The 62,875-nt window shown below is 34.0% G+C and overlaps 3 protein-coding genes across 9 annotated transcripts in view; 2 read left to right on the forward strand and 1 right to left on the reverse strand.

Annotated features, from left to right (window-relative positions):
- Positions 1-4,962, forward strand: part of LOC110108828 (glutamyl-tRNA(Gln) amidotransferase subunit A, chloroplastic/mitochondrial) — a 12,352-nt gene extending 7,390 nt beyond the window's left edge. The window contains exons 2-10 of the mRNA XM_020839649.2: positions 396-707; positions 1,550-1,729; positions 1,811-1,905; positions 2,034-2,109; positions 2,198-2,275; positions 2,481-2,574; positions 2,643-2,692; positions 4,018-4,131; positions 4,659-4,962. Coding sequence (XP_020695308.1) covers positions 396-707; positions 1,550-1,729; positions 1,811-1,905; positions 2,034-2,109; positions 2,198-2,275; positions 2,481-2,574; positions 2,643-2,692; positions 4,018-4,131; positions 4,659-4,742 — 1,083 coding nt within the window. The 3' untranslated portion in view covers positions 4,743-4,962. The remainder of the gene's footprint in view (positions 1-395; positions 708-1,549; positions 1,730-1,810; positions 1,906-2,033; positions 2,110-2,197; positions 2,276-2,480; positions 2,575-2,642; positions 2,693-4,017; positions 4,132-4,658) is intronic.
- A 3,771-nt stretch (positions 4,963-8,733) lies between these two features.
- LOC110108814 (haloacid dehalogenase-like hydrolase domain-containing protein 3) lies at positions 8,734-17,577 on the reverse strand. Of its 7 annotated transcripts, none has more exons than XM_020839614.2 (10): positions 17,418-17,577; positions 17,158-17,322; positions 16,972-17,054; positions 16,694-16,777; positions 15,739-15,814; positions 15,571-15,643; positions 13,452-13,525; positions 12,997-13,090; positions 9,120-9,237; positions 8,734-8,917 (listed from the first exon to the last, which is right to left on the reverse strand). In XM_020839614.2, the coding sequence occupies exons 1-9, from the start codon at positions 17,533-17,535 to the stop codon at positions 9,168-9,170; spliced, it is 837 nt and encodes a 278-aa protein (XP_020695273.1). In that variant the 5' UTR covers positions 17,536-17,577; the 3' UTR covers positions 8,734-8,917; positions 9,120-9,167. The 7 variants fall into 7 exon arrangements, 6 of the variants coding, with proteins under 6 accessions (XP_020695273.1, XP_020695272.1, XP_028553939.1 ...); XM_020839613.2 differs by having other exon boundaries at positions 8,734-8,959; XM_028698106.1 differs by having other exon boundaries at positions 17,158-17,314; positions 17,418-17,557.
- Positions 17,578-43,843: 26,266 nt separating this feature from the next.
- On the forward strand, positions 43,844-46,484 carry LOC110108823 (transcription factor TCP15). The gene has a single exon (XM_020839643.2). It carries the CDS (start codon positions 43,945-43,947, stop codon positions 44,743-44,745), a length of 801 nt encoding a protein of 266 aa, XP_020695302.1. The 5' UTR covers positions 43,844-43,944; the 3' UTR covers positions 44,746-46,484.
- The last annotated feature ends 16,391 nt before the right edge of the window (positions 46,485-62,875 follow it).

Here is a 62,875-nt window from a genome sequence, read left to right on the forward strand (position 1 = left end):
ATCACTGTGAAACAAGGTGTTTGAATTAACTGTCAAGAAAAGCAAAAATCTAGTAGTGCTGTTATCCGATGGGGATTCAGAGCAAGAAATTTTGATATGAAGTGATATATATTTATTGTGTTTGTCAGATCTCTCTATTTCGCAGTGTCATTTGGCTAACCAGATTGCTTGATTGCGATGGATTGCTTAGTTATGAATGCACGGAAGAATTGTGGACATGACAATATTTGCAATCTGTTAAGTGTCATAATCAATGTTAGATAATTGTTAGAGGTGTCTTTTAGTTTTCTTATCTTTGAATATTCTTGGTTATTATGTCTCAATTTCTACAGTATTTTTATAGCTTGGAGGAATTTTGAACATAATGCAGTTTTACTATGGTGATGTATTTATAGGTCACTGCAAATCCCTGGGATCTATCACGGGTTCCTGGAGGTTCATCAGGGGGTTCAGCTGCTGCTGTTTCAGCTAGGCAATGTGTGGTGTCTTTGGGAAGTGACACTGGGGGTAGTGTAAGGCAGCCAGCATCTTTCTGTGGTGTTGTTGGAATGAAACCAACATATGGTCGAGTTTCTCGGTTTGGGCTCATGGCATATGCCTCATCACTCGACGTAATTGGGTGCTTTGGTTCTTCTATTGCTGATGTTGCAATTCTTCTTAATGTGATTTCAGGTCATGACAGATTAGATTCTACAAGTAGCAAGCGGGTGAGGATATTAATTTGCTTCTTCCATCTCTTTTTTGAAATATTTGGGCTTCTTATTTCTACGCTATAATGCTGCTTGAAGTCCTCATTCTGGCTGATGTGGTGCTGAGATGTAAAGAAATGTTCTTTATGCATTTATCCTTGGCCCAGCTTTGTGTTTGTACCTTTGAACATATGGGCCAAGTTTTGTATTTCTACCTCTGATGATAACTTGAAGTTTCCCAATTTAAGCTTCGTTTGTTTCGACGTTTTTTTTACCTTTTCTATTTAGAAACTGAGAAATTATTTTTTTGTCGATGTTTGGATGGGACGTTTCTACATAAATGCTTTTTAGGGAACTTCAATTTTCAACTGTTTTGAGAAGATTTTTGATATTTACTTCACCGTTAGAAAAACTTCATTCCCTTAATCAATGTTTCTAAAGCTACCTTTTACAAAAGGAGAGGAAGAACCAAATGAAGCCTTAGTCCATCACCATTTTCTCTATTGTCTACTAACATTCTTGCATCAGCTACGTTGAACTAACCAAAAAAAGAGGATGCATAATAAAGAACAATATATGTGGCTGATTTTGGTAAACTTCCTTTCATCATGTCTTTTTATGGCTCAATTAATTAATATTATTGAAATAAAGTGAAAATCATAGTTGATTAACAGTGGATTTAGGTGCTTTCTTTTTAATTTGTGTTTCTGGAGGTTTCTTATTAAATCAACTTGTTGCAAAAGTTAATTTATGATGACCTTCTTGTCAGTTGTAATGATACCACTATTTGAAATCACTCTATTATGATACCAGAACAAGGATTTCTGACCCAGATCTGTAGCTTTTCCCCTGCTTTTCAGGATGTGCCAGACTTTGCAAATGAGTTGGTCTCATTAAATAATCTAGATTCAAAACCTTTAAAGGGGTTAAAAGTTGGGCTGATTCGGGAAACTATTGGTGAAGGAGTTGATGCAGGAGTCGTTTCAGCAGTGCAGGCTGCTGCTTCACATTTGGAGCATTTAGGATGTGTTCTAAATGAGGTTTTGCTTCTCTACACTCTTTTTTCTTCTTTTAATGTGTTAGAAGCTACCACACAATGAAATTGTAGATATCAATTGTAGATATCACTGCCTTCATTTTCTCTGGGTCTACCTGCTTACTATATATTGGCTTCATCAGAGGCTTCTTCTAATTTATCACGCTACGATGGTTTAAGGTGATAGCTTCCTATCTTTTTATTGTAATAATCACAGATAAAATCAGCTTCTTTTTGTTCATTGTGAACAGCTTTCTGGTCACTCTCGCAAGCATTTTACTTGTAGATTGTTGATTTCCTGATCTCAGGTATGGAAACCAGGTTGGGAATGGAGAACTAAGTTCTATTTATGGTCATTCGAGAGCCAATGGTTTTGGTGACGAGGTGTGAGAATTATATTTTCTTTTTTTATGAGACATTGACATGGTTCACAAAGTTTTCTTAAGAGGTCATATGAGTATTGTTTATTTAGGTCAAAATGAGAATCTTAATGGGAACATATGCACTTTCAGCGGGGTACTATGATGCTTACTATAAACGAGCACAGCAGGTTGGATTGATTTAGGCTTCGTTTGGGACGATTTTCTTTCTGCTTCTTAAAACAACTTTTTAGTACAAAAGTTAAAATATTTATACTTGAATGTTGGTTTAATAAGTAGTAAAAAAATCGTACGAAACGAAGCCTTAGCTATCTTTGCATGAGTCATTTTTGAGAGAAATAAAGATCAAAACAAATCTGATTTGCTGTCCTGCAGGTAAGAACATTGATTCAAAAGTGTTTCAGGGATGCAATGAATGACAATGACATACTCATTTCACCTGCAGCTCCATCAGCTGCTTATAAGATAGGTATTCCTCTTTCATATACCATTTGACCTATAGAGTCTCCTATTGAACTTATGTCATTTTATTCACAGGTGAAAAGACCAACAATCCTCTTGCAATGTATGCTGGCGACATCATGACTGTATGTGAATCAAATCATCCATTCAAATAGCTTTCCTTTGTTGGATTTGGTATTTTAGTTGAAAGTTGCAACGTATTATTTAATCTTCAAGGAGTTGCTTGAGAAGAATTTTATTGAATTGAATTATTCGCATCAATTTTGCTTCAAATGGTGGTTCAACGCTACTTTGGTTTCTATTTCTTTTTCGTTCCGTCCATTAGAGAGATTTTCAATTGACAGCCACATGAGGGATTGATGAAAACCGAAACTTTTGAATATGGTGGATTAATGACGTACTGTTTAAAATTGCTGAAGGTGCGCCTCAACGCAATTCACGCTCGGAACGAATCGAGGCGGACACCTCTAGCAGCTCCCGCAAGGCTTACGCCTTGAATTGTCTGAGGCGCCTCAAGGCACGTCTCGCCTCATATACGTGAGTCGTTGGCCTCAATAGAACAAGTAAAAAAAAAAAAAAAAAGGCTTAAACCTAACCTTTAAACCTTGGTTCACCCTCACCCAGTTGGCCTCCCGCAAGGCATACACCCTCACCCAGTTTTGAATGATTTGCTAAGAGCTTCTTCGCCTTTGTTGACAACATTGCTTGTTTGATCGGAAGTGAGAACAATGCGGCAATGTTCCCTTTTGGATCCAAAGTTATGTAAGTTCGACGACGCCCTTTCTGTTAGATTGGAAGTGAGGACATGTAAGGTAGAGTTTCGAACGATTCACTCAAAGTTTCTTCGCCTTCGTTCCTTGTTCGATTGGAAGTCAGAATAGTTCGATGATGCTCCCTGTTGGATAGAAAGTCACGTAAGATTAGACGACACCCTTTCTGTTAGGAAAGTTGAGGCATTAGATTTAACTTATGTTAAGAAAGATAGAGATAGACCTAGAAAGACTTGATTAGAAAATATTAGAAATGATCTTTCTTTATTAGATTTAAATAAGAATTTGACTTTTAATCAGACACAATGGCGAAAAAGGATTTATGTAGCCGACCCTATGTAGTGGGACAAAAACCTGATGTTGTTGTTGTTGTAGTATTATTTGTTATGCAAAACATGAAAAGTTATGTCTTTGCCTCCAGTTGGTATGAAGCTAATGATAATAATGATGGGGGTGGTGAATTCTGTCTCATAGTTCCGCAAAATAACTGGGAAAATTTTTTTTTTTTTTCACAAATTTTGATTGTTTTGCGGCAACTTCATTTCCTGTTGATTAATCCTGAACATTCGCATAGAAGAAATAGAAAAAAATATAATTGAAGGCTAAAAAATAGTCACGCTCAATGTTATTAAAGTCAGATACTGTAATTGACCAGTAATATAAGCTTTTTTTTTGTGCAGGTTAATGTCAACTTGGCTGGGCTCCCAGCCCTCGTTGTTCCCTGCGGATTTGTTGACGGTGGACCAGCTGGTCTTCCTGTTGGACTTCAGATAATTGCTGCAGCCTTTTGTGAGGTAAGAGAGATTTTTAAAGCTGCTTTAAGAAGCAGTAAAAAAGTCATCTCAAACAAAATCTTAGTTGCATTCTCATTTAGCAATCCCTGCAAATGGAAAAGAAAGCAACCTGTTTATCCTAACTCTGAAAATTTTGGGACTCTCCCCTCAACTATTTGATATATCTAGCTGCATCTCATTTAGGCTCCGTTTGGGACGGTTTTCTTACTGTTTCTTAAAGCAATTTTTTAGTACAAAAAATTAAATTAGAAAGCTGCTTTAAGAAGCATTAAAAAACGTCTCAAACGAAGCCTTAAACTATATGCTTTTCCTTCATTGATTATCATTCTATGATGATATTAAGGCTTCTTTTAGAACGGCTTTTTTGTCGCTTCTTAAAGCAACTTTCTAGTATAAAAAATTAAATAATTGAACTAGAAAGTTAATTTAAGAAGCAACAAGAAAGTCGTCCCAAACGAAGCCTAAATGGCAAGCTGCTATTTATGCTTGGACCATACATTTGCCTGATAGTCCTACATGTTGACCAGGATACATTGTTGAGGGTTGGCCATATATTTGAGCAAACGCTTCAGAACTGCAGATTTGTTCCACCACTGTATGGAGCAAATTAGAGCTCTTGAAAATTAATGGTGCTGATCCTTTGGGATTGGGAAGGGATTCCTTTGAATGCTAATCTTGTTGAGAATTGAATTTTTTTTCTTCCATTTTTAGATATTATTTGTACTTACAGTGTATACTAATCTCTGTACTAGCATGTATATTTTGGTAAAAGCCACAATGGCTTTCATTAGGAGTAATTTATCAATATTAAATATTGATGTTATCTGTGTTTGTCTTTTGTGTTTAATAGTTTCATTCAAGTATTCAAATGGATAATCTATTACAATGCTAACAACAACATCAAGCATTTATCCCACTATGTGGGATCAGCTACACGAATCATTTTTCTCCATTGTATTATGTTAAGAGTTAAATTTCCATTTAAATTTAATTAAAAAAAATCATTTCTAATATTCTCTAATCAAGTCTTTTTAGGTCTATCTCTACCTTTCTTAAAATAAGTCAAATTTAATACATCTACTTTTTTAACCGAGTCATCAGTAGGCCGCTATTTTATGTGCTTAAATCATTTAAGTCGACTCTCTATAATCTTATTTTTCATTGGAGTTATTTCAATCTTTTCAAGTATATGCTCATTTCATATAAAGTCTCTAAAAGGGTAAAGCCACTCATCCATTTCATCTCTGCCACGCTTAATTTAATATTATGCTTCTCTTTTAATGATCAATATTTTGCATCATAAAGCATTGTAGGTCTCATGACAATCTTACAAAATTTTCCTTTTAAGTTTGAAGGGGAATTTTCTAAATATTAAGCCGGATGCATTCCTCTACTTTAGCCAGCGAATTAAAATTCTATTAATAATATCTCCGTCTATTTTACCATCAGTCTGAAAAATAGACCCAAGATATTTAAAATATGTATTCTTATTAATGACTTGATTGCCCAAAATCAAAATCCTTCATCTAAATATTTTATTATTAAAATTATGCTCCATATATTCAATTTTAGATCTACTCAAATGAAAATCTTTAGACTCTAAGATAGATCTTTATAATTCAAATTTACTTTCAACTCCCTCTTTAATCTTACCGACAGGAAGAATATCATGAGCAAAAAGCATACACGGGTACCTCTTGCAAATTTTTAGAGAGAACAACCATGATTAAAGCAAAACGATATGGGCTTAAGGCTGATCCTTGATGTAATCCAACAAAAATAGGAAAATACTTGGTCAAACTACCTTGAGTTTAAACACAGCAACTCTTGCATACATATCCTTAATAACTTGAATATAAGCATTATTAATGCCTTTCTTTTCTAGAACTCCCCATAGCACTTCTCTTGAAACTTTATCGTATACTTTCTCTAAATCAATAAACATCATATGGAGAATCTCCTTATTCTCTCTATACTACTCTATCAAACCTCTCAAATATAAATCTGTTGTTGTCTTAAATCTTTTCTTTCTAAACATTTAAATGTGCAATGTTGGTATAAACGCACGCACAAAATAGGGATGTCTTTGGGTGTTTAAAGCATAATTGTTTCAAATTATAGCTAAAAAGAGTAATCTCAAATTTCCCCAAAGTTAATGAAATAAATAAAAAATTAATATTAGTAATTATCCATTTGAATACTCTGCTAAAAGAATATATTTTCATAATTTTTTATAAGATCACATCATATGAATTCAAGATAATACACCATGGCTATTATTTTTTTCTTCTTTCCTATTTCATTTTAATTAAATTTTCTGTTTTCCAATTCTCCCAACAGCCTAAGCTACTATTATTGCAGTAGACCTCGCCATTCCAAAGCTTGCAGAGTTTCAGTCCAGTCATCAATCTCTTGCACTTATTTTTATGGAAGTTTAAAGATGTAAATTTTAATTTTAAATTAATTTGTAGCCATCAAAATAAAATAACTTTGTTGCATCATCGAATATTTGTGGTAGTAGAGAAATATGAACTTTAACGTCCTAATTTTGTACGAAGATCTAATACACAAATAGATGAAAGATATGAGTATAATATTCATAAGATACAATAGAGTTTTTACGTAAAAATTCCTGAAAAGGTGGAAAAACTAGATGGCCTTATCCAGTTTAAATGAATCTACTAGTTTGCAGTTGACTAGAAATGAGACTCTTCTGGAGGGGTTGATTCGATGTACCAAATATACATTATATAGAGTGCATTACATGATTGGAGTTGAAAAAATCAGTGTTGAGATATTCATTTGGTCGACAGGTCCATAGTTGGCAAGAGATGCAGGTCGGAAGGACTGTGCTCGACGAACAATGTAGGTCAGAAGGACCATAGTTAGGCAACGGCGGTTGGAAGAATCTTAGTCGGGCAACATAAGTCAGAAAGACAATAGTTAGCGGACTACAGAGGTCGGAAAGATCGTAATCAGGTGATGATGATATCCCCTATCAAGTATAAGTGCCCCTCTTTGTGCAGAATGAACTTTCTTCTCCTTTCATCTTCTTCTCTTTTGAACTTCTTCTAACATTAGAGACATTACACTATATGAGATAGACAGCATCCTTATCAAGCTTTAGTACACCTCTTTGTGTAGAAGAAACTTTCTCCTCCTTTTAACTTCTTCTCTTTTGAACTCCTAACATTAGAGGTATGTCATTGTCTGAGATATGTGACATCCCCTATCAAGCTTCAATTCCTCTTTTTTGTTCAGAAGAAGTAGCCCTTGCCAATCTTTTTCCATTTTCTTTTCATTCATATTTCTTCTAACATTAGAGATATTCCACTGTCTGAGATAGTTGACATCCCATATCAAGTTTCAGTGTCCCTCTTTGTGTAAAAGGAGTCTCGATGAGAGTTTACTCTCTCAATAGACTGCACTTGACAGAAGAAGATCGACTACATCTTGCATGCGAGGGTGATTTCAAAATATTTGATCTAACGGTAATAGCACCTGGAGGAGAGCCAATAATTTTCAATAGAAGGGCAAAAATTTGACGATGTTTAAGCATAAGTCCGATAGCAGTTGGCAGCCAGGTTGAAGTCCGGTGGGATCGACAGCCAGGAGGAATTTCGGTGGCAATCGGTTGTAAGGTGAAAGTCAGACAACAATTAGCAGCAAGGCGATGCGCTGAAGGCGATAATTGGAGGGTATGCTGCTAATAGTAGTCGAGCAAGAGGTTGATGATGGCTGATATGAGCCGATGGTAAAGAGAAGGGCCCATGATGGCGGATATCTTAATACTCCAAGGAGAAGGGCCGATGATTACGAATATCTTTGCTTGTGGCTTCTTGAAAAGAGATTGACCGGTGCAGCATATGAACTGAAGTTGACAGGCTAACTCCCAGCTAAGCATCTAAATATTGTCCTCCAAATTCAGACGATTGTAGACTTTATTTATCTTAGAGAGTTGCATGATATTAATCTTTGCTTGAAGTAATAAATAACTTTTAATTGTGAACTTGTCCTCCCGTTAGAGTAGTTAAAGAGGAATTATATTTCCTTTTGCAACTTTTAATCTTCTAGCAATTAAATTAGAGGAATTATATAAAAAACTGATTTTTTTACATCTATTTTACTATATATATATAATAATAATAATAATAATAATAATAATAATAATAATAATAATAAAATAAAATTATTAGATGACGGCATCATAAAGTGATTACAGATCTATTTGAGACTTCTTTTTTATTGTTTTGCTTTCAAATAACAATCACAATTTTATTTGGGTATCACTTTCTTGCTGCTTTTTCACTGCATTTAAAAATTGTGTGATGAAAAGTTTTTTTTTTTTTGGCAACCATAATAGAGAATTTATTTTCTCTAAAACAACATCACAACCAACTTTCTAAAAAGCTATAGCCATCCCAAACAGATCCTAAGGTTTCATTTAGGACAAATTTTTCATTACTTTCCTCTTCAGATCACAACCACAATTATAGTTTGTCCATTACTTACAATAAATTTTTATTCTAGAAAGCTGATTTCTACAATTTCTCCAAAAACAGCTTTACAATCACCTTTATAAAAAATTGCATCAATCCAAAATGAACCCCAAGTAATTTTCATATCTTACTCAAATAAAATGAGCGCTTTGATACCCTTTTACACTGCTCTTCAATGGTTCAATAGTCTCATAATTTGTGTAAAATGATTGAAAGCATTCATAATTGCATATCCACCCAACTTGCTATGGCTATTTGCAGCAATATTGAAGTCAATGTCTGTTGATCTGGGAAATGAAATTATTACAAGGGCTTCTTTAGTTGATAGCCTGAGAAACCATATAAATTATACGAAAAATCATAAATATATAAATTAGATAGCTTACTCAGACCCATTTGCATGATGAACTGAGTGCAATTGTAAGAAAATAAGACAGCGAATGAATGAAAATGCGTTTCATAAAACAAAGTTTCAATCTTCAACGATACCTGCTCTGAAAAGAGAAATCGGAAGAACAATGCGTTGTTATTCTCTAGTTAGGAAGGACTCTGCTTAAGAATTCGTTCACATATTTGGGGAAAAGACACCACATCGGAACCCCATAGCCTGCAATTTGTCCCAGAAGGAATTAAACTTATAAGAAGCTATAACTGATGTATTAAATAGTACGTAAATAACAAACTAAGAATGGTAGTTAGTTTATCTCATCCTCTTTCCAGTAAACTCCAAGTAGGCTAAGGCTTCATTTGGGACAGTTTTTTAATTGCTTCTTAAAACAACTTTTTAGAATAAAAATTTAAATTTTTGTATTAAAAAGCTGCTTTAAGAAACAGTAAGAAAGCCGTCTCAAACGAAGCCTAAATTACAGAGCATACTGTACTGATAGAATATAGTCAACTTTAGAAAATAAAAATTAAAACCAAACAACTAAAACTAAGGCTATAACCATATGACGTGGTAGAATTTTCTCATTATCATTATGCAGTAGAATTTTCTTACTATTATGAGACATTTGCACATTATATATTTCTTTTTTTTTTCCCTCACTTTGACTATAAATAAGCTTGTATATGTTGCAATTCTCTCCCATACTCTCTTTCTAACAGAATATCAATGTCAGGTTCCCCTATTTTGAGCTTGTGATGTCCTCTTTTGTAATGGAGCCAGTTTTCATCCTATCAATCCTTTCAAGGGGGGTGGCGAATCTCTTTTTATGCCAAGGCCCTCCGATGCTAAAGTTCCAACCCTACTAACAAATGTCGATGTTGGCCAAGATCCTCTGATAGGACTACCAAATAGAGGATCTTGATGATGAAAACAATAGTTTGCATGATAGCGGCTTGGGGGTTCAAATATGGGAAGTGGCCAAATATTGAAAACTTAGATTGACTTAATTTTGAGTTTGAACTTGAGCTTAAATTGGGTTAGGCTAGGGTTAACTTTTGTGAGGCTGAGTGGATTGCAGTGGGGCTTGATCAAGGAGAGAGGAAGGCCAAGACAAGGAGTATAAGATTACAAGGTTTTGGAGAGAAGGTGATGCCTTAAAGGGCCAAGTGAACTAAGGTTTTGAAAGAGAACATAAGAGGTCGATCCTTGCTTCCTTAAGATTTGGAGTGGAAGCTAGAAAAGTAGACTTAGGCTTCATTTGAACTAAAAAATTTTGTACCAAAAAGTTGATTTAGAAAGAAGAAAAAAAACTATCACAAACGAAGCCTTGGGGTAAGGTGTCAGTGGGGATGTAATGGACTTGCAAGAGGAGTTGGTTGTAGCCGCTAGTTTTAGTTTTTAGGGTTTTTTTGAGGAGCGGCCAAGTGCTTCAAAAAGAGGGTAAATTCATAGTTTTAAGTGAACACCAAGTACAAGAGTTTTTAATTAGCCTCCAAGCTCTCCAAATTGTAGAGCAGCCACCATGATTTTATAGGAGAATTTTGCAGAAGCAAAACTAATTTCATCCAACAATAATAAAAAAAAGCTTACGAAGGAGGGTATTTTTAGACCATAGGCATCCTACTCTAAAGGTGGCCAGCCATTGATGATTTTGGTAATATTTTTGGCCATTTATAAGAACTCTCATGGATTGATGAAATGTCTAACAACATAAAGAAACAAAATAAGAGAAATAAGTTAAATAAATTATATATACATGTAGTTGCAAAATTCAGCCGAGATTTAAAACTAAACGGAGAGTAGTTATCTATAATAAAATCTCCTCGTGTATTAGATTGGGGAGTGATCATGCCTTTTGATGTGTAATTAAAAATGATCCCTTCTCCTTACTAGGCATCTGTACAAAGATGTACCTTGGGGTATGCGGTTTGCTGATGATATTCTTCTTGTTAATAAGATCAGAGAGGAAGTTGATGAAAAACTGAAGTATGGAGATCAACCTTAGAGTCTAAAAGTTTTCATTTAAGTAGATTTAAAAATGAATACATAGAGTGTAATTTTAGTAGTAATAGATCTAGCGGTAGGATTGCGACATTGAGTATTTAAGTCATTAAAAAAAGTGCATGTTTTAGATATCTAGGGTCAATTATTCAAAGAGATTGTGAAATAGATACGGATATTATTAATAGAATTCAAGTTGGATGGTTGAAATGGAGGAATGCATCGAGCCTGTTGTGTGATAGAAAAGTACCCCTAAAACTTAAAAGGAGAATTTTATAAGATGTTGGTGAGACCTGCAATGTTTTATGGTGCAAAATATTAGCCATTGAAAGACAAGCATAAAATTAAGTTAAGTGTTGCATAGAGGAGGATGCTCAAGTGGATTAGTGGCTTTACAATTGGAAATGTAATGCAAAAGCAAGTACATACCTTAGAATGTTAGAGTAGCTCTAGTGTCAGATAAGATTAGAGAGATTTGTCTTAGATGGTTTGGACACAAAATGTAAGCCTTCTGATGACTCTATTAGGAGAGTAGATGTATTAGATTCAACCTATATCAAGAAAAATAAAGATAGACCTAAAAAGACATGGCTGGAAAGTATTAAAATGACTTTTTTTATTAGATTTAAATAAAAATTCGACTCTTAATATAACACAATGAAGAAAAAAAGATTCATGTAGCCAACCTCAGATAGTGGGATAAAGGCTTGTTATTGTTATTGTTGTTTTGATGAAAATGTGCTCTTTGTGTTGCACACCCTCCAATGATGTCTCTATTCACATGCATCATGCCATAGAGGCCTTCCAATGCCTTGGGTCTAGTGATTGCCCAAAAGGTCATAGTGTTGCCCATGAAAGAACTATCATCGGTCTTCATTCGATCTAATGCAAGCAAATATCTCTCACCAAGCTATTATCGATTTTTCCAGCTCCTCAACAATCACTGAAGTTTATTTAGAGCAGATGCCGACAATCAATAAGAGCACCCACCAAAAAGCTAGATGTTATTATTATATTAAACTATCAAAATGGAGATAACATCAATTGGTTCTCTGTTTTATACATCAATCGGTCCTCCAACTCTTTATAATTATTTTAGAATGAAGATATGATCATCACTAGTAATTACAATGATGGTATCACTATTCTCAAAAGACATCCCCAAAAATACTTTAAAATGAAGGATCTAGGTCACTTAAATCATTTCTTGGCCTTAACATCTCTTCCGACTCCACTAGTTATGTTCTCTCACAAACCAAGAAGCCCCTTATCTTCTTGCTAATACGAGATTCAATGACATGAAGGCAAACCTCCACTTCTCTAGAAGTCTATAGTCATGTCAATATTATTGTAGTGATAACTCTATCAGATCCTATACAATATTAACAATTGGTTAGAGGATTAGTATATCTGACTATTATTCATCCTGGCACTTGCTTATGCAGTTCATTATATTAGTCAAACTTTCTTGTTGCTTCTCATTATATTGCCTATGATGGTCCATCTATTATTCAATGTGATAATCAATGTACAATTGTCATTGGGAAATATGTCTACCACGAGCACAACAAGCACATTGAGTATGATCGTGAGATTACCTGTTCTAATGTGGTATCCTTAAATTTATTACTTGCTGAAAGAAACCAACCAATATTTTCACTAAATCTTGTCCTTCAAGACAATTTTAACTTTAGATCATACTCAAGCTGACGTCTTTTATATATCTTTGTGTCTTCTCTATATCTTTGAGTTTTCGAGAGAGTAATATATATATATATATATATATATATATATATAGTAGGATTTTCTCATTATTATGATATATTTGGTCACGTATTTTTTCTGATTTGTTCTTTCATTTTACCTATAAATGGATTGTTATTTGCTGTACAAAGAAGGAAACTATACATAATTCACTCTAATCTTCACGCACACTCCCTCCCCTCCTTTCTCACACTCTAATAGTCAGAAGCTTACCAGCAATCAATGCCAACTGAGTTAGCACCCACCTTATCTGCCTTCTGATCATCACCCACATGCACAACCTTACCAGCTTCAATACCAATCTGATCTACAAAACATTACATCAAAGAAACTCAACAAAGATACATAAAGAATTAATAGAATTGGATTATTTTATGTAGAAATGGAAATCTTCAAGTTTTGCGGAAAAATTAACAAGCATATTCTTGTGGAGAAAAAAGGTTTATTTATGACCCCCAAAAAAATTGAAATTGACCACAAAATTTCATGCGCTGTTTTTAAATTCATTATCAACCTATTTTAAAGGAAAAAAGAAATCAAGGCTATCACAGAATACTCATTATCCTTGAGAGAAATTGCAGAGTCAGCAATAGATCAATGTTTATGATATACAAAGACGGATGGTGAGATTATACTCTTTATGGAGCTAAAGATAAGATCTTCAGTACCTAAAGCAGCTAAAAAGATCCCAGCAGCAGGCTTTTCATAACCAACCTCCGAAGATACGACAATGGCATCAAACCTGGCAGAAATAAAAAGTATAAGACCATCTAAAGCTCAACTGCCAAGAATGCAATCTACATCAAAAAAAGATTGTAAGAGAATAAATGGCAATACATTTGGTAGCAATGAAATTCTAAGGCATGAAAACAAATTACCTACCTCAGTTTCGAACACCATATGTTTCCAAAGCAGGAAAGCATGATGTACAAGTAAAGCTCAGCTAGCATCTTACCACCAAATCTTCATTTTTAATTAAGGTTAAAGTTGATGAATCTTTTCCCGAGAGGCAATTACTCAAAATAAAAAAAGGTAATATTTATGTTGTTTTGTTCTATATTTTGAACCCACTTGTTCCCTCTAATTAGATCTATAGTACTCATTATCCTCTCGGGAAAAGATTCATCAACTTTTATGCCTCTTATTAAAGTAGGTCATAAGTAGAAAAGCTCAGCTAGACATCTATACAAAGATGTACCTTGGTGTATGCACATGGTGTGATTCTTATTTATGCCTCTTATGACCTACTTTAGTAAGAAAAAATATATATTCGCACAGGGATATATGCCCTACTATTGCATTTACAAAACAACAGCAAATTATAGTGCACTTGTTATTGAAATTAGCCAATAATCCTTTTAATTAATATGCCTTGAATTACTTGTAACATGAATATTCATTCTGCGGATGTTGCTATTGCCCTAATGGTACTATTGAAAACTTTATGGTATTAGCTTTAGGAATTTAGTTTTACTAGTTAGTTTAACTAAATTCATTTTATAATGATATAGCCTTACCACATGCCCTGTATATTGGCTTCACACTTTTTGATATTTTATTGTTATGCTTCTACAATAATTTATAGGTTTTTTATGCTTGATTTATATACATGTAGCTTTCATTATGATGATATTTGGTATATTCACATTTATGGAAGATTGGAACATTTTGTCCCATTTGATTTGTAGGAGTTTAAGTAGTTTACCTATTTAGTTAAAATGGTTGCTCATCAAACTTGTTTCTAATAGGCACTTGTAAAGCACGGACCTTATGTGTGTTTATTTTAGTCCTAGATTTTTCAAGGTGCTCAATTTAATATCTCAACTCATCAAATCTCAACCAATTTGGTCATTTCATCAACTTTAATATCTGGTTTTGACTGAAATAGGTGGTGTGAAGCTTTCCATGACGATATTTTGAACATATTTAGAATCAAGCAATGCTAAATTCCACAAACAAAATTGCAATAATACTGCTTGTATAGTGAACCAAAATTAAATTTGCTAGTCTACAATTTAATCTTATAAAAGATAATTAGCTTAAAATGTTATTTATTAATTTTTTATATAGAATACAATCATTCTTGGGTGTTTCAATCTATCATTAGTCTTTTTCTTGTGATTAAAGCATTATTTCTTTTCCATTGAAAAAAAGATGAGATTGTTTATGTTAAAAGTTTTAATCAAATAAAAAAATCTGACGTAATAGCCTTTAATTATAAACAGTTTCAACAGGAGAAGCATTAATCAGAATTTAATATATGTTTCCAGCTCACAATTGTTATTAACCTTAAAAATCCAAAATGTACTGATGAAAAAGCCTCCAGGCCTATTTTTGTCCAAAGCAAATAGTGAAGTTCATGGAATGAGTAAATTGATTTATATTTAATAAGTTGAGGGACCAAATTGAATACCTGAAAAATTCTAAGACTAAATTGAACACACCTAAAAAGTCTAGGAACCAATTTGGTCATTTACTCATAATTAAAATAGATCCAAGCAATACTATGTAATGCAATATTCTATTTTCTTGGATTCGCTGTTGATTGTGTTTGGAAGTATTATAACGCCCATTGAGGTAAAATAAGAAAAAGTAAATACTAACCCAACATAAATGAAGGACCATAGCAAAAGAAGCAAGATTATTATGATTATTTTAAAATTCAAGACATGAATGACCAACGTAGATTTCTGAAGGAAAATCAGAAGTATTTTACATAGCAAGACTGCATTCCTAACTTGACTTGTGAACGGGATAAGATTAACAAAACAAAATTTATTTACTTACAATTGTGCAACACTGAGGTCATTCAGTAGCTTGCGAAGTCGAGTGTCAAAATTAGAGACCACAGCCAGCTTCACTGCATTAAAATTATCTTTAAAATGTTACAAACTGAGAATGTGACCTGATCACAATAAGAACAGAAAAAAGGAGCATGTTCTTGGTTGACTTGACCTCCAGCATCCTTTAGAAGGCACATTCCTTCATAAGCCCCCACTGGTAATCTCCATGCATCACCATGTGCATAGTGCTGACATACGAGATAAAAAGATAACCAAAAACTTTAAGGTATTAACATCAAGAACAATATAATTTTCTCAACATTTACCCCCTGAAAAAGTTCTTCAAGAAGAAAAGGCGCATATGAACCAACTGTGCTGCATATTCTAGTAGTTTTCCAACATGCAAAAGCTATGAAAATAAATCTACTATTGCTAAAAGAAAGAGTTCTCATCTGGACATTGAGATGAAGGAATCAAATGGCCAGGATAATGTTACAGACAAGTTGAAGACAACCAGCTCAGTGAGTTTTCTCACTGCAGCCAACGAGCCTTCAATTGGGGCCAAGAAAAAGAGAGAGAGAGAGAGAGAGAGAGAGAGAGAGAGAGAGAGAGAGAGAGATTTCTCTCACTTGACTGTCTAAGATGAACAAATTAATGACAGAAGGCATTCAAAATTTTGGATCCAGATTGAGTTCAACCAATAGCCTCCAGAGATCCTAGTTTGTAATCCAAGTATAAGAATCATTCAGAGTATTTTCCATATATCAACAGCCCAACTTACTACTTTCCTTTTTTTGTCAGGTTTCTTCCGATGTCTTATACTAGCACCTAACTTTAAGGTTGTCTAAACAAAAGCTGAAACTTCCCTAATCACCTAGGAACACCACTTGCATTCTGTGCACAAGTTTCTCACAGTACAAATCATAGATCCAGTGTCGAATATGGTTCAAACAAACATACGCTAAGTATTCTAATTTATTAGTCCTCTCTCTGTATCACCGTGAATTAATTCAAGCCCTTCCCTACTTCCAGACCCTTCATAAGCCAGGGCTTACGTTAAGTAAAAAGTAGCATACACAGGGAATAAATTTAAAAAGAATCTCATAGAAGATCGTCTGAGTGCTCACCTCATATACTTCCTCAAAAAAGTCATTATCAGAACAACCGGTAGCTTCAGAAACAACTAGCTTCCAAAAATCTCTTCCGTCTCCCTACCACCAAACGACAATCTTGCTTTAGGACAATTAAAGGAACTGCAGTAACTCAAGTGCGCAAAAGTTCAACCTGGAAAATACTTGATTCTAATATTAGAATAGTACCGTGAAACCTTGAGAATATGAACTAAAAATTAACCCTATTATCTAACAAAGATTAAGCATAACGGGAAGCTTTGGATAGCAATGACCTGGTAGCGGAGCTTCCCAGGCCATGGTGCAGCAAAAGCCCTCCTGAACCCTTGTTTTATCTCACTCTCTGTGACATCAACTCCTGTACAGCATTCCCATATGATGTAATTTCAAACGTTTATGTCAATTCAACCATCTAAACTGAGATAAATGAGAAGGAACCATCTCGTCACAACTTCTTATACCAAATTTCCTTCCTATTGTGGCATAGGTTTCCTCAACGGGCTTTGCCGGCTGCAGCAGCGTGCCTCCGGCGTCCAATAACAAACCATCGTACGCCCTACAGCTTGGCCTCTCGCCGGCTGCCGCTGCGAAGGAGGCGCACATTTGACTTCTCCTGACCTGTCCCACTGGCGTGTGCCGATGAGCGCTAGCGGAAGCGTGAGTTGGTGAAGTATAGCAACCGAATCAGAAATAAGGAATAGAAAAATTTTAGAAGATGTACCAGTGGATATTCGAATCGACGTAAGAGGTCGGGGCGTCGCCGAGGAATTCGTGGGCCGGACAAGAAGGCGGAGGTATTTCACTGGAAACCAATGTCGCATAGCCCGGCAAGCTTCCATGGCAAGAGGAGTTTGCGCCTTAATGTAAATGCCTAATTTTGGCCAAATATACGGTTTTTTTTTTACATACATACCATTTTATTTCATCCTATTTATATATCAAATATCTAAAATTTTAATATTATATTTTTACCATTCATATAAAATTTTAATATCAAATATATCACTCATATATTTCATTCTTATCACCCGGACCATCCTATAAATTTTAATATTTCATTCCATACACTCATATTTATTCTGCAGATAATAGATATATAATATTAAAATTTTAGAAGTTATATATATAAATAACATTAAGCAAAATGGTATGTATGTAAATCCCTCTTTTTTTCGGGGAAATGCATACTAAATTTTATTTCGATTAAAACTGCTGATGTTATAAAAAAAATAACAAGATATAGTTCTCAAATGTCAAAGATAAGTTCATGATTCAATATTATTTGAACTAAGTTCATGCAAAGTTCAAAATTTGTTCAAACTAAGTTTGGATTATGTTCAAAATTTACTCAAATCTAACTCAAACATATTTAAATAAGATTTGAGCATGTTTCAAACTTGGTTCGAACATGATTCAAATCATACCATTTTGATGATCTATATCATTTTTAGAATTGATTTGTTTTAGTTGGTTTTTCATGTACTTATATTTTCACTCTAATCATACATATAGAGGCACTATATTGCTCAAGTCACATAAAGAGTTCGGGTATGATGGATAAAATTTTTAGACAGTTTTTGAAATTCTTGGAAGGGCTGAGAAAATTCTAATTTTAATAAGGAAAAGCATACAAATTCAAGATTCTACAACTTATAAGATGTGAGACTAATTTTGACATTTTATAGTGATATAGATGAGTATCCTAAGTGTTATACTAAAGCAGAACAGACTAGCTTCATCAATGTAAACAAGGGCGGAACCAGCCTTTCATCTTAGGGGGGACAAAATTTTCTTATTAATAGATAAATATAAAAAAAAAAAAATGAGAATTGTATTCCAATATGATAGAAAAATTAAAAATCATTACAATTTTATCAATCTATTTTGCATTTTTTGATAATATTGAATTACATCTTCATTGAGAATCAAATCAAATACGTCTTTTTTAATGTAAGGCACAAGATAATCATTGAGCCAATTAGCACCCATCCTACTATGCAATCAATATTTGATAATTTTCATTGCTGAAAATGCTCTCTCCACTGGTAAAGTTAATACTAAATTAGCAAGTCTGTAAAATAGAGGATACACATCATTCTTCTTGAACTTAACAATCTGCTTTGCAAGATCAACAATGCTTCTTAGAGAGGAGACCTCTTCATTGGTTCGCATATCAATAATATAAGTTTATAATTGACTTTTAAAAGCAACAACCTTAATTATAGAAAAAACACTTGGATATAACTTTGCTAGACATATCAACTTCCTCTCATCATAAACACAAAAAGAATTACTTGGATATAACTCTGCTTGATTCAAAAAATTAATTATTTAGCTCTTGAAGTTGCATGTCAACTATAGTATAAAATAGATCAGCATGATAATGATTTAGATTTGTTATTTCGTCACCTCTTCGCACTGATCGACGACGTATTTTATATGTTTCATTCATGTTTGGAACAACAACTTCAAAAATACCACAAAAATGTGACACTTCATCTAGTAAAGCATTACATCCATTCTCCCTTAATAGTTGCAGTCATTGTTTAGATATTTGAATCAATTTCATCGCATTTTCAATGTCTTGATCTTTTCTTTGCAATGATTGTGATAACTCATTCGTAATGCCCAATATACCAATCATCAAATGCATTATAAAAATAAAATCAAAAGACTCCATTATATCAACAAGAACACCCGCTTCAACCGATTGCTGATCATGAACCCTTTCGTCCTTAACAATCTCTAAGACCTCGATGACAGAAGCATACATACGCATGAGACTAATCAATGAATGGAAATGTGAACTCGTTCTCCAACGAGTATCACTAGATTTTTGTAAATTAGTCTCTTGATTCAAATATTTGCCACTTATGAGATTGCCATTTTTAAGATGAATGACTTTATCATGATGAATACTTTTAAGAGCATCTGATCTCTTACAGGAAGCTCAAATAGTATTAATAATTCTAGAAGTGAGCTCAAAGACATATTTTACTTGTCAAAATTTCTTTGACACTACTACCAAACATAATTGGAGTTGATGAGCGAAACAATGAATATAAAATGCTTGAGGATTATCATTCAGAATAAGGGCCTTTAAACCATGAAATTCCTCTCGCATATTGAATGCCCTACATAACCTTGATCACGTATCATTTGTATGCTCAAAGAGTGTTTAGCTAGAATGTCTTCAATAGCTGCCTTTAATGTAACTGCATTAGTGGATGTGACATATTTGATACATATAAATCTTTCAATCACTTGACCCAGCTTATCTACATATCTCACAACAATATAAGAAACTTGTTCCTTCATAGAAATATCACGAGATTCATCAACTATAATTGAGAAGTATGAGTTACAAATATCTTTCATGATATATTTTAAAGTTTCAGCTGATGTAGCAATATATATTTCTTTTTGGACTTTTGGTGAAGTTAACTTCAGATTTGAGCTAACATATGAATATGTCACTGTCTTAATTTCTTCATTATGATCAGCTAGAAAGTCAAATAACTCTAAATAATTTCATAGATTATTTGAATTGGAAGACTCATCATGCCAATGATAACCCCTGACGTAACAAAAATCTAACACAATCAATGGCTGCAGTCAACATGATCTTATATTATTTTTTATTCTTATCATCTTTGCTTAATCATAAAGCTGGAAGACTGTGTTCATGCTTTTTCATCAAATCTTCACATTTTTGTCTAGCCTTATTATGTATACTATTGTGATCTCCAATGTGATATAATAATTTCTCTTTCTTCATCCAGTTTTTGAAACTTTCTCTAACAAATGAATCCCCACCACCTTGACCTTTAATAATCTGCTCTTGAGGTTTAAATAGATAGCAGTAAAGACAATAATTGCATCTTTTTGCACACTGTACTCTAACCAATCAGAGTATTCATCAAATCATTTCGTATTGAACCTACATGCAATATTTTCATATAAAGTTTGAGGAAATTGATGGCTCTCGATTGATGTCTTGATGAGGTTCCTTCAGTAGATATGATCTCCGGATCTTATCTCTATCATTTACATCATAACTCCAAATAGGAAGTCGGAGTCCTAGATCTACTGGGAGATTATTAATATCAATTTATATTTGCTCTTTTCTCTTTAAATAATGCTTCATTATTTAACCCTAGAATGAAATTTATTACCAAGGAAAAGCAAATGTCAATCAAAATTTTTACATCATAACAAACAAATATTAATACAATAGGAACTTGAACTTAAACATTACTGAAAAACTATGCTATGCTTATTTTAATAGATTTTGTAGATGAGATACATACACTTAAATGCAACAAGTTCAAGAATATGCATGCAAATGAAGGAAGAACTAAATTAGATTATTTTTTTCACTTTCTTTCTTCATTTTTATATTTGAATAGTTTAAGCAGTTAAGCTCGTCTCATAGGAATCTGATGCTGTAAAGATTTAGAATTTTAATTTTATAAGTTCAATATTACCAAGAAAGTTACAACAATTTCCTAAATTAGATTATTTCTCAGCCTTAATTTGAAAGAGCCTTCATGCAGTGTTACAACACGTTCCATAATCCAAACAGGTAATCTAACCTTACACTAGCATAAGCTTTGGTACAATTCAAAGGGTCTAAAAAAAAACTGTAGATCTGCAAAACTGTATTGGTAGAATTAGGTTATTTTGCAAACAGGTAATCCAACCTTTGAACTAATTAAATTAGATTATTTTGCAAGCTTGCTACTATTTTGGTAGAATTAGGATCTTATTAAACATAAATTGCTATATCTAGTCTCAAAGAAACCATAATTGGACTAGGAACTACAAATAGTTGATGAAAAACATAATGCTTTTAAAATCTAAGAAAGGAAAAATACATAGTGCTTATAAAATCTAAGAAATCCAATTGTTTGCATTGGAATGATGAAAAACTATAGAACCGAATAAATTCGGCGGAAGAAGCGAAGAAATCGGCGAAAGAAGCGAAGATATCGATGGAAGAAGTGACGAAGAAGACTTACCAGAGAACCTTAGAATGATGAAAAATGAACTCCTCTCTAGTCGCCTCCCCCGATTCGAGCTTCAAGAACGAAAAATCAAAAGAGAGACTGAGATGGCAGAGGGCGATCGCATTCGGAGCAGAGGATGAGAGTGTTACGTTCGACGGAATAAGGCCAAAGCTGGAGAAAAATCAGATATTATGGCAAGTTTTAACCTATTGGAGGGGAAAATTACCTATCAGCCCTTAGTCTTATAAGGATTTTACTTTTTTTTAGGGGGTCGCCCCTGAATGTTAAGTGGATGGAACACTCGCTAAGTCATAGGGAGAGAAATTCATTTACGATACATTATGTTGTATCATAATTGTTGTCTATTATGTTCTTTATTTTGTGATTGTACTCTCATATATTAAGTTATAATTTATTGTGTTATGCTTATTGTGATTTCAGTCTCACATATAAAAAATATACTATGTTGTATTATAACTATTTTAATTGAGCTTTTGTATGTTATAATTTATTTTTATAGCTAGTTCAAGGCATATTCATACAATTTCAAATAAAATTTGATTAAGACTCGAACATTATTCGTATGAATTTGAACATTATTCAAATTAATGTTCATCAAATCTTATTTGAATATGACTTAATTAGCTTGAATATTGTGAAGTTTCACATAAATAATAAACCATCACAATATTACTATATAAAATAATAGGCTTTGTTTGAGACATCTTTCTTACTGCTTCTTAAAGCAACTTCTAGTATAAAAATCAATAATTTTGTAAAAAAAAAAGTTGCTTTAAGAAGCAGTAAAAAAGGCATCTCAAAACAAAGCCTAAGTCTCTAATATAACATGTACTACATGAATTTACAATACTTGTTTTCATTAAATAGAAGCACTTAATAATAATTTATGAACACTTAAATACATTATAACAATAGTTATTTAGCATATCATTACAAACTAAAAAATGCCAACATTTTATATTAAATACAATGCATTAAGTAGGGCTTTAATTAAGAAAACATTGAATGTAGTCTAAATAAGATGATGCCACTCCCAATCAAACAAAGAAAGTTTTGTATTTTTTTTTTATGTAAATCTAAATATATTCATTGCCTCTCCAATGTTGGAAATCCTATATATACTATGAATGAGACAAAAGGATAATTTTATGTTAACAAATGAACCTATTTTTCATCATTTTTGAACATGATTTGAGCCAACTTCTCTTTGATTGCAAATTCATGTATGCATAAACATGCACATATAGACAGACTTAAGTTAGAAGAAGTTGATATAAAGTCAACAATAAAAATTCTTAATGGGGGAAGAAAATTAATAAAAAGTATCCCTCATTACTCAAGTTAATGGACACATATTATCCATTACTTTTACTCCTCTTTAAAAATATCTCTATTAGTGTCTTTACAACAGTCTCTTATAATATTAGGCTTCTATATAAATATGATTATGTATATAAAAATTCAAACCCATAGAGTAGTTGGTTTGAATCATGTTTGAATGAGGCTAAAATACAAGATACATTCCCTAGCTATGTTTGAACTCCTCTTCTCACAAGTAGTTGGTCCCATGATGCCTTCCCTGGCAACGCCATTTGTCATGCCAGCAGTCACGTAATACATTCCCCAATAAGGTTTGAACTCTTCTTCTCCTCACACATAGTTGGTCCTGTGATGCCTTCCCAAGCGACATTGCAAGTCATACCGGTGGTCTCGTTATACTTTCGCAACAAGCGTCAACTCCAGCAGCCCTAACATAGTTAAATATTCATGATTGCATAGAAAGAAAGTTTATCATCTTAGCATTGCACAAATATCATGTACACATATAGGCAAAAGACGTTTAGAAAATATATTAATTTTTTTACACCGAAAACCCGCAAAGGGAAAAGCATGGGGTATGTCTCAGTTAAAATAATTCATTATATAAGTGAGGTTACATATGTTCACTCTTCCTCATAAAAGGAGAAAATATGAAACATAAGCTTAATTAACCTCTTGTGGCTGAAATGAAGAATGGCAGAGAAGTATTGGAGTGATGATGGAGGTTAGGCTATGACATTGAAGTGACAATGGTTAGGAAATGATGATTAAATGACGATAGTCAATGGTGGTCTAACAATGATATTAGGTGATGGCAATCAATCAGTGATAGTCGACTGACAATGATTAGGCAACGATAGTCAAATGATGACATTTGGCGAAGTAGGCCGGACAATGGTTGTCGATCAATAGTGTTTGAGAGATTGTGGTTGCTAGCGCTGACTAGTAGCATCGATCATTAGATAAGGTTCTAGACTTATTCAAATATGTAAGCTCTTTGCAATTTACCTCAATGCCTCTTTCATGTGGAGAATGTTGATTTATTTATAATTCTTTCGAATGAAATTTTATAAAATTTAACCAAACTCTCAAACACTCTATGAGACAGCCCATGTAATTACAATGGAAGCAGAGGAGTTCCAAATGCTACCCTCCGGAGAGTTGAGGTTAGGAATGGCTTCGTTAGGTGGAAAATTCAATCTATGATCAGAGAGATGTTTAGATGGATTAATACTGTTTATAACATTAGGCTTCGATTGAAAACTACAATGTTGTAATATGAGATCGTTTTGTTGCTTTCAGAGTCCTATTGGGTTGTTTCTTTGTATTGTTTTTTGATATTTTTTAGCCCAATTCAGCTCTGCATTTTTTTGTACGCAGATAACTTCTTCTTCTATTTTCATGAGCTGTAATTGGACTTTCTCCATTGTATTTTTCCCACCATATATAGTAATGAAAGGGGGCTTGTCCCTCAATTCTCCAAAAAATAAAAAAAAAATATCACTGCTATGCTTTATAATGCTAGCTATCTTTTCAAAGCTTTGCCGATTTCAACTCATTAAAGTTTTGTTTGAGACGGCTTTCGTACTACTTTTTAAAGCAACTTAATAGTAAGTTGTTTTAAGAAGCGGTAAGAAAGTCATCCCAAATGAAACCTAAGTGAAAGTAAAACGAAACCAGGAGCTCGCCCAACTGCTCTTTCAGAGCAAAATTTGATTTTCTTCCTCTAGTTTACAGATCATGAATGAGATCGATCATATACGTAAGACCTCTTAATTGATAAACAAAGCTCTAAATCAACAGGCGAGTTGCGTGTTTGCAGAATTTAAGTGATTGTTATGTGGCTTGTGTTAATGAATAGCATTTATTTCTGTCTCCTTCTGAAAGGAGCTAAACATGGAGGAAGCTTGTCAGGTGAAAGTGGCTTGACTGTATGATTACTGCTATTTTTGGAGAAGAATATGCTTCTTTAATGTTAGAATTTCAACTATAATCATATTGTTTGTGTGTCCGTTTATAAATATATGTAAAAACTTTCATATTTGTTAATATGCAATCTATTTTTTATAATTATTAGTATCATCCTATCATATTAAATTATTATGATATATGAGTAATTATTTAGTAAAATAGGATGGTATGTATGCTCTGTAGAAGCTTCAAAATTCATGAAGAGATAATAGCACATGGTTCTATAATGTAGCTCTAAACTCACTATAAATTTATAGAACAAATATTCTTAACTTTTTTAAGGATTCGTAGAAGCTACTACAAGTTTGATGAGTTACTCGTGGAATGATTCACAACTAAAAATTTCTTGTGAAAAATGAATCGTAATTTTCCATAATTTCTAACCCGGCGGCATCCTCCAAAAACTACACCCTTAATTGCGCCCTTGACGCGTTAGAAGTTTGAACGAAATTTATTAGGTCTAAGCAATATGTCAATATTGAAACTTAGGCTTCGTTTGGGACGGCTTTCTTGTTGCTTCTTAAAGCAGCTTTCTAGTACAAAATTTTAATTTTTGTACTACAAAGCTGCTCTAAGAAACAATGACAAAGCCATCCCAAATGAAACCTTGGATCTATTGTTGACTGTAACTGCTCACACACCGACTGAAGCCCCAAACGACACGACCGTCTCCGGTCCCACCTCGCAACGATTTGCCTACCGACTCAAATGATAGAAACCGACATACTCACGAAATTAAAGGGAGGGGTAATTAACTATAGGGGCTTGCGCCTATAGGAAACCAGAACTCAGATCAAAAAGTCCTCACCAAATGAGGGCGAAATCTCTGGGTAGTGTCTTATCTACAAACCCAATCTGCCTTCTGAAAATTCCCCTGGGATCACACATCCCAAAAATGGAAATTTTCGGAGCCCACATCTATGTCTTCACATTCATCAACATCTCTGCATAACTATCTATAATCCCAATCTTCTAAAGTAGAATGCCTTCTTATTTTACTATTTTTTTTTAATACAATGATAGTAAATACCGATTCGCTCGAGGTAAAATGATACTCTAATTATTACAGAATAACAATTTACTTTTTTAAATGAATCCCAAGTATTCAATCAAATTAAGGCTTCTTTTGGTCATTATATTTTCGCCGCTTTCAAAATATTTTGTACTAAAATATTGTTTTAGAAACCAGTAATAAAGATGTCCAAAATAAAGCCTACGAAACAAAATGACTTCTTTGAATGCTTTTGTTATTGCCCCACACACTGTCACTGTAGTAAACATTCCTCACCAACTTACATTAAAGGTGGAAGAAGAGGTAAAGCTGCATCCTACAGGTTGATCTGATGCCGGCGACCCCAATCAGGTGGTCCGGCGAGGACCACCACCCAATGCGTCATGCTGAGCTCGATGCTGTACTAGAGAGCCCAAACAAATGGACCCTTGTTGACCAACAGTCTCCTCACATTTCATTCTTTTTTTTTATGACGAGGAACCGTCCGCTGCCACGCTCGGGCATTGCCGAGCGCGCTTAGCGGTCCGTAAACTCCGACCGAACTACCCACACCTACAGTACCCGCAGCCGGGCGACAACTGCTCGAGGGAATCGAACTCGGGATGAGAGTTCCCAACCGAGCTAAGCTGCAGCGGGTCACATTTCAATTTTTACTTCTGTAAGTTGTAAGGAATATAATAACTCTACACTCCATTCATTGTGCTTTAAAAAAACTGTCTGCTTTGATATCGATTTTGATATTTATTATTATGTAAATATTTTTTTGAGACGATTAATAAATATATTGGCAAGTATTTCGTTATTTATCACGATGCAAATAATAATAATAATAATTTTTTAAATAATTTTAACTTAAAAATAGTGAGCCATAATATGAATAGAAAGTAAAATAAATCTAGAAGCATAATTACAAATGAAATCCTCAGTAGGTTGAAAGATTAGAATAAAAATACAATCCATGGTAAAAAAAAAAAAAAATTCATGGAGCATATAAGGAGATTAAGAATATGTTAAGAATAAGGAGAGTCCAATAGATGTGTTATGATTCAATGTTAGCCTTAAAAAAAATAATAATAAAAATAAAAATAAAAAGAAGCATCAATTTTAGATTATAGGAATTTCTCGTATGCCAAATTTTTTTTAGTTTTGATCCCATTTGTAAGGATTTTTCAGGCAAACAACATATTTCATGGCTAGATTATGATCCCTCTGAGTGTAATCACCTGATTGCAATCTTATTGACCAACGCCATCCGATCATGATTCATCTGAACACAATCACCCGATTATTATAATCCATCCTTCCACCGTCGCCCAACATCAGTCGGCCACGATCCTTCGACCCACATCGCCTAATGAAGATCCCTTCAACCTTTGTTTCACGTGATTTTCATTTTTATTCATTAAATATTTATAATTAGCAAACAAATTTATCCAGGCAAAATAAAGTAATTTATGTCCATAGGAATTTCTCGTAAGCCAAAATTTCTTTTGTTTTGAACCCATTTGTATGGGTTTTCCAAGCAAACAATATATTTAATGCTCCAACCACCATTAACTGACTACAATCTCATAGACCAACTTCACCTGGCTATAGTCTGAACCTTTGGTCACTGTCATCCGATTACAATCCCTCGTTCCACCATTGTATAATTATGATCCCTTCGACTACCGTCGTTTGATTATGATCTCTTTGACCTTCATCAGCTGACTACTGTTCTTCGATCTTCATCTCCCCGCTATGATCCCTCCAATCTTTATTACCCGTGATTGTTATTATTATTCATTAAATATTTATGAGTAAATATTTTTATCACGTATAATATAGTAAATTAAAAAAATATATATTAAAACATTGAGCACATGCTTATATTTAATAGTTGTATAAATTTTGGATGGGAAAAATGTTAAAATTAATTTATAAAATTGAACTGACATCAATTTGATCTTAGGCAAGATTTTGACTTCTCCAGCTGGATTCCAATTTAATGAGTCGTACACCTGAGTGGGTTTATTGGTGGAAGTTCTTATAATCTTTATAGTAAGTTCATGATGGGTTATGGATGACCTTTTGGGCCTTCAGCCTCTTTTTAGCTATGGGTATAGGGCCCACGAGCCTTTTTACTCTCAGAGGAAGCATGCTTCTTTCTTTGGAAGACTAATTGCCTGCCTCTAAAGGGGAAAAATTGCTTGTAAAAGTCTTTTTTTTTTTATTTTTAATTTATAAAATATATATCTAAATATTGTTATTTTTTTGGGTATTGTCCAGTTTATTATAAATAGTACAAAATTATTAATTTGAAATATTATTTTTTTTTTAATTTTGGCAATTAAATATAAATTCAATTATTCATTTTAATGATTTGAATATGAGTTTTATAAATGAAAAAATTTTCATATAAATTTTAAAGCATACCGCGGATCAAAATTAAGATTGATCTATAATTTTTTTTCTTAGAAGAAAATTCTGTGCGGACTTTCTAATATATTTTACTAATAAATGATAAATATCATTATATATATGTAATGATCAGGTAATATTTTCTGGAGAATTGCCCAAAAGCCCATTCTGCCAGAATACCAAAGATGGGTTGGGCCACATGTCCTAATGACCAATTTGGGCCTTTGGTTACTTTTGCCAATTAAAGGGCCCCACGGCCTAATGATAATCGGGGAACAGCACGTGCGTTCTTCCAGCTTTGCACAGCTTGGTTTCTTCCAATGAGAACGAGGACTCCAAAAGCCAACAAATACCTGACCAGCATTTCCTTCCCTAAATTTAGGTTTGGGCAACAAATTATGAGGACTTTGTGGGGTCGCTGCCTCTTCTAAGTTGTTAAGGGCCTTTTCAAGAGTGACAGCGGGTGGATATTCTATTCTTAAAAAAAAAAAATTATGAGGCTCACAAACTCATAATTTATTTTGCAAAAAAAAAAAAAAAATCATATAAAACATATAAAAATGAACTTATTTCATTATACTTTCCTAATTTTAAGCTGGCAATTAGAAAAAAATAGCAAATTCCTAATAAAAAATATGCAAATTTTCTTTATAGAATATATTTTTAGAATTTGTACAAAAATATCAAATTTCATATAAATTTATGTTGATGATGATCAGATTTCTTAGACTGTATCTGGATCTTGTGTGAAGTGCTTCTGGAAGAAATTTGTGAGAAGAGACTAAGTTTCTACTTTCATTTTTCACTTGCTTAGGCATGATATTCATATTTGTGTAATATGTTTCAAAACGAACACCCATCATCAATAAGAAATAATTTCGTTTTAAATCTGCCTCTTCATTATAGGCCAATGTCATCCCAATATTCAATTCAATATATGGCTCATTTACCCTTGTTCTTCTTGATTGCTAATCATTAGCCAAGTACTAGAGATGAAGGGTCTAACATTCAAGTTGATTCAAATTTTTTCAGCAAAGCCTTCACCAAGATTATCAACATTAGATGAGTTTATGATTCATATTTAATTTTAGTGGTTTTTGAGTACCTCTTTTACAATATGTTGGTTTTGACATTTATTATGTTAAAAACTTTATTTTGTATGTTATTGTATTGCCCCGCTTAGGTCTTGAGCAAATCTAAGAGACCCATACTATGATTCTTCGTAGTTGAATTGATAGTGTAAAAGAAATGTTCATGTCTACTCTCGTCTTTGTTTCATTGTTTGATTTTGTTGTGCTTCTGTCTAACTTTTCTTAATATGGCCAATTTAGTCTACTTTTGCATCTTTAATTTTTAAATATGAGGATGATAATCCACTGAAGAATTTTAATTTATTTATTCAATATTTCAACTAACATGATGATAGGGGAAATTAAAAAGAAGATCTTTGTGAAGTGTCATTGTTATACTCAATAATCTTTTAAATTTCTTATATTATATGATGTCTTTGAGTAAGAGTCATAGTTTAGCAAGAACTTAGGTTTCGTTTGGGACGGCTTTTTTACTGCTTCTTAAAGCAGGTTTCTAGTGCAAAAATTAAAATTTTATACTAAAAAGTTGTTTTAAGAAGTAGTAAGAAAGCAGTCCCAAACAAAGATTTAGCCTATAACTTTTTATATTTGGCAATTACTGGCCTTCATTTATAGTTATAATCTATTTAACAATAGTTATTTTTTTCTCTAGAACTTATTTTTTCTTAAAACCTTATAAAAAATATAAAACTATAAATACTCATTAAACATGCAAATAAAGTTGATATCAAATAATTACGAAGGTTAAGAAAATTTAAAATAAATTTTATAAAACTCATTCATAAAAAAATATACATTATAGGATTAACACATCATAAAACACTCAATAAAAATAAATTCTTAGAACAAATTTTAAATAATTAAAATAGAACTAATGATTATACTCAATACAAATTGAAAATAATTCAATTCTATATTTTTTTTTTTTTGGAAAATTATGTGCTTAGCCTGTTTTCATTGATATAAACTAGTTACATGTAAGGTAAGAAAACCTAAAAATAAAAACCTAAAATGCAAAGGCATAAACCCAAAAAAATAGGAGGAACAGACAAAAATCCCCTATACAAGAGAAGATATTAAAAGGATGAATACATCAAAAAGGAACAAAAAGCAGTTCACAAAAATAAACCCATTCAGGGAGTGTGAGAATAAACCACCACACTCAGGAATTACAACTCTCTCAACCTGGTTGCAGAAGAATAACAGTCAAAGCAATACTGTCGTCCAAAGGAGAAAAAAGCAATTCTATAATCCTTGCCCACCATCCGCATAAATGCTGGCTGAGTAACGAACAAGACAGCAATAACGAACAAGACAGGAGTAACAAATCGAGAGGAAGCCACCAGCCTACCAACAGAAAAACCAACCATAACAGCCACCCTTATAGCAAATCCAGCAGCAAGTACCCATTTTTCCATTTCATAACCTTAGTTAAAACAGCGGCCTTTATCTTAAGAGCTAAGGTAGTAGAAGATACAGAAATCTTGTCAAACCTCCTATCATTCCTTTATTCAATTCTATAATCAATTAACCGGTTTTCCAAATCCCAATTAGATTGGTAGCTCGCCCTCCCATTAATAAGCCCACGCTTTCACCAATTTCCGAACACAGTAAAAGTTATATTGGGCCAATCCCAATTTTGTTTTTTCTTTAAAACACAATTTGTTTAAAGAGAAATAAATAGAGTCATATGAAGTAGAGAGAGAAAAGATAGACAAAGAGAGAAATAGATAGGCATAGGAAGCATAGAGAAAAATAGATAGAGAGAGAAATAACGGTCCTTTAAATTTAAATGAATTTCTCTCTCTTCATTTCTCTCTTTGCATCTCTCTCTACCTTTTCTCTCTTCTTCATATGATTCTTGATGCGTCATGCAAAAAATATCTTGATCGGACACAAATCTTGAGGCAAAAATGAAATGGGAAACTTCAAAAATTAAATCCGAGAGCATATGAACTCCGATTTCTGCAAACTTATAGTCAAACTGAGCGTCTCAAAAATACGAACCTAACGACACCAAATTCAACTCAATCCGAGCCCAAATTGAGCACCCGAAGTGCTGTTGGAAAGTTTGTATCACAATTTGAGTTACCAAACGGTTTCCGAATTTGACATGCTTATAGTCGAATCGAGCGGCTCGACGAGACGAATCCAACAAATCAATATCGCCGAATTCCGACATCATTAAGACCTTCAAATATCTGACGAACGGTGTACGATCAAGGGATTCAATATCAGCCGTCCATTCGACCACTCCCTATTTGACCCTGATCTCACACCTATTTACGAGCTATGCCACTCCAGAAAATCTATAAATATAGCCCTCATTATTCACAAGGGAGGATGCAAGAAAAGATAAGAGAAGAAGTAGAAGAGAAGGGAAAGGAGAATCAGCTCCTCCTCGACCACCGCCGGAGTTCTTCCCGCCGCCTAAACACGTCGGGATTTTACAAGATATTCGGGAGAACGCCGAAATTCTACTCAACTTCCACGTGATGTTGAAATTCTTCCCAATTAACGACAGAGTTCCCTCCTGACGCCGAAACTCCGCCGACTACGGTCCTTCCAACAAAGCGAATACGTCAATAGTGACTCTTTGTATTCCCAACATGTAATGTACTTCATATAATGTACATCAAACCCATTCCTTCCTCAAGGAAGGGCCTCATTTGTAATCAATACTAGTGAATTCATTCAAACTGGGTCATACCCCGTGGTTTTTCCCCCTTTTAAGGGGTTTTCCACGTAAAAATCTTGGTGTCTCATATGAATGCTACACACTCTCTCTTATCTGATCGCATGCCGAATTTTTGTACAATGTTAAAACATTAATTTTATATTTCTCTACCGCTGCGAATACTCCTGGATGCAACAATTCTATCTATTTCTCTCTCTCTCTCTCTCCATCACTTTAAGATGAAAACACAAAGACAAATTGTGTTTTAAAGGAAAATGCAAAATTGTTTTGTGTTTTCTTATTTTAACCAAAAATGCAAAATCTATTTGCATGTATGAGTCTTTTTAAAAATTTTAATCACTTTCCTCCTCCTAATTTAATCTTTAATAATGATCCTTTTTAAATTTTCCCTAATAAAAAAAGAGAGTACGTTCAAGCCCTCTAAGAAATTTTATACAAATTGAAAATTGTTCAGTGGCTCTGATCTTATTTCAGTTATTTATAAATTTAATTTAAGTGTTGAAGCACAAAATTTAAAACACAAACTTTATGTTTTTAAAACATTAATAATAACTTTTAAAGTTTTGATGTGGGGACAAAACCTGAAGAATATAACTCTAAGAGCCCAAGACCTCTAACACCTAAAAATACTGAAAATACTATTTAGATTCCAAAAATTTCATTCATACTTCCTTCTTACAATGGTTATACTTATAAGCTAGCAAAAGAAGCCTAGAAAAATCAAGAAAGTTCTAAAAACTTATAACAAACTAAATTGCATATGCCTAAGGAGTAATTTAACTAAGATGCTCTGCATCATTCTCCTCCGCTACGAAGAAAGCGAAGCAGGGGCGGAGTTGGGATGGAACACGCGGGCGTGGGCGAGGTTCGGAAATGGGCGCGTGTAGACGGAGCACGCTTAGGCATTAGGGTAGTCGGCGGGATGTGCGGGGATCTGATTGGGTCGTGGGCATGGTGTTGTTCGTGCGAATAAAGTTGATTAGGGGTAGACAAGCTCGTGAATAATGGTATTGGAGCAGATGCCTATTGTCGCGAGTGTCGTGGACGCCGTCGTGGTTGTTTGTGTGGGCTGAACAAGCAAAGACACGAGCTCAGATCGGCGGTATAGGTCAATGTTGTTCGCGGATGGTAGATCGTTTTGAGAGATGACCAATTGTATGGTTTTCATCTGAGGTGGATTCATTCTGATATGGTTGCCATAAGATTGAATCGCTGATATGGTTGCCAGTAGAAGATATCACCTTGTGACACATGCTTGCGCTACCCACAAAAGCATCAATTAAAACCCTGATCATCGTCAAGGGTTGCACATCTTCCTTAATGCATGATCTTCCCCAAGCATCCAAAATCCTGATCTTCATCAAGGGTTTATGTAGAAGACGCCCATGACCCTGATCGACGTCAAGGGCCAAACCTCGCTCTGATACCATCTGATGTGAGGAGAAAACCTGAAGAAGATAACTCTAAGAGTCCAACAATTCTAACACCTAAAAACATTGAAAATACTATTTTTAATCCAAAATTTTCATTTATACTTCCTTCTTACAATGGTTATACTATAAGCTACAAAGAGAAACATAGAGAAATCAAGAAAGTTCTAGAAACTTATAACAAATTAAATCACATATGCCTAAGGAGAATTTTAACTATGATGCTTTACATCAAGTTTCAAATCATTAACAAATAATATTTGCCTATTTTTTGTGGCTTTACTTATAAAAACTTTTTTTTTTTACTATTTTTAGTATAAAAATTTATTGAATTAGAAATTTTTATATTAAAAATTATTTCATAAAATAATAAGAAAGTTATCCCAAATGAAATTTTATCCACAAACAAATAACAAAATTTAATCATTAAAAATTAAAATATATATTGTATTCAAAATTTGCTCTGACAGCATATTCATCTACTCTTTCTCACATAGTCATTATAGGGAGCTAGCCCTTTTTTTTTTTCAAAAAAACCCGCATAAGGGGCATACAAGTTAAAACAAAATAAGGGTACAAGTCCTTAAAGAATCTAAAGCCCTCTAGAAATACAACATTTAAAGGAAAACCTATAAGCAAAAGATTCAAACTAAAGACAGGAAGCTAAAAAACAGAAACACAAAGCAAAAGTAGCATCACTTCTTTCTAGAATTACGAGCTCTATGTTTTCCACTTCTTTTAATAAAATCCGTTCTAGAAGCCAAATCATCCTCATAAAAATCTTCACCATCAGCTGAGAAATTATCAACATGTAACCAGTCACCCCGCAACATCTCAATATCCCTCGAAATGTGAGACTGCAGATCATCCTTGAAAATAAGGGTTAAAGGCACATTCAAAGGTGATTCTTCAAAACTTTTAGACAAGGGAACATCTTCATCTGAAAGAGCACAAAAAATAGCAGTAGTATCCAAAATAGCATCAAATCCACCCACACCCCTACCATCCATCATCTTCACCAAACCAACATCAGTAGGCAAGGTACCCTCACCATCAATACCAACCGAAGGAGCGTCACCTGTCACACCATGATGTAGTTTTTTGTATAACATCATATCCTCATAAATAAATGGTGAAGAAGATCACAGTAGGTACATAATAGATTATTCATACTTTTTTTCTGATAGGCCACTCAAGGGTTCAAATTCTGCCATCATGATTATTAAAAAATTATCCAACAAGTACACAATATATTCGAGCACACGATATATAATTTAAAAATTATATATATATATTGAATATTAAATAAAGCCATTTTTTGTTAGTTTCATCAATCATTTGCATTCCAAGGAATCCAATAAGTAACTACATATGCTTAAAAAAATATTTAAAAAAACTTCCTATCCTTAACTATATCATTTTTCATGAAGTTTTTTCAAAATTTGGATAAGAAAAATGGTTTCTTAAATTCAAACATGAAAGCATAAAAACTTAAAAATTGATAGCTCAATTCTAAAAAAAAAATCGACCATAAAATTATCTTATTGATTTTTTTTTAATAATGATTTGATCATTAATTGTTCTCAATTTAAGAAAAATGAATAATATTTATTTACTTCAATATTAATTAAAAAATTTTGTTCAAAAGCTAATATTTAATTATAATTTCATGAAACTATGTGACTTCTTACTCCTATTTTTAGCTTTGCTAACTTGCCTTTAATAAATTTGATTTAGTTATAGTTTTAATTGTAATATTTTTAGTTACAAATTAAAAAATAAATAAAACTATTTAATCATTTTTTAAATAAAACGGCGGCCTTGCGATGACCCGGTTAGGAGAGTAGAGGTATTAGATTTGACTTATATTAAGAAAGGTAGGGGTAGACCTAAAAAGACTTGGTTAGAAAATATTAGGAATGACCTTTCTTTATTAGATTTAAACGAGAATTTGACTTTTAATAGGACACAATGGAGAAAAAGGATTCATGTAGCCGACCCCACGTAGTGGGATAAAGGCTTGATGTTGTTGTTGTTGTTGTAATCATTTTTTAAATAATTAAAAATATTTATATATTAGAATAAATTGTGATTAATTATAATTCAATTTAATATTGACTTTTTAGACATTCCTTATTTATATCTAGAATTTTTTTTATTAAATTATTGTGCATGATTAGTTCATCTTAACATGTGGGATGAGCCCTATAGTTGGAGCCTACTTATAATTTAATTTTTCTTTTATCTTGGCTTAAACTTAGGTGAGGATTCCAAAAACATTTTTTTCTTTTTTTTTTTTGCATACAACTTTTCCTTTTGCACATATCCCCACTCTCCCTCAATTTCTGGTCCTTTGTTCCCTCCGAATCTCTCACCTAAATGCCTAACTTGCTGAATGACCATTTTTGTGCTATGAATTATGAAATGGATTAGTGTAAAACTTCTGCTGTTTTTTTTTTAATGCGAAGGAGCTGTTCAGCACTTAATTTGAACCCTCTAGTCTCTAGCATGTAGCAATGAGTGACTACAACCTTCAGGAAAAATAAAAAAATAAAAAAAAAATGACTAAAATCGGCTAAAAGCATCTCCAACCGAAAACTTCATTTTTCACGGCAAAGTAACGCAAAAACTCTAAAATGGCGCGGGATGCTCCAATCGAACGCCATTTTAGGTGTTTTTGAGAAGGTAACGATCGCTCTCCTTTCGCGCATTTTTCGGGTTGAGAGAAAAAATGGCGTGAGTGAACAGTGCGACGCCAATATTGGCGTCGCACTGTTCACCTGCGATTAAATGGCGAAAATTTTGGAGTTCGGTTGGAGCGAGGGAACGACTCCATACAGTCGTTTAGCGTTCGGTTGGAGATGCCCTAAGAAGATGTAGTTCTCTTATCAAATATTAGTTTTACGTGGACTCTGATCGTGTCGATCAATCATATTGTATTATTATCTTGGACCTCAATTTCATTGGTCGAACTTACCGGGGAATTGCAGGAGGTCATTGCCCGATCCAAAATTTATATGATTACAAACAGACAGAGAGCGAAGAGTCGTGCATGGCACTCCAAATCATGACCTACAGTAATTCTACTTAGGCGGGAGATAGAGTGAAGTGTTGCAGCGCTATCAGACAAACTGGATACAGGGAGTCAAGTGCCGCGACGCTCCAAATATGGCGCCACGATACAGGCTGGGAAATTTTCTTTCTCATTTTTCATGAAAGGTTGCATCCCTTTCTTGGTTTGAATGTGTTTCTTTTTGTTAATTCTAGTATGAGAACGGTGTAAGACTGAAGAGAGAAAAAAACATAACGAGAGAAAAGAGAGATCTGTATTATTTCTCCCAAATTTTAATAGTGAATTTCTTGATGTGGTGTACTCCATAATTTTTTTCTAATTCCAAATTTTTTATATTAAACATTGACGTTCTTTCTTTTTGCTGCATTTTTTTCTTTTTTATTTATGTTTGCTACATGGTTTACTTTTTCAAAAACAATTTGTATTATTGTTTTGAGCAGCCAACTCCCATCTTCTTCTTTGCTTTTGTTTTGGCATTGGTTTCCATTATATATTAGATGTCAGTGATATACATTCATTATTTTGTTGGTTAATATTCGTTTTTATATCCCAAAATTTTCATTTTATTATAATACCATACACAAAGAACTGGGATGGCTCCAAATTATTTTTGATATGAATATAGTCATACAAGAATTCAAATAATTTTTTTTCCAAAATTACACTATAGAATTTCTAAAAATTTTATTTTTAAAGTGAAAGGTAGCAATTAAATTAATTAAATTTCATCTAAATTATTGATGGGTGATAACACATGTTAGTTCTCACTTTTCATTAGTGATTATATTAAATCATATATATACAAGTAATGATTAAATATTGACAATATTGAATACTATTAATTCTATTGATCGAGAGAAGTATGCATATAATTACTTCTTTAAATCTTGTATTGAAAATTTTAATGAGTTTTGGGTTTATCCCGTGCTTAATTTATAAGCGCATTATGTGATTTTATTAATTTTAGATCAATGATAAGATTTAGATTGTGTGGAGTAAGACTCAATGACATGTTCAAGTTCCTTTCTTTTTGTTTATTTATTCTTTTGTAGATAAGTAACTGTTAATGATCTTCTTACTATTATAAATATGATTTTGATGAATAAATATAGTAAAATATTTCCTTAAGTATGATATTTAATTATTTTTAATGGATATTAATTTATATTGACAATTTATAAAAGTTCTAGTAAATAATCAAAAATATAAAATAAACAATTCTTCCTATTTAAACATTGGGGGGTGATAGAAAGGGATGCATTTTAGGATTAAGGGATTGATGGGTGTCATGTAGAGTTTAGAAGTGATGGACGAAGCTTGGAAATTGTTTGGAGAAGCCAAAAATAGATAGGGTTATTTTAAAGATTTTTTATCACGAGCAAGGGAGAGGGAATAATATAGATGGTCTTAGAAGGCTAATAATGTAGTGTTTTAACTAGTAAACTTTATATTTAAAATCTGCATTTTGTTCTAATAAAGTAGTATTATATATATATATATATATATATATATATGTGGGTGAAAAGATGTTCTATTTAAGTAATGGGGAAGACGAAGGTGGTCGGGCTTAACTGGCATCCCCACAACTCCGGCAAATTATTACGTCTAGTGTCCGGATTCGTCCAGACACCAATGCAAACATGTCACGTCACCGAAATACACCGGGTCCCAGTGTATTTGGGTGACGTGATGCGTCTGGATTGGATGTCCGGACGTAATAATTCACCCACAACTCCAACCCAACAAAGGCAGAAGCAAAGACTGAATGAGGAAAAGGGAAAAAAATGATTACTATGGAGGAAGAGTCCTGAACAAATTTTTTTTCTTTTCTCTTTTACTTATTTGGATCAGTCGTCTCTCATTTTTTTGACTTGGAGAAGGGGCCTACTTCTTCCACTAGGTCTACTAATATTTTTAATCCTTTATGAATAGAATGAATGACAGAGAGCAACATCACACGTGGTGTCTCAACTTGAGGGACTGACTCTCTATACTAAAGCTATAACATTTAGGGAGAAATGGGAGAAAGAAAGGCACAGAGAGTGTGAGTTGAAGCTAGCTAGTTTAAATGAAAAAAATTTTAGATCCGAGAAAATATAAAGTAAGCATTTGCACACACAAAGAAAATGGTGCTTTTGTATCGCCATACAATTTGTCCATATATTCATGAACAGTTGTATTTGTAGTGTAAAAGCTAGCTCTTCTTCTTGCAGTCCTTCATATTGTATCGCAGAATATGGGGATTTATTTCAACTTAGTCACTTAAAAATGGCTCATATTTAACTAAAAATTATAGCTTTAGGCTTTGTTTGGGATGGCTAGCTTTCTTTATGTTTTTAAAAGAATTTTTTAGTATAAAAATTTATTTTAAGAAGTAATAAGAAAGCTGTCCCAAACAAAACCTTAATCATACCAATTTTATTTGGCTGTTTGTTTTTGCATCGACCACTTCTCTTAGATTTTTATTTTTATTTAATTTGATGACCCTTAAAACATGGATCTTCAAGTGTGGTTGTCAAAGATTACTAATTTGATGGTCATTGATCTAGCACACATATTATTGAATATCATTAAGATTTGTACTAATCATCCAATCAAAGTTCATTAAATACATCTAATCAGTGCAGATATTGAAGTTTCAAATATATTTTGCAAATCAATTCAAATCACCATCTACACAAACCTGAAGATCAATAAAGTTACAAGTTAGTTAATAAACTCTAAGAAAGCAGGATTAGGGTACACAAACATAATCCAACGTCAGAATATAAATCACATCAACAAAATAAAGAGCAAGATCATGGAACAATAGCTTTGCTGATTGATTATATCCAAAGGAAGAAGCATGACTGAATAATCTACAATTATAGCAATAACTGGCTAGGTCCTCAAAGAGAAATATCTACCATTAAGGTTTTACTAAAGATAGAAGAAAAAGCAAAAAACTTCAAGATTGAAGAATTAAACCTGGAGTTTATCAAGGAGATCCACACATTAATGAATGGATATTCAAATTTAGAATCAAATTAATATAGTTAAAATTTGAAGATGAGATAACTTCAATGAGATAGGCAGCAACGGTACATTACTGATTTTCAACTTGATCCGATGAATTCCAATTTAAATTTTCTTTATAAGCAAGCTTGTGACAACATTAACATTTTAAATCACTTCTCTTAGATTTTTATTTTATTTTTTAATTTGATGACCCTTAAAACATAGATCTTCAAGTGTGGTTGTCAAAGATTACTAATTTGATGGTCAGTGATCTAGCACACATATTATTGAATATCATTAAAACATAGATCTTCACGCATTGTTTTTTACATATGAATATTTTATTGATTAAAATTGAATGGCTCCCGCTTCCACTCTGTTAGGGCTTTTGCTCTAGCGCTCTCCGGTCTGTTCCTGTGGCTGGGGCTACTCGTCGTGGTGGCGCCGTCTTCCTCATTCCTCCAGGGAAGTTCCTCTTTCTATGATTTTGTTATTTTGGGTTTATGTTTTTTTCGGTTCTGTCCGGCAGTTGCCGGCATGCCGCCAAAGTTATGTGACCCTCGTTTTTTAGGGGTTTCTTCATCTCCTCATTCGTTTTTGGATGTCTTTGCGGGTAAGCAAGATGAACCCATTTTTTCAGAGCTTAGGGTTTCTTCTTTCCGTGGTATTCTTTCTCTTTGTATTTCGGAACAAGAATATTCTGCACTTGCCGCGCCTTTCCAGTTCTCTCTTGTCGAATTTTTCCCTTCTAAGCGTCCTTCTTTGGATTATATTCGACGATGTTTCTTTAATCTAAAGTTGAATGGTGAATTTTCTGTTAGGTTCCTGGACCCGTCTCATATCCTCATTAAGCTCAAAAACGATCTTGATTATTATCAGGTCTTTTGCCATGTATCTTACTTAGTTTATAACTGCTTTATGAAACTTACCAAATGGTCGCCCTGTGTGGATATTGGGGGTGGAGTCGCCGGTTGTACATATTTGGGTGTCTTTTCCTCTGCCGCGCCCCCATCTCTTCTGTCCTCGCATACTTCATGGCTTGGGTTTGATCTTTGGAAAGCCCCAAAAAAATTGATACTGCTACCTCTATTGGGTCTAGGCCATCTCTTGCTCGTGTGTTGGTGGAATTAGATGTTACTAAAACCTATCCCAATCGTGTTTGGTTAGGCCCTCAATCTTCTAAGTATGTTCAGCATGTTGTTTTGGAGGATTTCTCTCCTTTTTGTTCTTCGTGTAAAAAATTTGGGCATTTTTTAGGTAATTTCCATCCTGGGATTGACTTACATATGCCGACTAAGGTTGCTAATAAGGATTCTATTGAGTCTGATCTGATTGTCCCTTCTTCTATTGTTGAGGCTGAGCAAGTTCTTTCTGTTGAACCCACTCTTTCGCCTACATTTGGGTGTGAAGCATGTGGTTCAGTTGATTAATGTGGCTCCCCCTCCATCTAATCTAGCTGTTGAGAATGTGGAAATTGATGTGGAAAATAATGTGAACCTTTCAAGTGGTAAGGATGATGGTGTTGATGGTGATGGTGTTTCTGTTTTTGTCCCCTGATGTTTTGCCCTTTGTCCCTCCAGGTTGTATTTCGGGTACTCTAGATCCCTTTGTGGCCTCCCTTAGAACTTGTCTTAGTGCTGATGATCATGGTGGTGCTGGTCGCTTGTTGTCAGTGGTGTCTGCCCCGACCATTTTGGGTGAAATTTCATTAAATCATGTTGTTTTGGATTGCCCCCCATGAGGTTGGTATTCCTTTTGATAATTTGGGTGCGGGTGTTTGTGAGGTATCTGCTACCTCCAGCTCGCCTCCGGTCATGAACGACTATTTAGTTAACAACAACTTTGTGGATGTACCTGTTACTTTAATTGATCCTCAAAGTCTAGTGTATCATGTGGGGGACAATTCAGGATTGGATGTTAGTGTGCAACTGGATTGGCTCCAAGGCTCGTCTAATTCTGATTTAGATTTTGTATCTTTGGAATCGTCTGGGGATGAGGATCCTGGCAATTCTTTTCCCTTATTGCAAGATAAACCTCTTGTATCCTTTGCCTCTCCTGGTAGGGCTCGTGGGAGGGGCAGACGTGGTCGGTGATGATGTACTTGGTTTTCTTTTTTGGTTGGCCTTTTGGTTGGTTGGCCATGGTATCTGTTCTCTGGGCTGGTTGGATGATCCTTTTGGTGATGGTGTGTGCACTCGTATTGGCACTTTCAGTGGGCTTAATTGTTTTGGAGATCTCAGTTTTACTTTTTTGTTTTTTGTTGCCAGGCCGGGCAATGATGTGGCTGGGGCTCGCTTCTCTGTCAGCATGACTCGTGGCAACCTTGGTGTTGATTTCCTTAGGATAGCTGCTTCGCATTTTGTTCCACCAATTGGACGGTCCGAGCTTGTCTCATGGGAAGCTGGTAGTCTTGGCCTTCTACTGAGCCCTCGGGGTTGTTTTTTTCCACTTGTTTTTTGCATTTGCTTCTTGGATCTTGTAATCGCTCTTTTTTATTGAATAAATTGTTATGTTTTGTTTAAAAAAAATATTATTGAATATCATTAAGATTTGTGCTAATCATCCAATCAAAGTTCATTAAATACATCTAATCAGTGCAGATATTGAAGTTTCAAAATATATTTTGCAAATCAATTCAAATCACCATCTACACAATCCTGAAGATCAATAAAGTTACAGGTTAGTTAATAAACTCTAAGAAAGCAGGATTAGGGTACACATAAACATAATCCAACGTCAGAATATAAATCACATCAAAAAAATAATTAAAGAGCAAGATCAGATCAGTAATCAACTTCATGGAACAATAGCTTTGCTGAGTGATTATAGCCAAAGGAAGAAGCATGACTGAATAATCTGCAATTAGAGCAATAACTGGCTAGGTCCTCAAAGAGAAATATCTACCGACTACCATTAAGGTTTTACTAAAGATAGAAGAAAAAGCAAAAAGAACTTCAATTCAAGATTGAAGAATTAAACATGGAGTTTATCAAGGAGATCCACACAGGAATGAATGGATATTCAAATTTAGAATCAAATTAATATAGTTAAAATTTGAAGATGAGATAATTTCTATGAGAGAAAAATCATAATATCATCACTAAAATTAAAAAAATAAAACTATAATAAGAGCACATTGCTTCAAATAAACAACTTCAAAATAAATTTTAATTATTTAATTTTTAAATTCGCTAGCCAATTAACTTAATCTAATTTCAAATAATTTGTGAAAAATATGAATAAATAATTCTCACAATTTTCGAAAAACATAGTACTGGTTGATGATATCAAGATCAAAATTAAAATAATATTTGTCATGATGATTTAAAATTTTTAAAATAATTTAATTTAAAATGAGTGTAATATATTAATTAGTTAATTAATTTTTATCTTGCACTAATCTCAAAGTAGATTTCCCCCCATATTTTTTATGCCATTAACAATCAATTAGAAGCCAAGCAATTATTATTGCTATTTGAAAAAAAATAAAATTTGAGATGATCTCGTATTTTCTTATAAGCCACATAATTCAGCTCAGGATCTCCAGATCGAAATTTTATTCCCCTTATAACCAGCTGATTCCTCCCTGTATGTCTCTTTCCCAGTGGTTCAATATCTTTATCTTTCCCAATCAGAAATGCTGTGGAACCTTTCACACACACAGACCTCTCTCTCTCTCTCTCTCTCTCTCTCTCTCTCTCTCTCTCTCTCTCCTTCCGCAGGCATAAATTGAATTGGGCTGTTCTGCAGTTAAGCCCTATAGAATAATCACCCCTCTCTCTCTCTACCCATCCCTAGTTTCCGCTATCTGCAGACTATTTTATCCTTCTGTCTCCCCACATAAGAATAATTTGAATTTCATGTTGGCTCTTCAAACTCAACACCAGCCTGATACCCACCACCTCTCTCTCTCTCTCTCCTTTAGGTGTTCCACTTCTTGACAGAGTTAGATCCTTTCTCTCTCTTTCTCTATCTGTCTTCTTTTCCCCATGCTTGAATGTCCGCCTAACTGATATTCTATTTTTATTTCCTAACTCTTGTTCATCTTTCAGTGCCTTATATTTCTTCTTCTTTCCATAAGCCAATCTCTCTCTCTCTCTCTCTCTCTCTCTCTCTCTCTCTCTCTCCCAGCTCACTATCTCTCCGATAAAAATTCCAAAACTTCAATCTTTTCAGTCTTCCCAGCTCCTAAACCACCCATCCATTTCCATGTCCTAAGCCGCATAATGGACAAAGAACCCACGTCAGTAACAGAACTCACCACCCGCCGCTCCAACTTCCCTCTGCAACTCCTCCAAAAAAAAGAATCAGAAGACCTCTCAATCTCCTCCTCTTCCTCCTCCTCCTCCCTCCACCCCCTCTCCCTCCCCACCGACCCCCCCAAAAAACCAGCACCAAAGCGCAACTCAACTAAAGACCGCCACACCAAAGTCGACGGCCGAGGTCGCCGCATCCGCATGCCAGCTCTCTGCGCCGCCCGCGTCTTCCAACTCACCCGCGAACTCGGCCACAAATCCGACGGCGAGACCATCGAATGGCTCCTCCAACAAGCCGAACCCGCGGTCATCGCCGCCACGGGCACCGGCACCATCCCCGCCAACTTCACTTCCCTCAACATCTCCCTTCGTAGCTCCGGCTCATCCATCTCCGCTGGCCCGTCACACCGCCTCCTCCACTCCTCCGCCGCTCCGCCCCCCGTTCGCCTCCGCTCCGATTGGGGGTGGGAACACGAGCTCATGGCAGGGTATACAACTGCCCCGGCAGCACATTTCTTTCCCGCTGGCGAGCCAGTTTGGCCGTCGTACGCGACGGCGACCATGTTTCGAGAGTTCATGAACTTTCCCAGCGCGGCTCCCATGACTTTACTGCAAGGTCAACCGCAGCTCAGTGGCGGCGGCGGCGGTAGCGGCGGCGGTGAAGGGCATTTGGGTATTATGGCCGCGCTTAACTCGTATAGAGCGGTGGAAGCAGGAAGTCAAGAAGAGCCAGAGAGAAATCATCATAGAATGACTTCAAACGATTCTTAGCTAAGTTCGCCGCTTCACAATTAATTCAGTAGTTCTATCGATCTATTTGCTTCGCTGTTGTTTCCTTTTTTTAATTTTTTGGCTATTACTATTTTGTTGTTTGCATCAACGATCTGTGGAAACAATTCTTTGCTCTTTAATTTCTCTAAGATTTTTAGGATTTCAAAATTACTGAATGATAGTTTATATATTGTGCTATCTTATTGCCTTTGGTCTAAGTTCTAACTTTACATAATTTTATTTTATTTTTTCAGTGAATTTTGTAGTTCAGAGCTGTTCTTGAATTTCAGTTCTTCTATTTTGAAATAAAAAATTTGGAGGCTGAGGTAACAGTTTATTTGCTTAGGGATCGGAGAAACTATCTCCATGGTTATACGTACTGAAATTATATTAGATATTAACACAAAGCAAAATTAAGCCTTTTGTTTGCGACAGCTTTTTTTGTGCTTAATTTTTTAGTTCAAAAATCAAAACATTTGAAAAAGTAAAAAAACTGACCCGAACGAAGCCTAAATCTTTTGAGTATGGCAACCAATGCTTAGCTTAATCCAATCTATTAATGATGATTAGATGGAGGTTTTACATCAAATTATATATATTGCCTAACAATTTGGATTTTATTAAATTTTTAATAATTTATGCACGTGAAAAGTTAATACTTAATATTCAGTAATAAATAGAATTCAGATACTATATACGTAAATATCTCAAGATTTTTAAAACATGCTAAACCCTAAATTAATCTATCCAAAACTGGATAAGTACGGCTTTTTCTATCTATAATTGATTAGCTAAGGTTTTTTTGCAGAAGCAAAGCTTTGAATTTTGATGTATTAAGAATAGTAAAAGTAATTAGTGTGATCAGACTTTTGAGTTCTACATTGGCATAAAAACTGATTAGCATAAAAGAGTAATTAATTTATACAATCATGGAGTTAAATGCAATAACCATGACTCCATGAGCATCCAAATAGCCGCTATCAAAAAGGTTTTTTCACAGTAGATATTTGTAGTTGTTTGTTTTTTGCATCGATTTAGGCAGTTACTATTTGTTGTGGTTTTAACCGGTGCAAGTAGCACTGATTTTGATCGCTACCAAAATTCTTTACATTCTATACGCCTCATGACGCTTTTGGCTTGCCCTAATTCTTACGTGCATTCGCTGCCTTGGATCTGAGAGTTTCACGGCTTGCCTAATTCTTCCTCTTCTTCGTTTCGTGCATCAATTCGTTGCTTTGGATCGGAGAAACCACTGCAAAAAAATTAGTGGCGGTTAAAACCGCCGGGATAACTCAAAAAAAGTGTTGTGATAGCCGTATTTGATGGTAGTGAGCTAGCTTCTCAATGTAGAAAGAGCTAATTACTTTGTTAAGAACATGTTGTACTAAAGTTTTATGTTATACTGATAATATTTTTCTAATGGACTGAGTAGAAAACAAGGGCTGTCTCTTGTTTACTTCCTATATATATATTTCATCTGTCACATGTGAACGTGTATGGTTTCCTTAAGCTACTGCAGCTATCTGTTTGCAAGGGATAGTTTTCTCTCTCCTACATTGTGGACAAACCAAGCGCTTGGGTGCTTATGAAGCTCACTGGCCTCTCTTTTGCTTTCAGATGGACATGAGATCCCTTGAAGAGATCTTGTGTGTAAGGAACTGATAGACAGATAGCTTTGGCACACCTCAAATTATTTAAAGCTGTCTTCCTTTATGATCTGTAAGAGGGCAGCCAGTGCTTTGTGGGATGGGTTGATAATGAAAGGTTATGATACATATTATATTTTTTTTATGAAATTTTAGGATACTTATAGTTCATATGAAAAATAAATATATTATTAAGTTAAAATAAGATTGGCAAGAACATAACTTTATGATGAAATGAAAAAAGATTTTTTTTTTTCTTTGAATTTTAAGAAAATAAAGCGAGGAAAGGATAAAATAGTTAAAATATTTATTCTTTAATGAAAAAAAAAGCAACTGGGCTCTTCCTATGGGGAAATTGTTCGGTGTGAAGTCCGGACGGGAAGTTCTCGTCCGAACTGTGAGTGTACAAACGTAATGGTTACACAATTTGAACCAAATTGTGTAGAAAAATTATGCTCACTATATACAGTGTGTAATCACAGTCCGGATGGGAAGTTCCTGTTCGGACTCCACACGGAATAATTTCTAGCTCCTTCCTATGTGAGCCTTCGTATGCCACCAAAACTTTATGTTTTTAAAATATGATCTAATATGAGTGAGATGCATTGTTCTAATACAATACAGCTATTATTATTTTTTAGTGATGCTTCACTCCCTCAAGAAAATCCACACATAAAATTCTTTTATGTTATTTTTTTCTGTTCAAAATTTATGTGACCTAAGCAACAATAGTGGGCCGCATATCCACATCAATAATCAATTTATGGCACAAAAAAAATAAAAGTGAATTTATTTTGGAAGTAAAGAAATATTGATCATTTTCTTACTAGCAATTCCTTAACCCCCCAACAATTTAACATCAAATCAACGCATAAAAACAAGAAAAATAATGCAGCACAAGAATAATATAATTCTCATGGTTGATTTGATTGAAATTTTTTTATGAGTAAGAATTACTCTTTCCATTTTCCCCCAAAAAAAGAATTACTCTTTCTTATATATATTGACTAAGCTGACAAAGAAGTGAAAGATAAGACTGTTTTCTTGTTAGGAAATATAAGTTGGTTGGAGGGACTTTGTTAACATAAATTATTATTATTTTCTTCAATTTCCTCACTAAAAGATAGGTCTTATTCCTATCCGAATCATATCCATAAGGGGATGATAGAGAAGCATCCTTCTTGCCTAAGCAAAATTCCTTCAAGGTTTAGCTGGTTTAATCTCAAAGTTTTTTTTTTTGTTTTTGTTCAAAGGGCATTTTCTTTCTTCACAAGACACTCTATAATAAGAGAAATTATTTTGTGCGGACACCAGATCTTTCAGAATAAGCAACGTCATTCGGTACACAGCCTCAGAACACAACAAACAGGTGACATGGCGCGTTCTGATTCGCCTTTGGACGGCGTTCGTATCTGCACAATAATTTCCCCCATGACAGAGCTATTTTGATTTATAGTTGTCATTGGAGCTCAGAAAAAGGGAACTGCAAGCAAGAGGACATTAATATTTACTACGCATGCATTGTTACAGATATTGTTTATCACTGATCATAGTACAGAAAAACGATATATTATAAAAAAATAAGTTTCATATATCATTTAACATATATTGTTTACTATTTTTCATACATTGCCGGAGTTCTAAAATTTCTCCAGTATAGATGCAATAAACGAAATTTGTTCCTCTACTTTTCCTTGATAGAAACTTATTCAAAAGTGCTTTTTGTTGGCAGCTTTGTGAGGAATGAACTGTCAGCTTTGTCTGCTACAATAAAATAACTTAAAAAGTTTAAATTTTAAGGATATCTTTAAAGAATCATTGTATGAAAACAATGAGATCTATTATTCTATGAATTATTGTTATAAAATGCCATTTTCAATTATCAGAGCTGCTTATGTTTGGTAATGAGTTGTTTTCTGCTACTGGGAATGTCAGGTCTTAACATCTTGCATTTCTTGTTATTTAAATTCTTGCCAACCATCAACTTTAATCATATTCTCTTTAGAAAGAAGTATATTAAGCATATAAAAAAATTTGTTTGTGAATATTTTCAGAGATGATAACAGGAGATCGAGCTTTATATGTAATAATGTAAATATCCACCTTATATGAAATAACATAGTAAAGTAGCATTGTAGCTTCCCCTAATCATGAAGGATTATTTTGCTATTTTTCTTTTTGCAAGTAATCATGTCTTTGTGGCATAGCTGTCAATGGTTGCTGGAGCTCTGTTTTATGCTTATGGTGTTTAGTGCTGTCATCGGACCAGTAAGGAATTCTTTTTTCACCATTTATTTCACATCAAACCTGACCTGTTGAATTTTGTTTGGCTGAATGAGTCATAGTGGCTAATTGTTAATGTACCAATGAGCTTTACTTGTGGTTTTTTAAACTAAGATGAGTTGGCATAAACGACATAGCCCATTTGTAAATCACCAACGATCATAAAATATGGTTTATTACAAATATCCTCAGTATTAGACAGGATGGCTATATTCCTTATTTCTGCAAAATTGAAAAGACGCATCATATTATTTTGCTGATGAACAATCTGCAGGAATGGAAATGACTTTGACCAGTGCTATTTGGTAGAGATGTTTAAGCTGGTTTTGACGGAAATATGAGCTAATCTTATCGAATAAATCTTTGAACGGTTAAATTCTACTTTCATGTTAAATATTTTTTTATTTTTTATTTATTTTTTAGATTTAATAGGATTAGTAAATTTCACTCTAGGAAAATCCGTCATTACTCATTATGGGCGGCTTTTTCTGGCAGAACTGGTCGAATTTCCGGTGGTAATGAGTTTTCTAGCGGCTTTCCGGCAGGTTTTTATGCCGATATAAACCGTGTAAGAAACTAAAACTGGTGGTTTATTTCCGCCGACAAATACTTTCGAGAAATTAAAAAAAATTATCAAAAAACAAAGCCCCTTTCTGGCGATAATGATGTTTTATGGCAGCATTTCTACGATTTTTTTTTGCCGGTATAAACTGCGTAGGAAACTAAATAAAACTGGTTGTTTATTTCCGCTAACAAATATTTCTGGAGGCCAAAGCCGCCGGAAATAAAAAAAATTAAAAAACAAAGCCGCCCAGCTGCCCGCCATCACTGCTTGCCCGACAGGCTACCCGCACGCTCGCGCTGCCCGCCTGCTGTGGGATTTGAATTAAAGTGAGTATGCTTCGAAGCCCCAAACGATTTGCTGGAAGGGCAAGTGTTAAACGTGTCGCTTTTTTTATTTAAAATGTAATTAGGAAAAGCAGCTAGAAATGATGCTAGATAGCCGCCGGACAACTGCCGAAAAATCATAAAAAATATATATATTCAGGCATATTTTATCGTAAACCAACGGAAGGCCACCGGAAAATAGCAGAAAATAGATTGCCTGTAATGTACTATTTTTATGTAGTGTTCTATCAGGTGACTATCTCTCTCTCTTATGGTGACATATTTGAACCCCGAGGTCTTCTTTAACAAATATACATGCACCTCTCCCAATCCAAACCAGTTGACTCCGCAATAGTAACAGTAATGGAACTCTCTTCTTTTATGCTCGTGGTTTTGCGCCCTCTACTATTTCTCATTGATACTCTCTTCTGTATACTTTTCTCCAAATATTCATTTATATCTTAAATGCTAAAACAAATGACCCAACATTTTTTTTGCTTTCAGACGAATTTAATAAATGGAATGCCAATTAGTTTTTGAGATATCCTAAGACCCTCAGGGCTCAGGCTTTAGAATATCCTTAGTTGGTCATTCCCTTTCTACTCCAACAATTCTTCCTTCTCAACAATTGGTTCCCTTCCCAACTTCTTCTCCAACGGTATCTTGGACTAGTGCTCTTTCTTCCAATCTTAGGTAGCAACCAAAAGTTTTATTTTTTATTTTTGGTTAAAATTTATGGAGGGGCTTACGCTTTAAATCTAAAAAACAGTTATAAGTCCTTTAAAATGATTGAAAGTCACTACTGATCATAGAACTACATCCAAAACGAAAATAAACCAAATAGCTATTAATAAAAACCTAGGGGGCAACACAAAACTACCACCCCAAAAAAAGCCAGGCCTCGAACAACAAAGCAAACCCAGCAGGAACACCAAAAGTGAAAAGCCAAAAGCTACAACACCCAAGCAAAAGAGGGCCTCTGAACATCAGCCAAGCCAAATAAGGATGCTCTAGACCCAAACAACAAAACAAACCTGCAAAAAGGATTTCCTCCAAACAAGAAAACACATTAGGATAGGAAAAAAGGCAAAACAACACCAAACAGAAACAAACACAGCCACAGAACCCCCAGAAAATCAAATAACCAACCATAGAGAATGAATCATAAGCAAGCCAACACATCCCCAAACAGGGCACGACGCAACAACCACAAAAAAAAAGACCCGCTAACACCACCCAAAAAGGCCCCAAACTCCAACAACCCACAAAACACCAACCAGAGCGACCATAGGAGCCAAAGAGAATGTCAGAACAAATAATAAGGACCAGCCCAACTAGGAACAAAGAAAACTAACTACCCAACTAGGAACAAAGAAAACTAACTAGCCCGAATAATCACCCCAAAGGCAGAAGAACCATAAAAGGTCAAAACATTAAAAAGAAGGGTTAGGAGGAGAAGCTTTAGATCTAGAAGAAATACCAACTTAATTCTTGAAGTTATGAACCAACTTTTTCTGTTTAAGTTTCTTTTTTTTAACCTTAAATAGTAGAAAAATCATCATTATCAACTTACACAACATTCAAATCAACATCATTCTACAAATCATGATAATTACCAACGCTAACTTCCCCAAAAACCCTGTTATCACGCAACGAATCAAGAGATCGAGTTCAACCCGTCAGAATTGTCAATTTCCAATAGAAAAAATATTCAAATGCTGCTTCCCCAAACCCAAAGAAAGCAAAACATCATCAAATAAAGGAGAACATGAAATGATAATAACATACACCTTATTTAAAACATTCAAACAACCAAAAACATCCACAGGGTTAAGAAGATTACAATTAACAATATGTCTCTTGTTCCATAATATGATCCCCAATAACATCCACACAAAAAACCAAGTTTAATGAAATACCAAGATCATCAATAACAGGGAATATAGGAAAAACAACCATAATACTAATATCATCCACATTATTCTCACCAATTAATTGGTGGAGAAATAAATGGAGGAACGACATCAACTATGGGAGCTAACCGAGAGTATTCCTTAGCAATAATAGTCAGTACCGGTTTGGATATAAGCATTGCTTTTTTATCTAAATGAGGATGAAGGCCAAAATAATTCTTTTTTAAATGACCTTGAGATTTGCAATGTTCACAAAAAAGATTGAAATTCGCCCATCACAATATTTTGAATATACCCAATAATTTTATGCCCAATCCAGACGCGTTCAGGATATTGTCTATCTAATTATACTAAAACAAGAGTAATCAAGGGATGAGCTTGATCCAATTGAAATAGCATTATCAATACAAAAGGGATGACCAAATAACAAACCCAGCCCGTGCAAGATACGGAGAGAGAATAATTGAGGCCAAAGATCAGGAAAAAGAAATTCAAATAGAAATAATGGGAGATTCCTCACAAATATAAAAAAAGGTGATCATTTGATCAATTTCATAAAATAGTTGCTAATAAAATATGATCGATGAGCAAAGACTTTGCAATAATCCATGTCATTAATAATCTTTATCAACACATGCCTTGGATCCATGAGGGTAATCGAGAAATCACCCGTAATCTTTAAATTGAAAAAGAGTTTCTTAATAGAATCAACTAGAGCAGACCTTCATTTGGGAAATTTACCGACCAAATATAAAATTCAAAAGGGGCTACAAGAGCCATAATCTCATCTTTCAAAATCCAAAGCGATGGCAACCCACGATAAATTAAAGATTTGAGATCTAAAAATGCTAGAATCTCATCTTCTGAAAGTTTAAATTTACCTACTTTTCTAGCTTGAAGTGAGTTATCCATATCCACCATATCTCCTACCATTCTACCACTCACCACCACCTCAACCCTCTATAGATGAACCTTCCACCATGGTTGCAGTAGAGCAGACGTCAAATGTTTGCATCTTGATTGCAGCTGAGGGCGACCCATACATACTAAAGACTTTCTTAATACTACTAAGATAATTTGATAAATATTTTTTTACCTAACACATTCCACATAGGTTTTATCCATCAAAGCAGCCAATACATAAGATATAGGACATCATACGAAACAGGTATGACGCTCCTTATATTTTTTTGGAAGAACATCCCTAAAGGAATTGTTCAATTTGTGGTTTAGAGAGTTTGAGAAGCAAAAACTGATATTACAGAGCACATGTGATATTTTGTAATAGTTTTAATATATTTTAATAATTTAATTGGTAATGAATGCTAACATAAGTATATTGCATAAAGAGATGCTAGATAGAAAATTGATCGTTATTGAGTTGTTTAGTTATACCCACAAGCTGGAGGAGGACTAGTAATGGGTTGATGAGTGGACAAGGAGAGCATACGTGAGTATATAAGTTTAATAATTTAGGTGTTACTAATTTACTTGTCAAGTGTAAATTGATTAATATTGTATTAACCTTTGTAGAAAGAGTATACATAACTTCGAGAGAGTCAAGCTAGAGCAAGTGAGGATTCCTCTAAGGGATTTACATATTATTCTGACTATCGCACTTGGCTGTAAGCGGTTAGGTGAAATAAAAAAAGGACATGTATATGGATTAGGCTCGCAAGCCTAATGAGGGGCAAACCTCTAGTTGTTCTAGCTTCTTAGCAGGCAACCAGGATACTTTATACAACCAATAGGTGGTTGCCATTACAATAGAGCTAGATCAAGTTCTAAATTCATAAGCTGACATGAAAATAAATATATAGATGCATCAAAGTTAGATGATGGAGAAGTTATAGAGAATGAGAGAGAAATTCAGCGGAAAATAGCTAGCATCGACAGAGGAGGAGAAAGACAAAACTGATTATGATTAGACTTTTTATTGGGTTATGAAACTATATGTTTGTCCAGTTTATGTTATATATATTTTTATTGTGTGATGAATTTGATGTTTATTTAAGTAGATTTTATGTTTAATGAGAAAATTTATATTTTTGCGATCAAATGTCTTATTACGGCCGGCATAAGTATTTCTATTTGAAGTTGAAATATGTGCATGTTATATGGATTATCTTTGTAGGATTATTGTGTTGCTGAATAATTAAGAGGAATGACTATTTTTTTATTTTTGCTACATGTTTCCGACAGATTTTTGGTGGGTAATCTGTCAAAAATGACGATACGACGAATAGTTCTAGCAGCTTTAGCGATAAATGTCTGCTAATACTTTCAGTGGCTTTGTTGTCAGTGATTTTCACTGGTTATCTTGGCAGAAATAATCGGTGGCTTGTCCGCTAGTATTTTCGATGGTTATTGTCAATCGAAAATACCGGAGGGCCGCCGGAATGAAATACCGGAGGAAAAATCCAATGGAAATTGGAATATGGTGTAACTTTTCCGTCGGAGAACTGCTGGTGAATCGTTCAAAAATATTTGCGGTGGTCCTTTTTTCGTCAAAGAAGTTTTTCCAAAGTGCAAATTATTGTCGAAATATTTTCCGTCCAAAATTCGCCAGAAAGTTCATATTTCTGGCATAAAAAAATTCATTTATGACAGCTTTTGTCCATCAAAAATAACCTTTTTTTTTTGTAGTGACCATAGATATTTTGTAGCCACAACAACAGGTGTAATCCACTATAAATATAAATCTACAACAACCATAAAAAAGAATAATTAGAACTTCAAAGATGGTAAAACTTAGCATAGATAGATAACTTACAAAATTTTTAACTTATGCTCACTCTCAATCAGCTCACAATTTATTAAAAATAGCACTTAAAGCATATTAAGAGAACTCATTAAGCTCATTAATTAGCACATCATAGAAGAACTCTCCAAGTTGCCGAAAAAACCATCTTGAAAATGTGGTTGCTCATATGATCATCTGAGAGAAGAAATCAATTGAAATTACAACTGAATGCAACAAATCACTCCAATAAATGGTTCATCATCATCATCTTCATCATCCTATATTTTCATGTGTAATTCTACACAAACATGCACAAAACAATTGCAACTCTAACTAAAGACAACATTCAATACATCAAAATAACAAAACTTAAGAGTACGATGTTTCGCTAAATAAACTATGGATGTCTTCTGTCAATTCTTATTTTAAAAAAATTAGAATTTATTCTCTTAATATGAATTATATTTTCTATTTATAAACGAACAAATGAGCACTACAAAGTTTCAATTCAAAATATATTCTAACTGACTCATGGGAGACCAACTATAATGAGCCGCGTCGGTACTCGATACTGCTCAATACCGCGGCTTGATACCGCTCGGTACCGCTTGTTATTACTAACATAGTGACGTGACTCATTCAGGTTGGTCTTCAATATAGAGCTACATTTGATGTCCGCACAAAACAATTTCTCCTAACCAACAAAACATTATCATATTACTGATCAACAACATAAACATAATCCTGTTGCACGTGTTGTCTCAAATATCCAATAAGATCATCATTACATCTCTAAAAATATCATATTAGATGACAATTTCCCTATGGGCTCGTCTTACTACTTTATGGTTCTTTCTTTTGCTAAACTATGCTTGATTTGATCCTCTTATGAATGTACATTGCCAAGATGATCGGTCTTAATGGTTAATAGTTCTATACAAACTTTTTGAAACCTTCATTTTTATCAATAAAAATTATATTTTGACTTTAAAAAAATGATATTAAATTGAAAGCTTAATTTAAAATTTCTCATATTTTACTATAATTTTATTTTCTCAGCCTTTAATCACCTCAACAAAAAGCTTAGATATTACAATATAACTAATATTTTCTTATCATCTGTTTTAACATAGGCACATTATTTATCTTATCATATACGTGTATCCAACCTTTTGATTCACTTCTGATAATTTTAAATTTATTGAAAATCCTTTTAAATTGGAAATTTAACTAAGACTTCGTTTGAGATAGCATTCTTATTGCTTTCTAAACCAGCTTTCTAGTACAAAAATTTCTTGAAAGCAACCAAAAATCAGCGGCCAAATGTTGTCCCTTGCAACAACTCTTTATGCTTTCTAAAGCAGTTTTTTAGAACAAATTTTTTTTGAACTAAGCTGCTTCTTCAAAAAGTAGTAAGAAAGCCATCCTAAATGAAGCTTAAGGCTTCGTTTGGGACAACTACTTTTGTTTTAGACAGCAATAAAAGTTAGTCCTGAACGAAGTCTAAGACTTCGTTTGGGATGACTTTCTTATTGCTTCTTAAAGCGGCTTTTTAGTTAAAAAAAAGAACAAAAGGGGGAAGGAACTCAGCGCACAAAAGCCAACCTTTCTATTCGAGTTTTAAATCAAGCTCTAAGATAAAGTTTGGACATTTTTGCATTGTAGGGCATGGCTGATATAATGCCAAAGTATACACTTTTCTTGTGGCTTCAATACGAACAAAAAACACAGAGATGCTAATTTAATAAATAAGATTATTTTGGGAATCGCTTACTTAGGGCATCTCCAACTAAAAATCTCATTTTTCACTGCAAAATGCATTGAAACCAAAAATGTTGTGAGTCATCTCCAACCGAACGTCATTTTGCCTCTTAACCATCGCTCTTTTCTTTCGCGCATTTCTTCTGCAAGTTCGGTAGAGACCAAAAAATGGTGCATATGAACAGTGCAACGCCAATATTAACGTCGCACTATTCATTCGCGATCAAATGGCGGAGGAAAAGGCGTTCGATTGTGACTCATGAGGGCCTCCATTAGGTTGTTTGCCGAACGGTTGGAGATGGTCTTAGGCTGATATGTATTTATTGGAGGCATTTTTTTATAGAAATTATAATTTATGAGGTAGATGGGGATATATTTTTAGGAGATTTACATACATACCACTTTATATCATCATATTTACATATCTAACACTCAAAATTTTAATATTACGTACATATCACCTATATTTTTTTAATATCAAATATGTTACTCATATTTTATTCCTACCAACCATATATTTCATTTTTTATCACTTATATTTGATATGAAAGTGACATATGGGTGGTATCATGGTATGCATGTAATATTAAAGTTTTAGGTGTTAGATATGTAAATAGAACAGTATAGTATGGTATGTATGTAAATCTCTCATTTTTATTTTTTCTCCAAATGAAAATACATTATATTTTTAGAGTTTGTATTATATTATGTTATCATTATTAAAAAAAAATGTTATATTGCGACTTTCGAGTCATAAATCTTGCTTCTGATGTTAAAAATATGCTAGTGTAATGAATGTGAGGAGTATTGCTCTCTAGCAATATTTATATATAGAGGAAAAAGTGTTTGTTTAGGTAACATTAAATCATGAGTTAAGAAAATAAAAAGTTATAATATTTAGGAGTTTTAAGAAGGGCTTAATATTTGAGAATTGCTCATGTTCAATTTGATAATTATTGAATTCATCTAGTTCTTTAAGAAATAAGATGGTATTAGTTAAAAAAAAAATCTATTTTAGCTTGTTTGGCAAACAAGAGCTAAGTAAGACATGCTATGTTTAATAAGAGCTCGCACAACATGTATAATATTAGCTTGCGAGTGAACTCTCCAAGAGCATCATCACCTGTGTAAATTAATCAAGTTTGTGCATTGGTTGTTTTTCAGAGTACATGTATACAACATTACAACTCAATACCTAAATTGAAATAATTTCCTTTTACACCTCTTAATTAATCTACAGGAGCTTCTAGTAATTCATTCATATAAATAAGTCCATCAAAAGTTACTATAAATCATATAAATCAAAATATTTTTATATGATTCAACAAAATTTAATTTGCAATAGTTAGAAGATTAATCATTAGATCTTCGTCTCGTATTCGTGTTAAAAACTTATGTCGTGTTCATAATATTACTATGCTTATTCTTCTTGACCTCCTAGGAACTCTAGGTCAAATACTTCTCATTAACATCTTTTTTATGTTTAATATAATTATTTGGAATGTTAGGGGTATTGGTTGCCCTTCGTCTCGTATTCGTGTTAAAAACTTATGTCGTGTTCATAATATTACTATGCTTATTCTTCTTGAGCCCCTAATTGCTTCTTCTAAATTAAATGATACATGTCGTTTTTTGGGTTTTGACCATGCTATTTCTAATATCTCCAATAAAATATGGGTTTTTTGGAAATTTCCTATTACCATTGATGTTATGGGTGATCATCCCCAAGTTCTTCATTGTAAAGTTGAGGCTTTTAATGTTCAATGTTTTGCCTCATTCGTGTTTGCTGCTTCTTCTCTTTATAGTAGAAAAGTTCTTTGGGAGTCTCTTATTGACTTTCACAGTTTATGCAATCTTCCCTGGCTTGTGGGAGGTGATTTTAATGCCATTACTTGTATTTCTGAAAGAAGGGGTGGATCCTATCCATCTAATCGTTCTACGGATGATTTTAATAACATGATCTTATCTTGTAATTTAATTGACATTGGCTTTGTTGGGGATAAGTATACTTGGAATAAGGGTCATTTATGGCAAAGACTTGACCGTGTCCTTTTTAATGATGCTTGGATCAATTATTTTAACTGTACTAAGGTTCAACATCTTACTAGAACTTTATCGGACCACTCTCCGCTCCTTATTAATATCAACATTAAGCATGATAATGCTCCTTCTCATTTTAGATTTCAGAATATGTGGTTGCTTAATAATTCCTTTTTAGATGTTGTCCAAACTAACTGGAATGCCCCTCTTCACCCTGATAATGATGTTAAAGGTATGATTCGGCTGTGGTTTAAGCTTAAAAGATTACAATATGTCCTTAACTGGTGGAATCGGCATGTCTTTAAAAACATCTTTTCTAATATTATTCATGCTGAACATCTTGTTAACTCCACCGAGATCCTTTATAACAATGATCCTTCTGTGGCTAATTTAGCTCTCCTTAACAAATCCAAAATTGAATTGTTTAATTTGCAAAATCAGGAAGAGATCTTTTGGAAGCAAAAAGCGGCTGCTAAATATTTGGTGGAGGGAGATAGGAATACTAAGTTTTTCCATGCGCTTGTTAAGAGAAATCGTGCGAAAAACAATATCTGTAAAATCCAAAAGGATGATGGTTCTTTCACTGACAACCCCTCGGAAATTTACAATTTAGCGATTGGTCATTTTCAGAACCTTTTTAACAACAACTTTACTCCTGACCTTGCTAGCGACTTTTCCTTCATCCCTAGTCTTGTGTCTATTGAGGATAATCTTTTCCTCAATAGGGTACCGACTTTGGAGGAAGTTAAGAAGACTATTATGGATATGAATTGTGATTCTATGGCTGGTACTGATGGATACACCACCTTATTTTTTCAAAAAGCTTGGGATATTATCTCTTATGACATTTACAACGCGGTTCTTGACTTTTTCAGGGGCTCTCCGATGCCTAAATATTTTTCTTCTACTGCCTTAGTTCTTATTCCCAAGAATAATTCTATCAAATCTTGGAATGATTTTCGTCCTATTAGCTTATGTACTAGTTTTAATAAATTGATATCGAAAATTATTAGTAATCGGCTTGCTGTGCTTTTACCTAAAATTATCTCCCCTCATCAGATGGGTTTTGTGAAAGGGCGTGCCATTACTGATAACATCCTTTTGGCGCATGAACTCGTTCATGATTTGGATGTTAAAGTTAGGGGGAGTAACATGATTATTAAATTGGATATTGCTAAAGCTTATGATAACATTAATTGGAATTTTATTTATTTAGCTCTGGAGCTTTTTGGTTTTAATTCCGATTTCATTAATATCATTAAGAATTGTATTAACAATGTTTATTTTTCTGTTATTATTAATGGTTCTAAACAAGGTTTTTTCAATTCTTCTAATGGGCTGAGACAAGGTGATCCGATTTCTCCTGCCCTTTTTATTATTGCTGCTGATCTTTTGTCTAGAGGGTTAGATAACTTGTTTCAAACTCATCCTGAACTTTATTTTAAAACTTTAGGTGGTTTACCTATTTCTCACTTATGCTTTGCGGATGACTTTATCATTTTTACTAATGCTTCCATTAATAGATTAAATCGTATTTTGCTTTTCTTGAATGATTTTGAAAAAAGTAGTGGTCTTTCCTTTAGCAAAAATAAAAGCTGTTTTATTGCTTCTAAGTGGATCCCGGATCAACGTATTTTAGCTATTAATAATGCTTCTGGTTTTTCCCAGTCTTCTCTTCCTTTAAAATATCTGGGTGTTCCTCTTTTTAAAGGTAGGAAATCTTCTTTTTTATTTAATGACCTCATTTCTTCGGTTCAGAATAAACTTCAATCGTGGGCTTCAAATTTCCTCAGTTTTGGTGGCAGACTCACCCTCATTAAAAGTGTCTTATGTGCTTTACCTGTTTATAGTTTTCAAACCATTGGCCCTACTAAAACCGTTTGTAATAAGTTACATAGGCTCATTAATAATTTCTTCTGGCATGGTAATACTTCTTCTAAAATTAACTGGTCTAAATGGGACAATTGTTGTGGTGCTCGGGGTGAGGGTGGCCTTGGCTGTAAAAATCTTTGGGATCTTACTAAGGCTTTTACTTTTAAACTTTGGTTTAAATTTCTTTCGAAAGATAACCTTTGGTCTCTTTTCATGGCTGCTAAATATGGCAATGATAAGCATCCCTCTAATAGTTGCATCAAACCGGGTATCTCTAGAGTTTGGAGGAGGATGTGTAAGGTTAAATGGGAAATTGACCCTCTCTTCTCTTGGGGGCTTGGGGTTGGTGATTTATTTTTTTGGCAAGATAAATGGCTTGATAACGATTCCATTGATAATATCCTTAATACTTCCTCTGTATCCATGCTTAAGGTTAATTACTTTTTCAATAACAATTGTTGGGATATTCTCAAGATTTTGACTGAGGTTCCTTCTTGTATTGGAGATCGTATTCTAAAGGTTCCTATTAATCAGCTCTCCAAGGATGTTTTGATGTTTAATGCTTCTAAAGATGGTAAATTCTCTCTTAAAAATGCTTGGAATGTCTTTAGGACTAAAGGTGATTATCAGAATATTTTTAATATAATTTGGCATAAAAATATTCCTACCACTATTTCGATTTTTGTTTGGCGTGCTTTACATAAATTTCTTCCTACTGATGATAATATGATTTATAAGGGGCTTAGTTTAGCTTCAAAATGTCAATGTTGTATGCATACTGAGAACATTCACCATATTTTGATTTCGGGTCCTGTGGCTGTGAGGACCTGGGCGTACTTTGATGATCTTTTCAGACTTAACTGCTTTAACTATCATCTTCCTCTTAAAGTCTTCTTGAATTGCTGGTTGATTAAAGTTAAAGGTCATATTCGTAATGTTATTCCTTGTCTGATCTTATGGTTCCTTTGGTTGGAGAGGAACAATTCCATTTTTAACAATGTGAAAATGAATCATCTGAATGTCATTCAGAACGTCAAAGATAAGGTGGCGGCTCTTTGGGCTGTTAATTTGCTTTCTTATAAGGATTTTGAAAAATATTCTTATGTTTGTGAGCATTTTGGTATTCCCATGGCAAGTTCGATCCCTCTTATGCGTTCTTTTAAATGGATTAAACCTCCTTCTAACTTTTACAAGTTAAATATTGATGTTAATATTAAGTGTAATGCTAGTGGCTTTGGTGGGGTGATCAGAGATAGCAACGGCTGTTTCGTTGCCGCCTGTGCTGGGCCTCTTTTTAATGTCGATTATCAGAAAGCTGTTTGCTTGGCCTCTCTCTTTGGTTGTCAACTGTGTAACAGCATCAATATTACTAACTTGATCATTGAAGTCTCTGATTCTGTTAATCTTGCTATGTTTTATATGGAGGAGGATGGTTGTTGCAGTGCTAACTGCTTTTACCTTATTCGTGAGATCAAGCAATGCATGTTGGGTCTAAATTACTCTTTTATGCATTGTGTGAACGGTAGAAACGATTGTGCTATTTGGCTGTCCAATTTTGGTTGTGATCTTACTGAGAATAAAGATTTTGTTTGGGCTAATTGTCCTAAACAGCTTAAAGGTTATTTGATTCTGGAAGAAAGGGAGGTTCCCTATGTTCGTGTTTGAATGTCGTTGGGTGTTGTTTTGCCTTGTTCTGGGTGGTGTTTAACTGGTCTTTTTGCCTCTGTTTGTTCTTCTCCTCTGGTTGTTGTGGTTTTTGCTTCGCTGGTGTTTGTGCTGTGTGAGCGTTGGGGTGGTTTGGTTGGTTTTCTGCTGCTAATTGTTCAGCGGGGGTTGGTGATGGCGGTTCTTCTTTCTTTGTTGTTTGATGGTTGTTTAATTGGGGTTGAGATCTTTGCCCGTGCTGCTATTGAAGTGGGTTGCTCTGTTTGTTTTCTTTTTTTGCCTTCTTTCTCTCCTCTCTGTTGGGTTCTCATTTTGGTGCCAGGTTACACCTTTTTTACATTGTTTTTGAGCCCTGATGTTTGCGATCCTCTTGTTATCCTGGATGTTTGTAATGGGCTGTTTTTTCTTTTATTTACTATTTCTGTTTATCTCATTTTTGCTCTAGTATCCTTGCAGGCCTGTTTTGCAGGTTTTTGGAGCTTCGCGCTCGTTTTGGGGAGGATACGCGTGTTGGTTTTGGGCTTTGCTGTTAGAGCTCTGTCTATCCCTTTATTTTTGTTTCTTAGAATGTTACTAGATATTTTTGTAATTTTGATTAGCAGGGAACTCCGGCCCTTAGGTTTTTTCTTGACTTTGTTTGTAGCTCTCTGGAGCATTAGCGGGCTAGAGATCCCTTTAAGGATTTTGTAACTTTTCCCTATATTAACGCGTAAGCCCGTTGGTGGGTTTTAACTAAAAAAAAAAAAAAATACTTATACCTCGTCATCTTGCTCCTGTTCTGATGAATCAGAAACTAAGTCTGCCAATGAGACTTTTTTCTTTTTATCTTTTCCCCATATTACAAACGGTTTGTTTTTACTCTTTTCCTTTGTAGGAAGAGTTTTTAAGTTAGGGCATTCACGCTTCAAATGTCCGGGTTTCCTACACCCAAAGCAAATTATGTCAGAAGAAAACTTAACATTTTTATAATATTTACCTTTACTCTGCTTTTGTTGATGTTCATGCTTGTGCTTCAATAGACTTTCAAATTTATTTGTTATCAATGATATCTCCTTGATTTCATCATCTACTAAGCCATGTTCATCTGTGTGTTTGGCTTTTAACACAATAGTCTTCTCGTCACCTGCATCCAAAAATCTTTGACTCACACTTTGCTCGTAGGCAATGAGTGAGCCGATTAGATTATCTATAGAATAAGCATTCAAATCTTTTGATTCACATATAGCTGTGACTTTGGCATCAAATTTATCAAGTAAAGAACGTAGAATTTTACTAACTTTTTCAACGTTTGAAAGTTCTCTATCTAAATCATGTAATGA

The sequence above is a fragment of the Dendrobium catenatum genome, unplaced genomic scaffold (assembly GCF_001605985.2).
Source record: "Dendrobium catenatum unplaced genomic scaffold, ASM160598v2 fragScaff_scaffold_1056, whole genome shotgun sequence".
NCBI lineage: Eukaryota > Viridiplantae > Streptophyta > Magnoliopsida > Asparagales > Orchidaceae > Dendrobium > Dendrobium catenatum.

Excerpts from the sequence above, each read along its gene's own strand:
- LOC110108823 (XM_020839643.2), top strand. The coding sequence starts at position 43,945 with ATGGACAAAGAACCCACGTCAGTAACAGAACTCACCACCCGCCGCTCC.
- LOC110108814 (XM_020839614.2), bottom strand. The coding sequence starts at position 17,535 with ATGGAAGCTTGCCGGGCTATGCGACATTGGTTTCCAGTGAAATACCTC. Across the intron at positions 15,644-15,738 it reads CCTTCTAAAGGATGCTGGAG|TGAAGCTGGCTGTGGTCTCT; the intron begins GTCAAGTCAACC and ends ATTTTAATGCAG. Across the intron at positions 13,091-13,451 it reads GATCTTTTTAGCTGCTTTAG|ATCAGATTGGTATTGAAGCT; the intron begins GTACTGAAGATC and ends AATGTTTTGTAG.